This window comes from Typopeltis vanoorti, chromosome 24 (genome assembly GCF_054136105.1).
Source record: "Typopeltis vanoorti isolate ZY-2024b chromosome 24, IOZ_Tvanoo_1.0, whole genome shotgun sequence".
NCBI lineage: Eukaryota > Metazoa > Arthropoda > Arachnida > Uropygi > Thelyphonidae > Typopeltis > Typopeltis vanoorti.
In genome coordinates this window covers 68,016,134-68,072,057 of record NC_143572.1, presented here as the reverse complement: position 1 = coordinate 68,072,057, position 55,924 = coordinate 68,016,134, and the positions used below count along the sequence as shown (strand labels likewise).

At 36.5% G+C, this 55,924-nt stretch overlaps 2 protein-coding genes and 1 non-coding gene across 3 annotated transcripts; 2 read left to right on the top strand and 1 right to left on the bottom strand.

Annotated features, from left to right (window-relative positions):
- Positions 1–617: 617 nt before the first annotated feature.
- LOC150093379 (uncharacterized) lies at positions 618–27,418 on the top strand. The gene is made up of 2 exons (XM_090413469.1): positions 618–640; positions 26,283–27,418. The coding sequence occupies exon 2, from the start codon at positions 26,317–26,319 to the stop codon at positions 26,773–26,775; it is 459 nt and encodes a 152-aa protein (XP_090269595.1). The 5' UTR covers positions 618–640; positions 26,283–26,316; the 3' UTR covers positions 26,776–27,418.
- LOC150093378 (uncharacterized) lies at positions 20,218–33,659 on the bottom strand. The gene is made up of 2 exons (XM_090413468.1): positions 33,595–33,659; positions 20,218–24,371 (listed from the first exon to the last, which is right to left on the bottom strand). Exon 2 carries the CDS (start codon positions 24,342–24,344, stop codon positions 23,541–23,543), a length of 804 nt encoding a protein of 267 aa, XP_090269594.1. The 5' UTR covers positions 24,345–24,371; positions 33,595–33,659; the 3' UTR covers positions 20,218–23,540.
- TRNAE-UUC (transfer RNA glutamic acid (anticodon UUC)) lies at positions 21,786–21,857 on the top strand. The gene has a single exon. It is a non-coding gene; the product is annotated as a tRNA-Glu (tRNA).
- Positions 33,660–55,924: the final 22,265 nt, after the last annotated feature.

Sequence of the window (55,924 nt, the reverse complement as noted above, 5' to 3'; positions counted from 1 at the left end):
ATTTATATGATTCTCATTCATATGCTGAATTTAAAGTTAATGTAATGGAAAATGTCGATAACCTTGTAATTTCCGTAACATTCAACTGGCAAAAGAAAAGCCTGTTGTTTTCTAGTTATCAAGTAGTTTTTCTAGGCTTATTAATGGGGAAACCAAATATTAATGGAGAAAAACGCCTTCAGCTTCTGTACATCAGCTAAATTACCTTTAGGCAGGGTTGTAGTAACCAACTAAGCAACTGAGGCAGATTCTAACAGCAGCAAGTTTGTGGGACATCAAAATTGTATCTCAACCACAAAAACTACGGTGACCAATCGTCCTCCTTTAGGGCGGACAGTCCTTCTTTTGTAGGTTCTGTCCTTTCTCGAAAAGTGTCCCCTACCTGTCCTCCTTTTCGATATTTTAAAACCAATCTGTTAATCTTTGTATTCACAGATGCTGCTTCGAACTGTTACGCGTCATGTGACGGTACAGTTCGGAAAGACGCGATTATGAAACGCATGCGCAGGGCATAGGAGAACTTCACGTGTCTCGCACCATTGCGCACTTCACTTTGTTTAATTTATCTCTATATTATACTTCGTGTTTATTTCTAACGGAAATACGAAATTATTTCTTTCTCAGTGAATATTATACTCAGGTAAGTACAATTCACGTTTTATTAATTCATTAATTCAATTTTATACAACCCTGTTTTCAACACAAGTGTAAAATAATTTAAATATAGATTTAGTAAAGTTTTATCGCTTTTGTTATTAAAGTTTTAGTTTTAATTATTAATTTTATTTATTCATAATGTGCTTGCATCGTTCGTGTGGCTCTATATTTAATTTTTAATTTTTAATTTCATTTAAGGGATGGACAAATCAAGAGAGGAAATGCCATTTCAACGATCATTGAAAAAGGAATTTCCACTCCTCATATCAAAGAAAGACAACATTGTTTTCTGCAATATTTGCAGAGGAAAATTTTGTATTGCAGTTGGAGGCAGAGCAGCTATCACGAAACACTTGAACACCAACAAACATAAGCAATCATTAGATGCATCAGCTTCCAGTAATAAAGTAACCTATTTTTTTAAAACTTCTAATTATTCTGAAGATGAAAAACAGTTAGCTGTAATGGAGGAAACATTTGCATTTCATACCATAATTCACAAGCCTTAAAGTACAAGCCATTAGGAAAAAGAAAACCAGGACGTCCTCTTAAACGATTCAACGATGACTTCTAAGGCCGGAACAGGCCATACTAGGCCTAAATCCTTGATACGTATGATGATGATGATGATGATGATGACCATAATTCACAATCAAAGTTTTCGTAGTATGTATTGTGCAACTAAATTATTGAAAAACTTTCACACTGCTAAATTTTCATGTGCCAGGACAAAATGTGAGGCTATTATTAAATCAGTATTTAAAAATTACTGTGATAAAATACTCGCAGAAGACTTGAAAAATGCAGCATTTGTAACGGTTTTATCAGATGCATCAAATCATAATGAAACCAAATAGTATCCAATACTAGTAAGGTATTATAATGTTACCAAGGACATTCAAGTAAAAATTTTAAATTTAGAATCCATTGAGGGCGAAACTGCTGAAATTTTGTCAAATCACCTATGCAGAGTCATAAATGAAAACAATTTGAAATCTAAAGTTGTTGCACTAACAGCTGATAATACAAACACAAATTTTGGTGGGCGAAGACGCAAAGGAGTGAATAATGTGTATGTAAAATTACAAGATTTACTCCAAACGAAAATACTAGGAATAGGTTGTAATGTACATATTTTGTCAAATGCAATCAACACAGCGTCATGTGCCATGCCAATGATGTAGAAATAATAATAACGATAATTTATTTGTATTTTATTGTTTTACTGTTCGTGTGGCTACTTTAAAACAATTTTGGGAAGACGCAAATGTTGAATACAAAAAACTTTTAGGATATTCAAAAGTTAGATGGCTCGCTCTAACACCTGCTGTAGAGCGTGTTTTACAATTATTTGAGTCTCTCCGTTCATATTTTTTAAGTTTAGACAAATGTCCAAAAATTCTAGAATCTTTTTTCAATTATGCAGGCATCTATTTTCCACAAAACGATTCAAAAGATTGAAGGTGAACATATTTCAGCTACAGAAGTTAGTCTTATTTTGAACGATTTTGTCCTTCAATATAAATCACGATTTGAAGAAAAATTTATTCCTTTAATAATAAAAAGAAAATTGTCAAACTTAGAGGAATCAAATCCGGGCATAACGGAAAAGTTTACCAAAGAAGTGCAGAATTTTTACCAAACATGTTTCCAATATGTCGAAGAATGGTCTGAAACAAATATCACAGGAAATAACAGTTTTCAATGGTGTTTTTTGACTTCATCGCAAGTAAATTGGGCAGATATTGAAAATTGTGTTGAGTTTTTATCGAAAGAAATGCCTGATATTAAAATCGATGACAATTGTCTGTTTGAAGAAATTAGAAGACAATGTATATTTAAATTCTGATAAATTAGAACAATGGGAAAATCGACATGTTGAAATTGATAAAAGATGGGCGGAAATATTTAACCATTTCAAAAATGAACACATTCCATATGAAAATTTAGTTATTCTTGTTGAATTTACGTTGTGCTGCCCTGGAACTAATGCAGCAGTTGAAAGAGTTTTTTCAATTGGTAATGATTTTTGGACAAGTGAGAAATCAAGATTGAATGTTGATACTCTAGATGCAGCACTTACCGTAAAATTCAATATGAAGGACAATTCTTGCTCTGAAATTTCCAATATATTGTTAGAAAATGATATATTGACAAAAAATATTCATTCAATGGAAAAATACATACTCGTTTAATTAAAAGGGATGTAAGCATAATTAGTGTATTTTTGTTTAAATTAATAAAATGTTTCATTTATTTACGTTGTACTTTTTTCTTAAATTTTTTCGTCCTTCTTTTCATTGTAAAAAAAATTGGTCACGTTATAAAAACACCGTATATTTTTACATACTTCATAATTTTGCGGGAGGCAAAAGCGTGCTTTCCCATGAGCATGAGATTATCATTATACAGGTATCTTCATGGAGTCAGAAGACTCATCGCGGGATATCTATTATTCGCACACTAACCATTATTCACACAATACCTATCATACCGTTCTTTAAAGACATTTACCGATGAAGCACCCACAACCATTTCTGGCAACCCGTTTACCACCCTCAAAGCAAAAAACCTAGTAAGAACATCTAATGGCAATCCATTCCAATCACGCACCACCCTATGAGAGAAAAATCTAGCCTCACGCATTTTAACGGCATTCGTTTTTAGTTTCCAAGGATGCCCTCTTGTCGTTTCCCCACCCTCAATAAATTGAAAAATTCCATCAATTGAATCATGTATGATCCTTTAAGAAGTTTGTGGGTCTCAATTACATCAACCTTCTTTCTCCTGTTTGCTAGTGTCTACAGTCTACAAATTCTCAGTCTGTCTTCAAAATCAGTATTCCATAATCTAGATTTAATTTTTAACTCTCCTTTGCATTCTCGCCAATATATCAGAAACACAATGAAAAACCAGGTGACCAGATCTGTCCACAATAGTCAAAGTGAGGTCTTATCAAGGCCTTGTAAAGAGGCAAAATGACATCCTTATCTTTTCATGTGAACATTCTTTTCACCATCGCAATCACCTTTTGAGTTGTATTTGCAATCTTTGCCACATGGCTCGTGACATTCAACTTCCTATTAACACTCCAAGATATCCTAGCATAATCCCAACAATATAATACGACATTGGATATTTAATCACGCTGAAGTGAATGACTTTACATTTACTGACATCCATTTTTGCACGTCCACAATTCCAGCTTGTTCAAATCATTCTGCAAGCAATGCATATCAGCAGCATTCCTGATTACCCTACTTATCTGTGCATCATCAGCAAATAGTTGTATGTCGATATAAAATCCTTCATATCATTAATCTACAGACTGCATAACAGTGGGCCACGCACTGATCATCGTAGTACACCACTTGTTACCTTAAATCTTGCACTCACATGCCCCGTATACCACTTTTTGATATCTGTCTATCAGCCATCCTCTTATCCATGCTAATATATTATAAGCCAAACCGGTATTCTCCGATTTATGCAACAGTCTACCATGCTGTATTCTATCAAAAGCCTTAGTAAAATCCAAAAGTATCATGGTGTATCCTTTCCCCTTGTCTAGTTCAATGATGACATTGTTATAGAATGTGAGCAAGTTGCTTAAATATGACCTTCCCTTAGTAAACCCGTGTTGCTCATTGCAAAGTACAGATTCACTCTAACCCATTTCTGAATGCGAGCCATAACCAATTTTTCCAAAATCTTCACACCAGTTCTGAGATACTAATTGGTCGATAGTTGGATATATTGGGCTTTGCATCACCCTTGTGCAATGAAATTACATATATTCTTTCCAATCCTGAAGAATTTTTCCTGTTCTGAGACTCATATTAAACAGCATGGATGAAAGAATAGCTAGTTCACCTGAACACTCTTTTAGCACACGTGCTGATATCCCATCACTCCATATTGCTGAATTCTTATTAAGTTTGTGTAAAGCTCTAAAAACCTCATCCTCATTTGAGTTCCTTCATCCAGTGAAGAGGTAGCAGAGCGCTCAATGTTGCATATGCAAGATTGATAGCTTTTAACAAAATTGACACTCATTTTGCAGAAGAGGTTCTTCGACCTCTTTTGCATCTGTATCCCTCATGCCATCTGCATTTAGAGGAGTTATTCTTTCATATTCATTCATTCTTTTACTTAGAGCATATCGATAGAATTCTTGGGAGTTTCTTAAGCACACAGAGCCAGTTTCTTTTATACTCAGACTTGCTTTTCGTACAACACTTGCGAGTATTTTAGCCTGCTGTTTATAACTTTCATTACGGACACCATCCTTATGCACACGGTATACCTTCCACATCATCCATTTCTTACGGATCTCTTGCTTAATAAGATTACACATCCATTTGACTCTTACCCTATTTATTCTTCGAACTCTCTGGACACCTGATATCGCATCATTTAAGTATTGTTTAAATGCGTTCCATGCACTGTCGATATTCTTTCCATCCAGGAACCGATCCCATTCAACTGAACTGAGGCTTCTCCTCAGTTGGTCATAATTTCCTGCTTTGTAGTTCAGCATGTAACCTTTTCTAAACGGAACATTCATAAAATTAGTCACTGCCGAAGTGGTGTATACTGCATGATCACTGTTACCAACTGGAGGGAGAATAGTTATATCTCTAACTGAAACTATAATCAAATTTAACACTCTTTGACCTCAATTGCCTTGTGTCACAGGCTGCTTGAGAAAATTTTCCCACATCAGCTCAATAAATACATTTTCATTCTTTTCATGATATTCTACTGCTACCCAATCAAAGTTTCCCATTATGATCACTCTTTTTGCACTTATCTTTTCTATTTGGTGATGCATTTCTTCAACACTAGCAACCGATCCACCAGCTCTGTGATAACAACACCCCACCATATAATTGATCTTGTTAGATTCTACCTCACAACAGATGGTTTCGAACTCGCTGCCACATGAAAAATTGTTACTAGTATTGCAGTCATAGGTCTGAAATGTAACTGGGTTGAAGATATTTTATATCATTAGCAGCACACTCCTCCTCTACTATCCTGTCTATCCCTTCCTAAAAATACTGTACCCTTGACACTCGATACCAGTTAGTATGTCTGATTCTGATAGCAGGTCTCACTGACGACTACAATGTGAGGTCCCAAAATATTTACCAAGGCAACAAACCCTTTTGTTTCTGATACTCCTGGTATTCGTGTACAGACATAATAATCTACCTGCATGTCCTTTTGTGTACTCTTGTCTGCATGAGAAAGTTGGACAACTCGCAGATCTCCATTCTTCTCTAGTGTCTTATGCACAGTGCCCGAACGAGGGCGTGGCGAAAGAGGCGCCCGCCACGGGCGCGACTAGGTTTGGGGTGCAAAACGTAAAAAATTAAAATAAATAAAAAGGTATATATAAAAGTCCACTATTTTATATTGTATTTTTAAATTTCAGCAAAACCTCATTTTGATGGGGTTAACAGTAAGTATTTAACATATATTGCATTTAATAAAATTTAACTTGTTGCATTTAAAATTTTCAAACTTTTTGTCATTTTTGGGTTAGGGGGCTCAAGTTAGACACTCGCATTGGGTTAGGGGGCTCAAGTTAGACACTCGCATTGGGTTAGGGGGTTCAAGTTAGACACTCGCATTGGGTTAGGGAGGGTGCAAGTTAGAAACTTGCCACAGGCGCTTCATATCCATGTTACTGTACTGCTTATACATGTAAACATATTTGCACACGTTTGATGGGTCCGAACCAGACGAACACAAAGTCCAAATCGTTCTCTCCTCGTCAACTTTTCCACGACAAAGCCTTTCGATTCTCTGTGTTGTCTGATACCAGTTATTAGTGTTTCTAGGTTCCTGATACGAAACGCATTCAGGTGTAGGTTGTCCCTATTATACAAATCCAATGTTCCCTCAAACTCACTCCCCAAACCCAAAAACTCGCATCCATTCTTTCTACACACTGTACACATTGAATCGTTTGCCATCATAGCCCTTCTTAATTAGACTAACCATACTTACCGTTTTTTTTTTCATATTTCCCGTCCGTCCCGTCGTTTTAATAAAAAATGTCAATTTTGTCCTGTTTTTAATAAAAACTATAAATATACTTTTATACTGATCAATCATAAATTATTATTCATAACCTATAATCATATATCAATATCATGAATACCAGTGATTTGTATTAACATGGAGTCGCATTGTTCGGTACTAAATATCGATAGCTGCAATGATTTATTCAGAGAAAACAAAATGCATGTTGGCAACACTTGAATGTCTCAGACGCGGCGTCTGTTCTGCTGTAGCGTTAGTTTTTGTTTTGCCTGTATACTAATCGGCGGCTTTGTTATTCAATGTCAGTGGTTTAAATTTCATACTTTTTTAAAGTTTTAAGTCTTATTTTTTTAAAGCCTTGAGTCTATTCCTTGCAATGTCAAAGAGGCAAAACTGCAGTTTTAATGATGATCTCCAGGAAGAATTGAAATTTATTTAATTGGACAAGCTGTGTACAAGTGATGGAACAAAAGTAGATTTTTTCTGAAATGAGCTCAAAACGCCTAGACTTTCAAGACTTATAGAGTTTATTCTTTGTCTTCCAGGAAGTACAGCACCTGTTGAGAGAATAGTTTCTGTTATGAACAGTATGTGGTCAAAGGAGAAATCTAGAATAAGCATTCAGACAATGAGGGCTATGTTAGTAGTAAGACAAAATTTTGTCATGGAATGTGACAAGTTTTATGATAAGATGTTGAAAGACCGAGATTTGCTGCATAAGATCACTTCATCAGAGAAATATTCATGGTACGATCGTGGTGAAATACAGTCCCCCTCTACGTCTACCTAAATTTTTCTATGGGTTCTGTCACTGAAGAATAATGGTAAGCTCAATATGTTTATGCAATGAAACTTTTTTTTTACCGTCTTACTTTTTCATGAATACAGAATATTACATAACCCCATCCCGTTTTTGTCTCAAGGAAATATGGTCAGCCTATTGTTAATTCATTTTTATCATATCGAGTTAAAATATTGATGATTTTCACTTTCTCACTCTTGCCTCTTCCAACAACGCTTTCATATCCTCTCTCATACTGAACTTATCGCCAGTTAAGTCGTTAGTACCTACCAGTGGCGCACTCAGGATTTAATCCTGGTGGTGGGGGGCGAGTTGAGTAGACGATTGAGAATACACACTACGCATTGCATACGCCAATGACTGAGCATCTGCAATGATCGCCATTACATGATACACGTGATATCCTCTGGCCCAGCTAGGGTAAACGAAGTAGCGCTCGGTCTTCCCAAGAACTACTACTTTCGCCTGGTATTCACTGTGGACTTGATTCCCGAGAGCTATAGGGCATTCCCACCTTATGTGACCGCTAATTCACAACATAAATAAAAAAAAAAAGAATTTTAATTAGGAAAAGATTTTTGGTAAGTTTTCTAGTGTTTTTCCACTTTTTCTTTGGGGGGGGATGCCTGGGCCCTTGGCTCCCCTATGGGTGCGCCACTGGTACCTACTACAATTGCGATTTCGTTTTCTTTTCTGTTTTTGAATTGCTTCCTGTATATTCTTAATTTTTGCTCCAGGAAAACTCGAAGTTATAACTCGCTCATCAACAGCTTGTTTTATTATAGTCACCATACTAAATAACTTTTCTTTTTACAATCATCATCACTCACATGATTTCCATTAGTTTCTGACTTACCTGTTTCCATGCTTTGTCAGTTCTTATTTTCCTGTATAATTTTCTTTTTCTCCCTCTGTTCATTTAAACGCCTGTCGGCTTTTTTGCAATTCCCGCGTGGTTTCTCTTATGATCAGCTTCAATTTTGTATTTTGGAGATTAATTCATTTTCATTAACCTCCTGCACAACTCCAATAATCGTTAGCGGTGCTAGCTTTCTTTTTCTTGTCTGTGGTGCTTTTTTTTTTTTTTGCATTACATTTCTTGTGCGTTTTTGGTGCCATTTTAAACTTATAATTGAAATATAGTAATAAAATGTTATAAAATACTAAATAAATAATACATTACTAAATTAAAATCTACATTAATATACTATAAAGCAATAATTTTCTAATAGAAAAACAATAAAGCGGACAAAAATCACCAATTTTACAGGAGCGCTAAATTCACCGACTAACCATAATGTATCCTTGGACCAAGTTCATCTGTTCTCATTTTTGCTATGTTTGTAAATATGCCCTCTAAACTTCAACTCCCTTTCCACCAATTATTCCAAGTCTCTGGACTCATCAGTTTCCTACAGTTCAGTTCCATCAATACAGTATGCAGCTTGTGATATCTTCTTTCCAAGGTACATTACCTTATATACTTGGTCACATTAACTGGCAGCCATTTACCTTTGTCCACACTGCTAGTCGATTCGTCTTCCTGTAGGTTCTCTGCATCACCTTCATTTACCATTGCTCTCCCTAGTTTAGCGTCATCAGTAAACAAATTAATAATTCTTGTTAGATCATTTTCTGTATTATTGATGTACAAAACAAACAACTGAGGACCAAGTTCTGAGCAATGTGGTACACCACTAGACACCTACTTTCTACTGGACTCAATTCCTTATTAAACCACTCTTTGATATCTGCCCATTAGCCATCCTCTAATCCAAATAACCAGATTCATATCCATCCCAATTTGCATCAATTTATACCTAACAACGGTGATGCATTTCTTCATCACTAGCAACCGATCCACCAGCTCTGTAACAACACCCCACCATGTAACTGATCTTAGATTCCACCTCACAACTTTCATCTGGTTCTTCCTTCAGATGAAAATCCCTTATAGTCTTCGTGCTCCCTAGAAGGGATTTGAGCCCAGGTATTTCCTATTCAGTGTTCAGTTGGCATCATAATTGTCCACTGAACACTGAAATCTTTGCATTAAGAGGTTTTATTCATTAGTTTCATCTGGAAACTGTCAAAGACTGTAAATGTCAATATCCTCACGACAAGTCAACAAATGCATTGATCTTCGATCGGGAGTACATCTGTAAAATAGTCTTAGTGGTAATGTTGATGTTCGTCTTCACATTGGAAATTCCTGGATTTGAATCGTGTCTAGAATTGAGATGGTTGGAAATACAGCCTAAACATCCAAGTCTATTAATCAGTGCATTATGTCTAATTAAAAAGCATGTTACCTCAGCCAATTTACAAAATGAAATTACAAGTTTCCAGGAGGAAAGATTCTATGTCTTTAGTATGATACTAGCCACTCAACATTTCCTGAAAACTCAATTTTATCCTTACCCTCCATACATCAAACACATACAATTAAGACATAATATGTGCTGTCATTCCCTTGTTTGTAGCTCCAGCCATCCCTAGATCTGGGATATGGGGAAAGAAAAAATCAGCCAATGCCTGTTATTCCCTAACAGGGAGTACATGAGGCCATTTTAGCTCTAATTTTTGGAGACTGAATTGTCCCTCAATCTGATTTTCCCTAAATGCTGTTATTGTCTGAAATAGCGTGGATTCTGGAAAAACCAGCTTGCTCATGAGAGAGTTTGACTAACTCAGGAGCCAGCTGAACTAAAGTATTTCTTTGTGCAGCCTAGTGCTTACTAGGCTGCACAGGTCTGTCTGGGATATGAAAAATCATTTTTCCTGAAAACTCATTTTTATCCTTACCCTCCATACATCAAACACATACAATTAAGATATAATATGTGCTGTCATTCCCTTGTTTGTAGCTCCAGCCATCCCTAGTCAGATTACGTGCAATGTGCCTTGTTTAATGATCCAAGTGACAGTAGAATAAGAAAGTTTAATGTTTCATTTTGAGAGACTGCTATGTGATCAGCTAACTAACCTTGAATTGAAATGCCTTTAAGATTCCTCTTAACTGCATTAAAGTTAAAAACGTTTCAGGTTTTTTTTTTATTTTAAAAAGAAATCCTGACACCTTTTATTTCCCTTAGGGAATAGAGAATTGTTTTAGCTCTAACGTTTAGAAATTGGTAGGCTATGAGCCTCCTAATCATTACTAGTAGTTGAGTTCATGGTAGTTACTGATGATTTGTAGATGTTATCTGTGTCAGATGGTCAGTCATTTGTACAGATAACTGTAACCATCTTGCATTCCTAATTCTAACCTATTACCTGAAACAGTGAGCTCTGCAATAGTCGATTTTTTTTTTGAGTTTCAGTATTTAAAACCAGTAATTTTATATAAAAAAAGATTTCACTTTCTCATTCCACAGATGGACTAACTCAGGAACTAACATGAAAAAAAAAAGTTTAGAAATATTCTTTTGGTGAGGCAGAGTAGAATCACAGTTGTACCCTTTTTTCTAGCAATCCAGTATTATGGAAATGTTATGACAAAGACTACACAACATTGTCCATTATTTATTGCAATTTTAACTGAAAACTATTCAAGATAATTGAAAACATTCAAATCAGCAGAGTAAAATCAATGCCATACATCTTTCTTTTGGCAGTCCAGGATTATGGAAATATCACCCAAAAGGCATCAAAATCATACTTGGCAAAAGACATTGTCATACCCAAAATTAGGTCTAAATTGATACATGGTTATGATATTGGATCAAATACAGATAGATTAGGCAAGATTATTTAATTAACCTAAATGAATTTTGCTGTCTTCTCAACATGGGAAATTGGTTATCAAGATGTTGGCTGTTTGAAATATTTTTAACAGCATGCATATGGCATCCTAAACCACATTCAGAAAATCTAAAAATCAATCATTTCGATGTGATTATATATTCGGTTTTACTCATTATCCTAATAGTGAACTCCAACTAAATGTTTATAAAATCAGCTGTTTTAATATCAGGTATGTGGTATTTGACCTGTTATCCTGACATCTGACCATTCCAAAGCTGATTGTTTGGGTACCATGCATGGTAGATATTATGTAAACTGAAAAGAGCTTGTGATGAAATTGGGTGTCAAGATTTGTATACAAGAAACTAGAGATTGAGCTTTGGATCACTGGGTGCTAATGTGTATATTTCAGTCAGTGAAGACACTGTTGGTACCTAATTACTAATCACAAATATAGTGTAGTGTTTTCAGAGAGCTCCATAAACCTAAGTATAATTTTGGGTGAAAATTGGAATATTGGTTTAAATCTTAACGTAGTATTGTTTATTTTTGGTGTGAATTCCGTTTTATTTAACTTAGTATTTTACCGATACGTTTCATAGAATAGCACATGGCGGCAATGCGACGTAAGATAATGGCGTCCAAAAATAACGCCTTTGTTCAAAAACTAATGCGAGGGAGTTTGTCCAATGTGATGTGTGTGGGATGTATGCATTCCCGAAGAAGGCTGGAGTTTGGATGGAAAGTGATAGTGGTGGGAGAATGTGCAGAAAGTGAGGAATTGAAGTATGCGTCAGGGCGTGAGATAGTTATGGTTGAAGAAATCCAGAAGTGAGTGAAAAAGCGATGTTGTACAAGATGGCAATGAGAGTGGTGATCAAAGAGAGAGTGAAAGCAAGTATACAGAGAGAAAAAATAGTTTAAATGAAAAAAATGAGGAATTATTTGTAGGGAGCGAGATCGCTAGGTTGCGCGCAGTGGCAGTTGGAGCACCTGCAAAACTCTTTCCAGAGTGCTTCGGCTAATGGAAATAAACAAGTGTTTGAAAGGAAAAATAAGTGTAAGAGTGGGAGAGTTTCTGAAATGAAGGAAAGAGTGTTGTATGGTGACTCGTTATTAAGAGGAGTGATATATGGGAGTTTAACTAAATCATACTTACCGGGTGTGAAATTTAAGGATGTGAGAGTATTAGAGCGCAAAAACAGAGGGTGAAAGAACTGATAGTTGTAGCAGGTACGAATGAATTGAAAGGAGATAAATTTTTTATAAGAGAGGACTTAAAAGTATTGTTAAAGTTAGCGAAAGAAAAGAGTGACAGAGTTAGGATGGGAAGTCTGTTGCCGTGGTACGACAGAGAGGAGTTTAGGAGGGCCATAATCGCAAATGACTTTATGCGCAGGTTATGCAGATGGTGTGGTGTGGAATGAGTTTGATGGGCGAAAGGATTTATACAAGATGGATGCCTGCATTTCAATGGGTTTGGCGTGCGGAGACTGGAAAAAGTGTTGTTGAATTAAGTGAAAATGGAAGTGCAGAACCAGGGAAACTAGAACTACCAAGGAGGGGTGGAAGTGAATATGCAGACATCAGTGAGACAGTTGAGTGTAAGAATGTATATAATGTACCCGAGCCAGTACTAAGGACAAGAAATTGGAACGGGATAGTTAGAATAACGCATCAAGATAGGGGCGGGACAAAAGGACCTCTGCATTTCACGTATACTAATGCCAGGAGTATTAGGAACAAGAAGGAAGAATTTTTGGACTTGACTGGCTCTTCCTGGCCACAGGTTATTGGCATTAGTGAAACATGGCTGACGGAAGATGATATAGTTAGTGAGATAGAATGTGTAGGTTATAGTGTGTTTAGGAGGGACAGAGAGAATAAAATGGGGGGGGGGGGGGAGTGTTACTGATGATAGCTGATGAACTGCAGCCAAGGAGAATTGAAGTTGTATTGCAGGATAGTGAAAAGAGCTCATTTGAGGCTATTTGGCGTGAGATTGAGACTGGCAGAACAAAATATACAGTTGGGTGCTGCTATAGACCAGGTCATGGAATAGATGGTGGAGATAGTATGCATAAGCAAATAGAAGCAATGAGTGGAAGGAGGGTAATTATTATGGGGGATTTCAACTATGGTCGCATTGATTGGAAGGAGAAGAGGACACATGTGAGGAAGGAACTGGATTTCATTCAATTATTAAGGGATAACTATCTGAGACAGCATGTAATTGAAAATACTAGGAGTTTGAGAGTGCTTGACCTGGTAATAGTATCTGAGAATTTGACTGTAATGAATATGACCATGTTGCCACCTATTGGTGAGAGTGATCATAAGGTATTGACCTGGGAGGTGGCTAAAGGTGTGGAATTTTCGATTAAGACAGAGTATATGTGGAATTACCGTGCTGGCAAGTATGACAAGCTTAGGCGATTGCTTGGTTCAGTGCCATGGCATGTAAAACTGCAAGGACTGGATGTCGATAGCATGGGAAGTGGTCAAGGAGCATTTACAGGAGGTTACGGCTGATTGTATACCTAGGGTCCGAATAGTAAAACAATTAGGGGTTAAATGGATGAATAACACCATTAAGCTTGAGCTACAAAAAAAGAAACAACTGTGGAGGGAATTTAAAGAAAGGGGTGACCTGCAGGCACACGAACAGTATAAAGCGCAGGCCAGAAGGATAACGAGTGTGGTAAGAAAAGCAAAAGCGGATTATGAAAGGAAACTAGCTATGCAAGCTAAAGAGAATCCCAAACAGTTCTTTAAATATGCTGCTAGCAAAAAAAAAAAAAAAACTGTACAAGGCAAAATGATTTTAAGGAATGACGATGGTAAGGAGGTCATTGAATCAGTCGATATAGTGGAATTACTGAGCGAGCACTTTGCAAGAGTATATCATCCAGGTGGTGACACTGAAAGAATGAAGGAACCATTAGTTTATACGGGAATTGTGATGAATGAAGTGGAGGTGAATAGGCTATTACAGAACCGTAATGTGAATACATCTGTGGAATTGGATGGTATACTGGCACGGGTCTTACGTGAAGCGGCTAAAGAATTATCAGTGCCCTTGACCATGTTGTTTAATCTGAGTCTTGGGTCTGGTTTAGTCCCAAAGGTGTGGAAAGAGGGGAAAATAGTTCCACTGCATAAAGGAGGATCCAAGACTACTGTTGCAAATTAATGACCGATCAGCATATCAGGAGTCATTGTCAAGGTCTTGGAGAAAGTAGTCAAGGGAAAAATACAGGAATGGATTGATGAAAATGAGATACTGTATGGGGGACAGCATGGCTTTGTGAAGGGTAGATCATGCCTCAGTAATTTGCTCAAGTTTCATAACACAGTGATGGCTGAACTGGATAAGGGTAATGGGTTTACAGTGATACTGCTGGACCTGGCTATGGCATTTGACAGGGTACCACATGGAATTCTAATCCATAAACTACAACATATGGGAATGGATATAGAGTTGGTGAGATGGATAGGTGGGTGGTTGATGGAGAGATATCAGAGAGTAGAGTCCAAAAGACGGCCTGTGACTAATGGTTAGGTTAGATATAGACTTCTATCATATCATCCCCTCTTTCTCCTATCAGCCAGTCTGTAGTCTACAAACTTGTAATCAGTCCTCATAATGTAAATTCCACAATCCTGATATAATATTTGCAATTCTTTGTTGTACCCTTTCTACAGCTTCTTTATCACCTCGAAACCCAGGAGACTTTTTGATACCCATCTGTCAACCATCCACTTATGCAAGTTTATATTCCAAAACCCATATTCTCCAGTTTATGCAACAGCCTTTCATGTGGTATCCTATCAAATGCCACATTCATTCTTTCTTTTACTTGCAACATAATGATAAAATTCTTTTGATTTACTTTAGCCTGCATAGTCAATTTCTTTTCATACTCTGATTTAGCTTTCTGTACAATACTCATTACTCTTCTGGCCTGCTTTATATATATTCTTATTCTCACGATATTCCTTCCACCTGATCTTCTTCTTATGGATCTTTTGCTTAACAAGGTTATACATCCATTTCACTTTTATCCTATTCATTCTTCAAACTCCAGGGATACACTCAGATACTGCCTAATGAGGCAGTATCTGAGTGTATTTAAGCACTTTTTTTCAAAGATTCTCATGCACTGCTGATATCTTTCCCATTCAGTAACAGATGTCATGGGACCAAAGATTATTCTCCTAAGTTGGTCATAATTTCCAGCTTTGTAGTTCAGCATGTGACCCATTCTAATTGGAACATCTGTATAACTAGCTACTTCCCAGGAAAGTATGACACAATCACTGTAACCAACTGGTAGTAAAACAGTCTTATTCTTGACAGAGACCTCTTTTGATGCTATGAACATATCTAACACTCTTTAACCTCAAGTTCCATCTTTCATGTGATGCTTGAGAAAGTTGTCTCACATGTACTCAGTAATTTTTTTTTTTATTCTTATCATGAGATTTCTCTTCTACCCAATCAATGTGGAGATAATTAAAGTCACCCATAATGATTACTCGTTTAGTACCTATCAGGGTAATTTGGTGATGCAAATTCATCATCCCCTGCAACTGAACTGCATTGTATGTAGCAACATATATTTCATCCAACACTCTACGCCACATAGCCTCAAACTCACTACTACATGGGACATTATTACCATTATTCATTTCTATGCTAACTGCATTCATCATTAGTAGTACTCCATCTTCTGACCAATCAGATTTTGTAACTCAATACTAGTTACAAAAACTGATTCTGATAGCCAGGTTTCACTGATGCCAAAAATCTGTGACATACAATTTTGAGGGCTGATCTCGTATGGTGGTGGTAGGATTTTTTTCTCCCAGAAACTGCACACAGAAAAATCGGCCCTTCACAACACACACAATTTGCAGACAGAAAATACTAGTTGTGGTGGTGGGCAGTAGATGGCGTTGATGTAGATGATTGGTAATAGAGGTTCGGTGTAGTGGTGGAAACAGAGAGCTGTACAGTGTCCTCCCTCGATGAGTCTTTGGACTTCTTGGAGGTGTCACGAATAATAATAATAATAATATTAAATATAGCAACAAACTCAATCCCATTGTTCCTGATATTTGTGTATAGGCATAACAAATTACCACCAGTCCTTTTCTTATACTCAGATATGTAATCTGCTTGGCAGTGTTGTATAACAGTCTCTTCTCTCTCCCCAGACTCATTCAAAATGTCTTATATTGATTAAGTGATTTGTGGAATACAAAGTAGAATGCTAAACAAGTGCTTGCCTTGCAGAATGATAAAGAGTATGGATATGACAATTAAAGAAGGAAAAAGTGTGGATGAGATGATTATGATGAGGGGTACAAACGATTTAAGAGGTAGCATAAATTGGATAGTGAAAGATTTGAAGTTTATGTTTGAGGTTCTACAGCAGAAGAGTGTAACAATGAAGATAGTAAACATGTTATCCAGGTATGATAGTATACAGTTGAGGAGAAGAGCATCAATAATGAATGGTATGTAGCAAGAATGTGTTGAAAGAAAGGTTTGTATTATGTGGATGATTGGAGTGCATTTGAGGATATAAGAGAGCTATATGTGAGAGATGGACTGCATTTGAACAAGGAAGGATGTAGGCATCTGTAGAGAATGTTGTCCGTGAGACAAGTGAGTATTATGCAGGGAAACCAGAGCTGTTAGGATGGGTGAAAGCAGAGATGGACTCTTGTGGAAATAAGATACTGGGGAGATAGAGAAACATATGCTGTAAAGCAGAGACAAATGGAGTCTACAGGTAATCATAATAATAGGTATAGAAATATTGATAGAGATATTGACAATGCATTGGTGTTTTCTTTATACAAATGGTAGGAGTGTCAAGAATAAAGAAAATGAATTAGTGGCACTGCTAGTCTTAGACAGTCCAAAGATTATTGGATCATTGAAACACAGTTGATGGAAGATGATACACTGATAGGAATAAAATCAGCAGGATGTAGCATATTTCAGCAGGATAGGAAGAGCAAATGCTGTGAAATTTTGCACATGTTAAGTAATGAGTTGTGACATCTTAGAACAGAGGATTTTGAGGAAAATGGCATTAATGGTTTTGAGATAGGATGGATATGGCAGGTCAGGATATTTAATGGGATGTTGCTATAGACTAAGGAACACAGCAAGAAATGTTTAAACAGTTGAGTTTGACAAGTGCAAAATGAGTGATTGTTTTAGGAGGTTTTAACTATAGCAATATAAACTGAGAAGAGGAAACAGCATGTATAAGGGAAAGGAATTTCTGGGATTCTTGAGAGACAAATGCCTTAGGCAATATGTAGTAGTAAGAACACGAGGTTCAAGAATTTTGGATTTGGTCCTAGCATCACAGGATCTGAGTGTAACTGAAATGTCAGCCCTGTTGGAGAGAGTAACCATATACTCTTGACTTTAGAAGCAGATGTGACAAGGAGCAAGGAATTAATTGCATGTGAAATAATAATCTTAGAAATCAGCTTGGGACAGTTCTGTAAATGGAAGAATTGGAAGAGAGAGAGAGAGAGATGTCACCAGGGCATGGGAAGTAGTGAATAAATATTTATTAGCAGTAATGTCAAGATGTATACTTCCGGTGGAAAAGAGAACACTATTTGGTACAAAGTGGATGATTAATGATATTATAAGGGAACTGCAAATTAAAAAGAGGTTATTAGAATAGTATAAGGAGAAAGAATAAGTGCAGCTGCATGTGGAAATAAGATACAGGCAAGGAAAGTGACTACCATTGTAAGAAAGGCAAAACTTGAATATGAGAATCCATAGGAATTCTTTTGCTAGGTGGCCAGTAGGAGGACAAAAGATTGTGGGAGTATGACCCTGTTACATGAAAATGAAAGCAGAATGACTGATGCAGTAAACATACTGTGGTTGTTTAATGATCACCTTATTGGGGTATTTCATCCTGGAAAATAAGGTTTTTATTAGTAGAGGGAGGGGAGGGATTCAAGATTTTTGAAGCAAAAGAGAGACGGTGCATTTCAAATACTAAGTATTTGAAATGCACACTGAAAAACACAGATGAGGAAATGGGAGTGGATAGAATTTCACCACCTGCTTTAAGAGAATGTACTAAGGAACTGATAGTTCCATTGACTTGGGTTTTTAATAAGTCTGGCCTATAGGAAAGGTGGTTAAGGAGCGGAAGGAGGGCAGGATAGTGCCATTATAAGGATAGTGGTAGAATGGAAGTGCCAAACTGCAGATCAGTTTGTATTTCTTCTGTAGTTGTTAAGATAGAGAAATTAGCAAGAGATCATAAACAGCAATGGGCAGACGAGGGTAATGTTACCTGTGAGGGTCAGCAAGGATTTGTTAAAGGGCACTACTGACTTACTAAAATAACTGCATTTTACAATAGAGCAACTAAAGCTGTAGATGAGGAAAAGGCATATGCTGCTTTTTAAAAAAAAAATTTTTTTTTTAAACAAAGATATGTGATAGGTTGATATGTGGTAATCTTATATTTAAGTTAACATATCAAGTTATTATCAAGTTAGTGAATTGGATTGGCAGTCTGATAGATATCAGAGTCGGGTACAAGGGGGGGGTAATGGTATCAAGGCAGCAGAAGGTTACAAAATGGGGTTCCAGAGCTCAGTATTCAGACCTTTATATAAATGAAAATGCCAATGGACTGCTGGGAGATATTCAGTTGACTATGAAGTGTTATTAGTAACGGTACCAATCCTTCAGGAGGATTTGAATAAGCTGGACAGATGGACAAATGAATGGGAATATCAGTTTAATGCAATTACATGTAAGTTTCTGTAGTTTGGGATCCATCAATGACAGGCTGCATACTCTGTTGATTGAAATGTACTAGAGGAAGCTAGGGACCTTGGGTGAGGATTGATAGAAACCTGAAACTTAGGAGGGACATATCTAAAAGGTAGTGAAGGTAATCCAGAGGACTGCTGCAATACTGAGAGGATGCTGACCAACAGAGATAGAATAGTGATGATACCACTGTATGATAAGACCACATCTGGATTGTTCTCAGATTTAGTTACTGGGATTTGAAGAGGATAAACCTTGGAAGAGGGTACAGAGGCAGATAACAAATATGTTATCCAAACTGTATAATATTAGTTATAAGGAGAAACTGAGGACACATGGGCCGCAGACTTTGGTGGATACAAGAAGGAAATATGATACGATTGAGACATTTAAACTGTTGACACTGGAGAGATCTCATATGGTAGAACAGGGGGTAGAAGCAAGTACAAAGAATGGGGGATATCCTCGAAAGTTATGAATGGAAATGGTGAGCTAGAGGGTGAGAAGTTACTTTTTTTTTTGCATGGACAATGTTGGACAATGGAATGTATTGCCTGATAGTGTAGTGAGAGCATAAACGGTGAATGAATTTAAAGATTGGCATGACAGACTGTGTTGTTCAAAGTGGGCCTTTCATGATGAGCCCTATGATTCAACCAAATAATAATAATAATATAGTTTAAAAACTGAAACCAGGATTGTTCAAGTGATTCACATTAATTCTGAAAATTTCTAAATATTATGCATTTCATAAAATAATATTTCTAATAATATTAAAACAAGTATCTCAAAACAATTCAAACTGAGATAATTAGCTTAATCCTATTAATTCATTGGAAGCTTTTGAAAACTTGAGATGGTAGACAATTTTCATCACCTGACACAAGATAATCATTCCACTTATTGGAAACCTGAAGTGGCCTAAAACATTCTGTGTGTGTGATCTACAGAGTATGATTTCCAGATTCCTGTGCACTGTACTAGATGTATTATGTTACTAATCTTTCATGGATTGGAGTAACATAAACAAAAAACAACTTCCAGGAAAACAAAAATGAAAATCTTATCCTGAAAATTCAAGTGATACTGTATGTCATTAATATCTTGAGCAACTAGCAGAAACAATGACTTAAACTTTATTCCCAATTCAATTCAGTCTAGTAGTTGTAGTACAAAGAAATAACGCCACTATGCAAACATACAAATGGTATTAAGATTCAACAGTGAAATAACATTCATTAACACCAACATTTTCATTTCAATACTAAATTCATAGAGTTCAGTTTTACAATTTACAATAAGATTATCCAAATATAATTATGATACAAAATGAAAATGAAGTGAAATATTAATTATGAAAACACAAATTTTAATTAAAATTTTATTCATAAACTTTGATACAAAAATAGATAATGAAAATTTGCAAAATTAACATAATTTAGATAATGTGTGATAACAATATCATTTAATGACAACCATATTTCTACTCACGATGAACTAAATATTTAAGGGCATACTGCACTAAAACACAATGTTTTTCAACAAATTATACTAAAAGAATGAGGCTACTAATATTGTTCAGTTGGCTTTTCTGCAAAACATGTATGTTGTAATCAATATATGTATGTTTTAGTTCATATTTTAGGTTTGTGAGAAACTCATCATTTGACATATGATTTCCTGCAGATGAAGTTGTTAGTCAGTTATAAAAATTATGTAAGATATCTGAATTTTGTTTAAAAGACTTTATATATTAGAAAATGACTTCACAAAGTCTAACAGCATTTTTCTGTGCACTATCATTATTTATTATTACGTGACACCTCCAGGCAGTTTAGAGACTCATCGAGGGAGGGCACCTATTCTACAACTCTCTGTCTTCACCAACTATCATCATCTACACCAAGGTTTCCCAAATTGTGTTCCGTGGAAAGTGTTCTGTAATGTCAGTGACCAAGCCGTGTATTTTTAACATGGAAGTGATTCAGGAAAGGGAATACCGCTGTTTATGACCAGTCATAAAAATTGCCTGCAAGCCGATTACAATGGGCAGCGTATTCTCTGTTCTCAAAACTGAACGAAATAACAACTGTGTTGAAAATGTTAGTGACCAATCAGCAAGGAAGTATAAAGAAAATTTTTCCACTGAAATTGAAGATCAAGGTAGCCTGTATCTGGTTCTCAAATCTAGTAATACTGAACACTTTCTTCACAAGTTCATATTGTAGGGTGAAAGTTTTGAAACCATAGTGCAGTGATTTTTTAAATGTAATGAGCCTACAGATTTAAATTTTAATATGAATAAGAGACAAGGACTTTGTTTAATTTTGGTGTTAAGAAATCTTATTGAAGGTGTTTGTGATGCAACAGATAGTGATTCATCTGCCTCCAGCCTACAAAACAATCTCCAGGATGTACAAAAGGAGGGGAAAACTACAAGCACACAGGAGTAAAAGTCTGCATTCACTCGTAAGTACTCATAAGATTATAAATTTTTGGTGATCAGAATGGGATATGTCAATGAAAATCAGCACAAATTAACTTAATGATGTTGGCGTGAGGAAATTACAATATGCTACAAGATTTCATTAGTTACCATGGTGCTCTGCGAGACGGAGCGCTCAGACTGCGATGCAGTCGAAACTTTGCAAACCGCGGCGATGATGCATTGCATTCGTTGATCGAATATCCCATGTAGTCTAGTGGCTAGGATACCTGGCTTTCACCCAAGAGGCCCGGGTTCGATTCCCGGCATGGGAAAAATTTTTGTCCTCACGGTTAGCCTAGTGGCTGTGTGCTTCGCAACCACATGTCTGGGGAAGGAGTGTCCTAGGTTCGATTCCCGTCGGAGACGTGAGGAGTTGAAGGATCTTCCTCAGCCACAGTCAAGTTAGCTGGTCTTGGGCATGGATAGTATGGTTTTTCTCCCTAGTTTATTTGGGGTTTTTCACAAGCAAGCAAACTGGCCTTGAGAATTCAACACCATTGTGGACACAGGATACACTGGGGCATAGGGCTGACCACCTTATCCTGTGAATGGTTTGAGGTATGATGATAAATAAACCCTCGACACCGCAAGGTAAAAGAGGGGGAAAGAAAAATGAGATGAGATTTCATTAGTTCAGCAATTGGTAACTGATTTAAATGTAATTTTATATTTGTCAACATGTCACACCATATACATAAGTGTACTAATACTCTTTATGATTGTGCCATAATTAATTATTAATACATTACAAAATAACCAAGGTGCTCCGTGAAAATTTCAGGATTTGTGAAGTGTTCCATTGTACGAAAAATCTGGGAAACGCTGATCTACACCATCGTCATCTGATCCTGATATTAGTGATATTTTTATCATGATAATGATAATAATATTACTATCAGTATTTGTTCTTAACAGATTTATTATACCTCAATTTAATCAGGTATGAGAAAGTTCTTGTTCAGATGTTGAAAGACAGTGAGAAAAAATCTTGCTAATGGTAAATAAAATTAATTTTGAAAAAAAATATACTTTTTTTTTAGGCCTGTGTAACCTTGCAGGTAGCACTAGGCCACCTGAAGAATCTTCCCAACTTTGATTCTAGTCCCCAATGACAAGAACTTTTTTCACAGAAAAAAGCTCACTTGCTTGTGTGAATTTTAAAAACTTGAGTTTACATACTGAGCTCTCAGTATATAAACTCAGGTTTTTTATCCTGTAAATTTAAGAAGAAAATTCTGCATGGCTTCCTTAACTCAGTCAGTATCAATGATGCTTTTTTGTTGAAAATCTGAGTTTGAATCCTATTTAGGAAGTGAAGAAGAACTCTTACTAGGGATTTTCAACTGAATATGCATTGGCTGGTCATCTCATATGGAGGTAAGTGGATTCAGTGTGAAAAAATTTTCAGCCTGGTTTGCTTGTTAATCCTATCTGCACTATGTAGATGGAATTAACTGCCATATCATTAGCAGTAATTGGGTTACAAGAAGCCAAGTTGCTTGGCTGTGACAGGCCAATGAGCTTAAAACGAAAAAGAAGATGGATATTTATCAAAAAAAAAAAGTAACCCATCAACTTTAAAGTGGATGGCGTATTTAATTTTCTTCCTGCACTCTAAATATAAAACAATTAAAAAAAAAATTTAGAATTTAATTCAAATATACATACTTCTAAGATGCCTGCATTTCTTTTTTTGTTTATATATATATATTAAGCTATTATTTTTCTTTATGTCTCCCCTGTTTTGATCATTTCTCAATATTAGCATAACTGTCTACTTTCTACTTTAAATTTTCTCAGTAAAAATAATTCTATAGATGAATTTAATTGACAGAGTAGATCGTATGCAACTATCTTTTATACAATGGTATGAATATTAAATATTAAGCAATGTGTGATGCATACATATGAATGGCAACTAGATATTCACTACATTTTTATAGGTTTTGAGTAAATTATAGGATTACAGATACCATTTCAGTTGAGTTTTTTGTGTGGATCTTCCTGTGTTTCTGAAGAGTTGATGCATGTGAAAATGCTTTCGCACAATATTCACAAGCAAAGGGTTTCTCTTTAGTATGGGTTCTGAGATGTGCTAAAAGGTGTGCATTTTGTTTAAATTTTTTTTCACAATAGACACAAAGATAAGGTTTTTCATTTGTGTGAATTCTTTTATGACTATGAAGAGTTGATGAGTGTGCAAATGTCTTGCCACAAGTTTCACACTGAAAAAGTTTCTCTTTGGTATGGGTCCGCTTGTGTGTTTGAAGATCTGTTGACTGTGAACATGACTTTCCACAATATTCACATATGAAGGGTTTCTCTTTCGTATGAGTTCTCTTATGTTTTCTTAGAGATGACAATCGTGAAAATAGTTTTCCACAAAGCTCACATGTGAAAGGTTTTACTTTGGTATGTGATCTGAGATGTTCTGAAAGATGTGTATTTCTTAAAAATTTTTTATCACAATAAATGCAATTAAAAGTATTCTCATTCGTGTGAATTCTTTTGTGCACAACAAGAGAATGCAATCGTAAATATATCTTACCACATGTTTCACAAGTAAAAGGATTCCGCTCAGTGTGAACTATTTTGTGCAAGTTTAAGTTTGATAATGCATAAAATTCTTTTTTACAAATTTCACAAATAAAAATGTTTTCTCTAGTGTGAAGATTTCTGTGTATATGAAGTGATGAAGACCTTGAAAATATCTTCCCACAAATGTCACATATGTACTGTTTTTCTTTTTTATCAGTCATTCTAGGAGAGAAAATTTCTTCTATTACCTGAAAATAAAAACGAAACCATCAATAAAAAAAAAAGGTCATTAACTATTGTTTTGTGGAGTAGAATGTTACTTTCATAACATAGGAGCACCCATAATCTACTTTCACCAATATTACGCTTGTATATCTATTCAAAAATTACATGTTGCTTACATTTAATATGATTCATCAATGATAAGTCTTATGACTACATATTATCTTCCTGTTTTATTATTAATTACATGCTGCTTACATTTAATATGATTCATCCATGATAAGTCTTATGACTACGTATTATCTTCCTGTTTTAGGTTAACTTTGTGTCTAATAATGATTTTTAATCTCTGCATGTGACTCATAAGATTCAGCTTTTAGAGTACAGAAAGGGAGAACAACTACTGTTTTGGATGGCATATGCAAGTAACTCTTGTTTTACTCCTTCCTTCTGCCCCAAGGAAAGATGATATTATGACCAAAGTATTGTGCAATATTTAGATCAGTAAGTCAGTGATACCAGCATTCTGTAATTGTCCCCCACTCCCTCGCTGTATGATAATTTCCCTCAGAAAACCTACAGTGCATCAGTTATTAGTGGAATTATCATAAAAAGAGAGGGAAAAAAAAAAAAAAAGTTCATTTCAGATTATTTAAACATTAGATAATCTGAAATCACTATTACCAATATTACAGCTAAAAACAAATATAAAGTAGAATTTAAATCTGTATTTGTTTGATTGAAAGTGGACCCACAATACATTCAGACAAGCTAATTTACAAGCCAAAATGGTGTACCATTATTGCATCAGGCAATATCAATAGTGTGGAATAAATAATGTATCTTTATGTATCGTGAAACAATTAAAAAATTATTCCACAGTGAGATTACTTGTCCTTCAATATACCTTAATATGAACATTAATAATTTACTTATGATATTCAGTTCCACTGAGACGTTCAGGCTCAAATGGTAATTTTTTACATCACTGAAAGTAATACTTATTCTTCAATACTGTTTTATCAAACTGTTATAACCGCTACCACCCAATGTTTTCAAGGACTAAGTTTGGGATGGTACATCAATGTGGATAATATAATAGAATCTATCAAGCACTGCAATCAGCTTTCTTTTAACAGAAATTATTATTATTATAAAGGCACCACCATGGAGTAAGAGGACTCATCATGGGAGACCCAATCTATCCACACAATCTACCATACCTCTCCTTGAACCCATTAACAGACAAAGCACTTACATCTGACTCTGGCAATCTATTCCACTCATTTACAACTCTCCAAGCAAGAAATCTAGTCCTCACATCCCTACTAACCACACCTTTATTCAGCTTCCAGGAATGACCCCCTTGTTCTGGTCCTTCTAGCCAAATGCTGAAACATTTGCCTTGCATCTATTCCATAAAACCCTATAAGCAACTTAAATGTTTCTGTCATATCCCCTCTTTTTCTCCTATCATCCAACTTCTGCAATCCACACACCTTCAATCTATTCTCATAGGGAACATTCCATAGGCCACTCACCTCCAAATCCTCTCCATTGCTTCCTAATCCCCCAAGAAACCAAGGGAATTAGACTTGAGCCAGTGCCGGATTTACGTATAAGATAAAAAAGCTACAGCTTAGGGCCTCGCAATCTGCCGGAGCCTCAAATTAAAAAAAAATATATATATAAAAATTGATAAAAAAATATTCGTAGAAAAATCACTCAAATGAAGTCAGACATATCACGATGATAATTTCTAAATAATTTTAAATATGCAAAATATAGCAAAAGAAGTTTTTTGCCCTCTCAAAAACGTATTAATTAAAATTTTTATTTTAATTAATACGTTTATTTTAATTAATACATTCTAAATAATTTTTAATTAATTTTTAAAATCATTATTTAGAAAATGTTTGTAATCTTTTATTTTCTAGCATTTACTTCTGCTATTCCATTTCCAACCATACAATGAAGCGAACATTTGTAAGCAGATACCAGAAAAGAAAAAGAAAGCAGCAGCTTGAAGACGAATTCAAAACAGCAACAAAACTTGATACTCTTCTGGAAAAAATGGAGGAACTAGGGTTTGTTTTTATGCTACATTTATGGAATAATTTGCTGCCAGAGTTTTACAAAACCAGTATGGCTCTCCAGGATCCAAAGATTGCACTTACCACATGTGCAAATCAGTACAAATCATTTTCTCACTATGTTAAAAACATTCGAGAAAATTTTGATGATTTTGAAGAAGAAGTTAAATCTAGATTGCCTGGTGTAGAATATAAGTCTACAGTAAAAAGAAAGAGGATGAGAAACAAACAAGCCAATGATGGAGCTGCACCTGATGCTAATGAACAGCTTTCTCCAAGAGACAAATTTCAAGTGAAATCCTTCATTCATATCATAGACATCCATGAGGAAATTTAACGAGAAAAGCAACAGTCTACAATTATGTTGCAAATAAATTTTAATTTTTCGTTGATTTAGAAGTTTCAGAGGTACAGCTACGAAAAGCAGTAGATACGTTAATAAAAGAGTATCCACACAATGTTAATATTAATCTCACGAGCGAAATGAGGAACTTCCATGAGCATGTCAAGCAGAATTATCCTGAAAAAGAACATTTTCAACACAAAGATTTGTATCAAATCATCTTTCAAGACAAAATTGAGTTAGTTTTCCCTAATATGGAAGCAATATTATGACTATTCCCATGTTTAATGGTAACAAATTGTTCAGGAGAAAGATCATTTTCATTTCAGTTAACGAGAATAAAAAATGAACTGAGAGCAACTATGTCTCAAGAAATATTGTCTGCACTTAACATCATGTGTATAGAAAGCGATAAGTTATGTAGCATATCTTTTGATGACATAATTAATGATTTCGCTTTTGGGAAATCAAGAAAAAAAATGTTTTAAGTTATATCTTAGAGCCTTTTAGAGGATTATAATATAATTATTTCTATTAAATATTGTTGTATTATAACAATTTATCTACTCCATATTTTCAATATTAATTTATTATATATATATATGCACCTGTATTATTTGGAATTTTGGGTACCCAGTTTTATGTGATGTCTACTGTCAAATTTTCACCTGAATAAAAGATTAATTTTTTATATACTACCAATTATGTTGTTATATTAATTTAATTTTTACTTTTTATTTTCCTATTTTAATTTAAAACTTTTTGTTCTATGAGCCTTATTTGTCGTTTTTAAAACCCTTTAATTATATAATTATTTCTGTGATTTTTAAATGCATACTTTATTATTTTTTTAATAAAAATTAAAAGACAATATATTTTCATATATTGTCTTTATTGTATATAAATTTTTCTGAGACCAGCTGATGTAATTTAAAACAGTAGGGGGCCTCTGGGTTTTGTATAGCTTAGGACCTCAGCAAGTCTAAATCCAGCCCTGACTTGAGCACAGTAATTCAGATGTAGGCATATCATGGCCATATAAAGAGGAATAACAACTTCCTTATCTTTACTTGTTAATGTGTTCTTCAATAGCCAAGTAATCTTATGGGCTACCTTAGCAGTGAAATATGTCCTCTAAACTAACTTTCTGTCTATTACTACCCCTAAATCCCTAGCTTCAACTATTTGGAGTATAGTGCCATCAATGTGATATACAACTAGTAATTTATTTTTCCCTAAATGCATAACCTGACATTTCTCCACATTAAACTGACACCCATTAGCTTTTGCCCACACTGACAGCCTATTTAAATTCTCCTGCAAACTATCCACATCGCCTTGATTAACTATTACTCTACCTACTTTTACAGCATCAGATGGGCAAGTCTTTTGTTATTCACTGACTCAATCTGCTAATTATATCATGCTTTGGTTAATCTGGATTGTATTTCTAGATTTGGTCTATCATCAAAGCATATTATATGTCCCAAAGCATTATTATAGGCAGTATGATGTTATTTTAGCAAAATGAGAATTTTTGAGCTATTATTTATGATTTTTTTTTCTTTTGTAAAACTAATTTCAAGCCCCACCAGTCTGTTTGTTTCATTCAGCTCATTTATTTATCATCCCCATTAATTCACATGTCCTGAGAAGATTGCAATATCGTCAGCAAAGCTAAGATTGCTTAAGTTTCTTTTCTAAGATATTGATATTCTTATTGATCCAATCAAATTTTCTGAATACATACTCAAGTATATCCATAAAAAGTCTAGAGCTAATGAGCCACCTTGTTTAACCTCTTCACTGGGAAATAATGTAACTTTCAACACAAATGGTTACTGCACTTTTGCTGTAATAAGCTTGAATGTGATATGATACAAGTAAAATATAATAAATTTCAAAATGTAAATATAATCAAATACTATATTTTGGAAAAAAAAATATGAAAAAACGGGTGCTTAAGGGTCAAAGTTATATAACTGAGAGGAGATCTCCACATAGCTTTCAAAGGAATGTAGAGAACCGACCAGGGCTTATGACCTAATGTCCAATCCTCACCTTCTCGTGGTGCACCCTGTTAGGTATCGACTAAAATACACGAATACTATTCAAGAAAAAATGAAAGAGTTTGAGAACAGGAACCAAACTTTGGAGATTCAGTGGCAAGCCCTGAAGAAAACACTGACTGATTCAGCCAGAGAAGCATATGGTGAGGTTGTCTGCATGGATAGAAAAATCAGAACTTCATGGTGGACACACAAAGTTAAAGAGGCAGTGAAGGAAAAGAAGAAAACATAGCATATTGTGCTCTTAGAGAATACAGAGACAAGTGTAAGAAAGCTAAACACTGTGTAAAACTGACTAAACAAAAGTCACGGGAGTACAGTGGCAACCGGTGAAAATTTTAAGTAGGGCGCTGCTATAGAAAATAAGAAAAATAATTCATTTTTTCCTTATCAGTAACCAATTTATTAATAAGTAAATTTACATATTAAAAAATTGCTTTATTAAAAATATTTCACCCTCACCACGAACACACACCAATAATAAAAGTTTTGTACACAGAAATAATGCATGTAAGCATACAATTTATCTGTAATGACACTGCTCAACGAGCAGTGTCGATTTCGACACTGCGTTTGATCGCAGTGCATTTGTTTCATGTAACGATAATTGAGAACACATAATTCTTTTCATATTTTCAACAGTGACACTCATCATAATTCAGCCTTGTATTTATAATAAATAAATAATTATATGTGATTTTAACAGAATAAAATAAGATTTACCAAAAATATTTCACCTTCATCATGACCACACACCAATAATAAAAGTTTCGTATCTCACAGAAATAATGCGCACAAGCATACAATTTACCTGTAGTGACACTGCTCCTTGAGCATTGTCGGATTCACTTGTTATGTGCACCGACAAGTGCAAATGAATATCAGCGAGTCTAGTGTCACAATTGGCCAAATGCGATAATTCCGACACTGCATTAGATTGCAGTGCATTTGTTTTGTAATCTAAAGCGTTAATCGAACCATTCCAATTATTAACTATTCAATCAATGTTGAAACATAAGCTGTAACCTTTAACATGTTGCATTTCATTTATATAATGTTGTAAGCATTGTTATTATTTATAAACACAAACAAAATTTAATTTTTTCGTTTTTTCTCTGGGGGTGCTGCAATGTCACAGTGCTTATGTACAAGCCGCCACTGTGGGAGGACTTTGGCAAGAATATAGAAAATAAATATCAAGAAGGTGGCAAGATATTCTCGATGTTGTTGAAGAAGCTCAGAAATGAAGGAAAGAGTGCTGTAAAAGGAATTAGAGATGATAACGGTGACATGAAAACAGGAGAAAAAGATATCCTTGAAGTATGGAGTAATTACTTCGAAAAATTGCTAAAACAAGGTCCCTGCATGCCTATTCAGTGATGACACTGACTAGGCATGCAGCCAGGAATACATATTCATACTTGAAGTAGAAAAAGCCATCAAAAGCCTGAAATGCGGAAAGGCTGCAGGAGTAGATGATGTTCGACCAGAAATGCTCAAGTATGGAGGTATAAAAGTCTTACAGTGGCTGCACTGTACAGATCAGAAAGCCTTGACAGAGGGTCGAATTCCAGATGATTGGATTACAGCTCTCATAGTACCCATATATAAAAAGGGAAATAAAACTGAATGTGAGAATTACAGAGGCATTTCATTATTGAGTGTTCCTGGTAAGATATATGCAAGTATACTTGAGAAACGGTTGAGAAGGATTGTGGAAGAGAAGCTTGGTGAAGAACAAGCAGGATTCAGGCCAAATAAAGGCTGTCAGGATCAGATTTTCACTTTAAGACAGTAGTTGAGAAATCATGGGAATATAACAAAGATGTGTATTTAAGTTTTGTAGATCTGGAAAAGGCATATGACAAGGTGCCAAAAGAGAAGCTATTCAAAATGCTAGTTATACGGTGTTAATGGGGCATTATATCAAGCAATACTTAGTCTTTATCTGAGTTGTAAGTCAGCAGTTAGAACTGAAGGAAGTACAGGAAGTTGGTTTAATGTTAAACCTGATGTCAGACAAGGATGTACATTATCCCCTCTCTTATTCATTATCTATATGGATCACATTATGAAGGAAAGTGGTATTAAACATGATATCAAAATTGGAGGTGTTAATCTCAGCTCTTTGCTTTATGTGGATGATGTTATACTTCTAAATAAATCCATCACAAGTCTGCAAGATTCCCTGACTAAATTGAATAAATGTTGTAATAGATAAGGTACGAAGATCAGCATTAAAAACAAAGACAATGAAAATAGGCAGAAACATTGATAATATAAATTGCATTGTGAATGGGGAACTTATAGAACAAGTAAAAAATTTCAACCATGAAGATGGCAAATTAAATATGTAAATAGACAACAGAATCAACAAAGCTGGTATGGTAGGAAGTCAACTGAATAAATTTATATGGAATAAGAGAGAAATTAGCCAAAACACTAAATTAGCTGTATACAGTGGTGTAGCTAGAGCTGTTGCTGCCCGGGGCGGTCCCTGAGTTTGCCATCCCTCTCAATACACACCAAAAATGCTACAAAAAGTCAAAACGATGTATAGGGAAATAAATGAAAACACTATGTTTAGTTTTGAAGTAAAGCTTTAATTTCAACATTGTAAAATGTTATTTTTCTTGCTTTTCTGTTAGCAAAATCGTCGATGACATTGGCAAAGTCTATTTCATAATAATGTAGGTAATTCTTAATCAAATTTTATTTAGAAAAACTCCTCTTACAACTAGCAACACTTACAGCAATTGTGAGGAAATTCGCAGTAGTATTACAATATTTGGAACTGAGTCCTCGAGACTGTATTTTAGAATTAACAGTAAAAATTCAAAAAGGTTCAAAGTTCCGCCCGGGGTGAACCGCTCCCTCTCCCCCCCCCTAGCTATGCCACTGGCTGTAAGACAGTACAGTGTTCAAACCAATTTTAACTTATGAATCTGAGAGCTGGGTTAGAAGTAAAACACTTGACCAAAGACTACAGACCGCAGATATCAGAGTCCTGAGAAAGATTAGGGGCATGAACAGATGGCATCAATGGCAATATCTTATTAAGAATGAGGATATTAGGAAAGAACTCGATATTGTCAGCATCCAGGAATGCATTAGCAGAGCTAATCGTAGGTGGTATGGTCACTTAAGCAGAATGGAACAGAAAAGATGAGTAAAATAAGTGTTCTCTGCCAGGTTGGCAGGAAAAATACCCAGAGTAAGACCAAGGTGGATTGATACAGTAAACAGTGCCTTAGAAGACAGAAATATAAAACTTGATAATATTGGAGTCTTGATAGGTAGCAGACTGATTTGGAGGAAAATTGTAGATAAGAAGTTAGTAATGATGTAAATTTTTCATGTAGTATGATCATATCCTGTACACCCCTTGGGGGTATATATCAGGAATTTGATGATGATGAAATATAAAAAACAGATGAAGCAGAGAATTCCCTTTGATTGGTAGGATAAGGTTTATAACTCATGATTTGAGTGACAGAAGATATGAAAGTAAACATTTTTTTATAGTTATATCATTTATAATTTTTGTCATAGTTATATCATTTATAATTTTTGTCATGACTAATATCATTTATAATTTTTGTCATGACTAATATCATTTTACAAATTTCAACCAAATTTGAAATACTGTATAGCCACATGTACTGCTTAAGGTGCCATAAGAATATATATTCTGATACTCTCATGGGCTCAATTAAAGCTAAAATGAAGTGTGTTGAGGGGTGCTGCATGAAGTTTCCTCTTCTGCTGACAGCTCTGCATTGTTCAACCAATTATGACCAAATTTGGAATAGGCATTGCAACTTGAGGTCAGCTGTAAGTCTGAGCAAAACAGCAGAGAAGAGGAAGTGTAAGATAGGATAAAAACCGCTTTTGTATATCATTAATTAATTGATCCAAATTATATCAGAAATGCTTGTGTTTTACACTGAGTATTAGGTTCAACAAAATAACAGTTCAGCGGCTATGTAAGAAAGCTTGGCAGATATCGTTTTAATCGCTGAAAATGTGCATATCTCTCAATTTCTATTTGACATGATTATAACAGCAAATACAACTGAAAAAAAAAAACCGTCAATTATATCACCCCTTCAAATTTCTGGTATTTAACTCATATCTGTTCTACATATAGGGTTTATTATTATTTATTTATTTCATAGAAAAACTTCTAAACAAGGCTGGCTGCCATCTTCGTTTCCTTCCGTTGCCAAGGATACTGACAGCTGTCACCCAGAGAACCAATTTCCTATGAATCACTTCGCATATAGCAAGTCACTTTTACACAATTAAAATATTACCGGTAATTATCCTACCATTACAATCCTTATACATTATGTTCTAAATCAAGTGCAGCTGCGTGAAAAAAAAAGGAGCCATCGAGATCTCATTTTTACACAACAGGGCTTGATTTATCATATTTCTTACACACAGAGTTATGGCTGCCAAACACCACCAACGAAGATGTTTCTTACAATAAATGAAGAATGGGGAGGGGAGAAGGGGAGAGAAATTACACACATCATGCAAGTCTAAAAATTGCTCAGACTATTTTATTTGAGAGCACTAATTGAGCATATATATTCACAGCATAGTTTCCATGATATAGTACTTTTAGACTATCTGCACAAATTAGTAAAAAGCGAAATTATCAATAAAATAACAAACTCAGCATTTATTTTACGAAAGTCTAATATCTGAATTTTTAAAATTTAAAATTCATACTCACGAGGATTTTTCTTATGGTGCTGAAGCTATAACAACAATCTCATTTCATGAGGGTACCAATTTTTTTTAGCATCGGATACCAATGCCACCTTGTGATCCATACTATTCACTAACAAGAATGTCGAAAGTCATATATTGCAACGTGAACAGTATTTGAATAAATTAATAAATTAGTGTATTTAAAGGAACGATAATCTCAAATTATTACGAATGACGTTCATCACGAGTTACACAATCAAAAATAGCTGAAATATTATATAAAAAAATTACAACACAGCTATTGGCAGAAGGCTTCGTGGCAACATTGCGGTTTCCATTTGCTAGATGAAATAAGAAAAGCCGTTACAGGTTCAATTCTAGTCATCCAATATCCATTTTCTATGCTTCTTTTAGAGCCAGTTCCCGATTACTCGATCTTTGATATTTGATATTTGTTATCCGCAGCTCATTTGAAGAGCAACGTACGATTGAGCACTTCGATTGGAAAAGAGCCAAGTTTGATTCTCATCATGACGAGAAGAATTAATTATTATTATTATTATTCCAGGAAACTCCAAGGAGGGAGGCCCTAACAACATGTCAAGAACAACTATTCGACATTCACACAGTATCTATCATACCTCCCCTTGAACTCATTCACGGTCGTAGCACCCACAACAGACTCTGGCAGCTTATTCCACTCATTCACCACTCTCCAAGTAAAAAACCTAGCTCTAACATCCCTGCTAACCACATTATTGCCCAGCTTCCATGCATGGCCCTAGTCCTCCCACCACCAGTCCTATACACAAAAATATCTTCTGTATTAATCTTATAGAAACCCTTCAGTAATTTGAATGTCTCAATTATATCACCCTTTTCGGCCTATCGACTTTAAATTTTGTAACCCACAAATCTTCAACCTGTTCTCATAAGGTTCATTCCACAGATGGCTATCATCTTGGTCACTCGTCTCTGGATCCTTTCCACCTCCTCCCCATCAAGAAGAAACCCTGGTGTCCATATCTGGGCACAGTAGTCTAGATGGGGTCTTATCAAGGCTCGATACAGAGGAACAATAACTTGTTTGTCTCTGCTTGTTAAAGTATTTTTCAGAAGCCAAGTGATTTGATGAGCTGATTTAGCCACTTTTGCAATGTTCCCCCTTAACTTCAATTCCCTATCCACTAACACTCCCAAATCCCTGGCCTCACAATCTCCTGGAGTACGGCTCCACCAATGTGATATTCTGCTGCTATTCTTTTCACCCCAAAATGCATAACCTTACACTTTGCCACATTAAATTGACATCCATTTTCTCTAGCCCAGTCCTCCAAACTATCAAAATCATCCTGTAAAATTTTGACATCCTGTGCTCTCATAATTGCTCTACCCAACTTTGCATCATCAGCAAACAAGTGAACACTTCCTCTCAGAACCTTTCCTACATCATTGATGAACAAATTGAAAAGTAGTGGTCCAAGAATAGAGCCTGCAGTCCACCACTAGTCACAAGCCGTCTTTTGGACTCAACTGCTGAATAAACCACTCTCTGGTATCTCTCTATCAACCACCCTCCTATCCATCTCACCAACCCTATATCCATCCCCATCTGCTTCGGTTTACTGATTAGAGTTCCATGTGGTATCCTGTCAAAGGCCTTGGCAAGGTCCAGTAGAATCACTGTAAACCCATTACCCTTATCCAGTTCATCCGTCACTGTGTTATAAAAAGCAGTCTTGGAAGCAGTCTTGGAACCTCCTTTATGCAGTGGAACAATTTTCCCCTCGGTACTAATCCAGACCCGAGACTCAAATTAAACAAAATGGTCAAGTGTACTGACAATTCTTTAGCTGCTTCACGTACCACATGAGCTGGTATACTATCCAATCCCACAGATGTATTGACATTGAGGTTATGCACTAGACTAGTCACCTCCACTTCATTCACCACAATTCCAGTATAATCTATTGGTTCATTCATTACTGGAATGTCACTACCTGCATGATATATTCTTGCCAAGTGCTGACTCAGTAACTCAATTATATCAACTGATTCAGTTACCTCCCTACCATCGGCATTCTTTAAAATCATTCTGCCATATACATTTTTTCTTTTACTTGCAACATATCGAAAAAACTGTTTATGATTCTCTTTAGCCTGCATGGCCAATGTTCTTTGGTAATCCTTTTTTGCTTTTCTTACCACACTCTTTACCCCTCTGGCCTGTGCTTTATACCGTTCATTTGCCTGCCGGTAACTTTTCTCCTTAAATTACCCCCATAGTTGTTTCTTTTTTTTTTTTTGCAGCTCAAGCTTAATGGTATTATTCACCCATTTAACCCCTACTTGATTTATTATTCGGACTCTAGGTATACAGTCAGCCATTGCTTCATGCAAACACTTCTTAACTGCCTCCCATGCAATGTCAACTTTTAGCCCTTGCAGTTGTATATGCCATGGCACTGAACTAATCAAACTCCTAAGCTTGTCATACTTACCAGCCCGATAATTCCACATGTACCCTGTTTTAATTGTAAATTCCACACCTTTACCCACCTCCCAAGTCAAGACCCTATGATCACTCTCACCGATTGGTGGCAATGTGGTCATATTTGTTACAGCCAAATCCTCAGATGCAATTACTAGGTCAAGCACTCTCTGACCCCTAGTATTTTCCCATTATCCCTTAATAACTGCATAAAATCCGATTCCTTCCTCTCATATGTCCTCTCCTTACTCCAACTAATGCGATCATTTGAAATCTCCCATAATAATTAGGATAATTATTATCTCCACCATCTTTTCCATCACCTGTTCTATAGCAGTACCCAATTGTATATTTTGTTCTGCTTGCCACAATCTCACAACAAATGGCCTCAAATGTGCTCTTTTCTCTATCTTGCAATTCAACTTCTATTCTCCTTGGCTGCAGCTCATCAGCTATCATCAACAATACTCCTCCCCCATTTTATTCTACCTGTCATTCCTGAACACACTATACCTATCACATTCAATTACACTAGCTATATTATCTACAGTCAGCCATGTTTCACTAATGCCAATAACCTATGGTCTGGAAGTGTCAATCATGGGCAAAAATTTTCCTTCTTGTTCCTAATGCTCCTAGCATTAGTGTACATGAATTTCAGATCCCCATTAGCCCCATCCCTACCTTGATGCCTTATACTAACTATCCCATTCTGATTTGTTGTCCTTATTCGCTCGGGCATATTATACTCATTCATACACTCAACTGCCTCCCTAAGGTCTGCATATCTACTTCCCCCCCCTTAATAAATCTAGTTTTCCTGATTCTGTACATCCATTTCATTCAACAACACGTTTTCAAGTCTCCTTACACCGAATCCATTCAAATGCAAGCAATGCACCTTATATAGATCCTATCACCCATCGAACTCATTCGACACGTCCACAAATTCCACACCACTTGTCATACATAACTCACGCATAAAGTCATTTGCAATTATGGCCCTCCATAATTGCAAATGACTTTATGCGTGGGTTATTATTGCATATCTACTCCCCCCCCCCTTAATAAATCTAGTTTCCCTGATTCTGCACATCCACTTCATTCAGCAACACTTTTTCAAGTCTCCTTACATCGAATCCATTCAAATGCAACCCATCCATCTTATATAGATCTTTTCGCCCATCGAACTCACTCCACACTTCCACAAATTCCACACCACTCGTCATACCTAACCCACGCATAAAGTCACTGTCATACTGCAGAAAAAGACTAATCATCCTAACTCTCTCACTCTTTTCATTTGCTACCTCTAACAATTCATTCAGGTCCTCTATCATTTCCATCTTATCTCCTTTCAAATCATTCGTACCTGCCACAACAATAATTTCTTTCACCCTTTCCTTTTGCTCTCTAATAGACTCAGTTACGTCCTTGATGGTCACACTAGGTTGGTACGATTTAGTCAAATCCTCTACTAACACACCTCGTACTAACGAATTTCCATACTGCACTCTCTCCTTCATTTTGTTTAAGTTCACACTCATACTCTTATTTTTCCTATCATACTTTTTATTATTGGCTGGTACAATCAGTAGACTTTTGTTCATATTCTCTATCTGCCGCTTTGCTCTTCGTATCGCTCTGCTCAACAACGCGATCTCACTCATAGCATCTATTTCATCTTTTTTATTTTCTGTTAAACCATTAAATTGCTCTGTATTAATACCATCATTCACACTTTCTACATTCACGCCCTCAACTCTGGTACAGCCTTGCCATTTCTTGTCATATCACTATTTTCTTGATTCTGAGGTTTAACAAAAATATCACACTCACGACCTGAAATACACTTTAATTCCTCATTTTGCTTAGATTTTCTACACACATTCACTCTTTTATTATCATCTAACCATACACCAACTGCACTCCACAAAGTGTACATTTTGCAGATAGTACATTGAATAATCTCCTTTATATTACAGTTATTGAATAAAGATGGTGAACCATTATTACTAGCCGCATTTTCCTTCATACGGGAGCCATACTCACTTCTATCGTACTTTATCAAATTAATAATTGAAACACCAAAAACACACAAACAGACACACTAAGATACGCAAAGCAAACAAAACTACGTAATATTCAATAAATTTGTCAATGGTAATTTAAAATAACACTTATCAGAAGCTCTCAACGAACACTACACACTACGAATCCCTCTAGCGGCAACTATTCTTCTCGCTTTTCAATTGAAGCGCATTCGCTGAACTCGTGCGGAAGTAGTAGGGACGAGTGTCTCCTGGAAATCGAGGTTTTCATCTCGCATACAGACAAATCGACACCAGAACATACACAATTAACAGACAAAAGTACTACTAGTGGCCACTAGATGGTGCTGTGTGCAGCTGATGGATAGTAGTGCAGAGTATATCTGGAGGTTTAGTAGCAACTAAAACAAATGGTGCTATTTTCAGAAAATAATATATATCTTAGAATTTAAGACAATGTCAGTTGTCTGTTGTATTCTCTCTCCCTTCTGATAAATGTTAAATAATCAGCCTTGCCTTAACATGGCCGCCGGGTGCATATCAGCAGCGTTTGTGCAATCTTTAGAAACCCCCCACCCCTTGAAAGTCAGTGAAAGTAATTAAAAAAGGAAACATTTAATAATAATATAATAATAAACTAACGCCTTTTGTTCCCTTATAGGGAGTAGGTGAGGCCTTTAAACCCTGTCTAGCTTTTAGAGACTTAAGGCAGTTCAATCTCTGCCAGTAGCCAATCAGAGATAGCTGGCCTATATCTATCACTAATTATAGGCAGCCACCGATGAAGAGACTGGCAAGCAAATAGTGTCATCTCTTGATACAGAACCCTAACAGGATATGTTACTGTCTGAAATAATGTGGGGTCTGCGATCGATTTTCTTGAGTTAATGGGATGAAAAACTCGTGTTTCGGGAGAAAAAACCGCTTGCCCATGCCAGAAATCGACTAACTCATAAGCTGGCGAAGAACGTCTTAGAAAAAGTTCCTCCAGTCGGTGACTAGAATCGAACTATAAGCCTATCTTCATGCGGCTTAGTGCAGGGGATGCAAGCGCCACTTCCACTGAATTACATAGGCCTTTAGAGGAAACACATTTATAATTGTGATGTATATTTATTACAGTAATAAGTACAAGAGTAATAACACAAAACAAAACAAAACAATCACATATGAAAAGTAAAGTATATACCGTATTTTTCGGACCATAAGACGCACCTTTTTACATAGAAAAATCGACTTAAAATTCGGGTGCGTCTTGTGGTCCGAACGTAACATTAAATATGAATCTTTACACTGTACCGAAGCCATTAGCAAAGTTCAATTGCTGGCGCAATTTGTTAATAAAATTAGTAAGTACGCCACTGAAGGTAGGTACTTAAGTTATCTCACTGCAATGTGGGTGAATCACCGATTTAGAGCTTCAATAGTCATTAGTGTGTAAACATATATGCTTTTGAAAGGTTCATTTGAATTATTTTTTATATGTCGTTAAAATTTTTATCTTAAAATTTGAAAAAATGAGTGTAAAACAAAAAAGACTTTCATATAACATGAGTTATAAATTAAATGTGATAAATTATGAAAAACAATATGGAAACAGAGCAGCAGAAAGACATTTTGGTCCACCAAAATGTCTTTCTGCAACAATTATAACTGCCATGTAAAAACAAGAAAACATTTCGTTCGCACCTAGAAAAATGGCCAGAATTAGAAATATAAATGAAAACTTGGGTAACAAATCATCGAAACATGGGAATATCTGTTTCTACGAAAATGATAATTTTTGAAGCGAAACGATGAGCAACTGCTAATGGAATTTTAGATTTTCTTAAGACCATCTTGGTGCTTTAGATTTATGAAAAGACACGGGTTATGCATGTATACAAAAACCACTCTAGCCCCCCCCCCCCCCCCCAAAAAAAAACAGCCGGCTGACTATGAAGCTAAAATTATAGAATTCCATAGATTTGTCATACCAGCGAGAAGGAAATTTAACTTTGGGCTTAATCAAATTGCAAACATGGATGAAGTGCCTCTAACTTTTAATGTTCCTTCAAATCGGACAGCAGATTCAAAAGGCAACAAATCAATAATGATCAACACTTCACGAAAAACTCACTACACTGTAGTTTGAACTTGTTGCGCGGACGGAACAAAACTCACTACACTGTAGTTTGAACTTGTTGCGCGGACGGAACAAAACTCACTACACTGTAGTTTGAACTTATTGCGCGGACGGAACAAAACTAACCCCCCCCCCCCCATGATAATCTGTATTATCCAAGTTCGAGATAAAGGCTGGATGGACGACGAAAAGATATGGGCAAAACGTCCAGGAGCGTTGTTTATAAAGCCTGCGATGTTAGTGTGGGATCAATTCAGAGCGCATAAAACAGAATCAACCAAGAGGCTTCTAAAAGAAATGAATACAGAATTAGCTGTCATTCCTGGAGGCCTTACAAGTCAATTACAACTCTTGGATGGATCTATTAATAAGTCATTCAAACATTTTATGAGGGAAGAGTGGAACAACTGGATGGCAAGGCCAAATCACCATGTTACAGCAACAGGACGCATGAAACGGCCAACAATTTCAGAAGTACGTACCTGGGTGAAAAATTCATGGGAAGCTGTGAAAGAAGAGACAATTATAAAGTCATTTAAGAAATGTGGGATAAGTAATGCGATGGATGGTAACGAAGATGACGCAGTTATTGAAGGGAGTGACAATAGTTCAGACGATAGAATTACGAACGGTGACATTAACGAGACCAGTGATAGTGCCGAGAGTGAAGATGAACTGAATATTGCTAATACAAATGATTCTAACAATAGATAAAAATTAAGTAAGAATTTGTAAATATCTTTATATAATAAAATATTTTTTTCTAAAAATCGTCTCATAAATTTGGGGTGCGTCTTATCGTCTGAAAAATACGGTAATTATATGTATAACAAAACAATAAATAGGCCTAAGTTCGATTCTCGTCGCGAAGGGAGGAATCTTTATCTGGACGATTTCAATCGAAGGTGAGTTAGCCGATCTCATACGGAGGTAGCAGGGTTTTTTTCTCCCGGAAACTCGTGCTTTTCATCCCGCATACAGACAAATCGGCCCTTCAGAACACACGCAATTTACAGACAAAAAATACTAGTCGTGGTAGTGGTGTAGGTGGACGGTAGATGGCGTTGATGGAGATGATTCGTAGTAGACGTTCGGTGTAGTGGTTGAAACAGTTGTAGGTGTCCTCCGCGATGAGTCTTCGGACTCCTTGGAGGTGTCACGAATAATAATAATAATAATAATAAACAATTTTTGATCATATATACATAAGAAATACATAAGATTATAAATACAGTCACATCATGTACCATATAAAATCACAAAATTTTTACCCTTCGTGCTTTTAATGCCACAAAATTCTTAATTAATTCACCAAAGTCTGAACTGTCCATAATATCGTTTTCTATAGATATTATAGACAAATCTTTGAAACTTTCCTGGGTTATGGTTGATCGTAAATGATTTTTAATTATTTTGAGTTTCGAGAAACTCCTTTCCCCTAAAGCCACTCATACTGGTCGTGTTAGATAAATTCTACAACCTTTGACATTATAATAAATATCACTTATCCTTAGGATTATACCCGCAGGCTTCTTTCGAAAAAACGTCAATTCAAATATACGTAAGATCATGCAATGATCAATAACACAATCACAATATCAGACGCGTGCAGCCGCGACTATACTATGTCTAAATGAATACAGGCCGAATATATCATACTGATGTATACATCATTGTATATATAATTCTGGGATTCCTTAAATGGTGCCATAAAAATAAATTTCATTGTACATATAATCAGTCAAAATGCCGCCTCTTGTGATTAGCAGCTCTTGTGCAGTGAACAACTTGCACACCTACATGCTGCGGCCCTGTCCTCCACCATAAGAGAAAGCAAAGGGTAGAAACAACCTACCAATGTTCTGAAAAGTTGTTTACAGCTAAACGAGCTTCACGTGATTTCATCAAGTATAAAAAGACGTTAAAAGATATATTTCTTTCTTTCTTTAATACTAAATCGCTAGAAGAAAAACATTTTAGGTTTGAGTTTAGTAGAAGACTATAATTCTTCATTGGTCAACCAATCTCCAGACAAGTTTTCGACAAAGATTTTTCTGGACACTGGCGATTTTTTAGGGCACTCAGAAAAACTGACTGCAAAACTCACTTTATTTCCATCAATAAAACTAGTAAGGATTTAGAACGAATATGAGATAGCATATAATCAGAGATATTCTTTGGTGCGAGATTTCTGATTGGTTACTGGTGGAAATTCAACTGCCCACTCCGTCTCTGAAAACTAGATACTCTCACCCATAAGTCTTCAAAATCAATAGTAACCATGATATTATCCACGGGTACAGATAAAGGGGTGCAGACAGTGTGCCCACAGAATTAGGAAATTTATTTATTGATTAATTTTTAGTTTTTGACAGAAATATGCTTTAAAAGTACACTGCTTGAAAACAAGTTAACAAACACCCCAAGGTGCATCATGCCATGTAACGAGTAGTGTGTGTATGATGCTTGAGAGCATCATACACACACACTACTTAGTAAATTCGATCATCCCAGTCATCATACTGACCATAACGTGCTAGGTTGATAATAATTAAAAAAAAAAAACATCGTTCTTTGGCCGATACGTTGAACGTGGATTTCTAGACATTGATTGGAACATGAGTACACAAAAACATTCCGAACTGAAGCTCACATGGGTTGCCATGGTAAGACAGGAATATTCACGCCCCTCATTTCCAAAACCAGCATGCAGCGTCATTTTCATTGGTGTAAAGAGCGTGTGCAGTGGACGTGGAAGCTTGCAAAGTTGTGCTATGGAGCGACAAATCGCGCTACATTCGCTACCGAGCAGATGGACGGTTATGGGTTCCAGTGAACAACTCTTACTGGAGTGCATAACTCCAACTATGAAATTCAGAGGTGGCGGTGTAATAGTTTGGTCCTGTTTTTTCTGATTTGGCCTCGGCCTATGTTTATGGTGCAACGAACATTGAACTGAACATTCTGGCAATGCAATGCTTCCTATTTTGAGGTATTTCTAAGAATCAACCATTGTCTTTTTAAGCAAGACAATGCACCATGTCATAAGACAGCTGCTGTACCTGCACATTAAAACACCACAATGGAGTAGACTAACAGAAAGCACAGGGCAAAATATGGTGTCTACATCCTTCTGAAGAAAAGCCACACATCTGTGGTACTATTGACTAATGGTGATAAATGAGCTCCATAACCCAATATTAATAGTACTATTACTATTACTATTAGTATTACTACTAATTGTAATAAGCTCTGTTTGCAGTTGGTGGCAAAAGCTATTTTTGTATTCAGAGCAAACATGTGATCTGTTTTTTGCTTATTTCTTCCATAATGCAATATAAATGACATTTGCAGTGTTGTTACAACATACATCTTGTCGAAACCCAACTTCTTTGGTTTTTGTTGTTACAACATACATCTTGTTTAAACCCAACTTCTTTGGTTTTTGTTTATAAATGGTAGAACTTGAAAACAGTTACTCCACAGACCAGCCATTAGGTAGCATGTATGACTGGACTACCGAATAAATTTCCGTTCAATCAAATAGGAATGAGTTGCATATTGTTGATGGAAAGAGTCGAGTAGCCGGGAACCACCGAAGCTGTGAGAGCTTTGGTTGTTCCCAACTATTTCAGAGGAGTTGGTTGAAATTCTCCATGTTTGGGGATTATTTAAAAAAATCTACTGCTGTACATTCCATCTTTTCCTCCTTTTAATCCAACTCAAACACCAACCATGTCAACTCAATGAAAGGGAAATAGATTACATGTTGAAAAAAGTATTTTTCTTGAAGTCCTCAATATTCACTTTACAAACAGTGTATATCTTGTCTTAATTCTCGAATCTTCAAAAGTACATCTACTTTTTCTAAAAGAAAATCAGCAAACGCCTTTTATTCCATTATAGGGAGTAAGCGAAACATCTTAACCTTATCTAGTTTTTAGGGACTGAGTGGGCAGTTGAATTTCCACGAGTAGCCAATCAGAAATCTCGCACCAAAGAATATCTCTGATTATAAGCGGAAGCCGATGAAGAGACTGGTAAATATGTGCTGCCATCTCTTGCTACTTAATGCTATAGTCTGAAATAGTTTGGGTTGTTCGGTCGACTTTTTTTTAATTTACGGGACGAAAAACTCGCTTGCCCATGACAGATAACCAGGGAACCGGTCGAAAAAAGGTTTAGAAAAAACTCCTCTGTGATTAGACTTGAACTTAAATCTATCTTCAGGCAATCTACCACAGAGGATACAAACTCCACTGAGATACTCGGGTCTCTAAAAACTCAAATTTCAGTTTTTTTGAAAAAAAAAATAATATCGCTCATTTCAGTTTCCTGAATTACATTTGCTTCATTCTTTTTGTCTTAAAGATATATATTTCTGCACATGCACTATGTCAGAGTTTTCAATTTAGAATATCTTCTTTTCTATCTTCTCCAAAGAAAAATCACTCTCCCTCCTTTTCCCTAGAGAATGGATTTGCTGTCCCCATTCTCTTCAAAGATTTCTTTCTTTCTTTCTTTCTTTTTTTTAATATTGAATTTTAGTCCAGCTTTCGTAATTGTGTAATAATTTTGCTTGGAAATTTTATTTGCCAAGATTTCAGTTAGCTTTCCTTTTCCAAGTGAACTGTTCGAGCATCGTTATTGCATTTGTAATTCCATTTCTTTTCATTAAAGGTTCTAGATGCCAAATCAAAATATTTCTGGATTCTTTCTCATTTGATAATACCGCAGGCAGTCATTCACCATTTACGAGGTACTTGAAACTATCAGAATTAAGCTGTTAGAAATTGAAATAAACGAATGGAACTCGGCCAAGAGAGCTGCATGCAATTACATGCTTATAGGAAGCATGTAATAACACACACAGATGCATTTTCAGTAAAACGACTGAAAATATCTGCCGAAAAACGCAGAAAGAGAAAGTCTAGACCAACAAGGAGGTTGATGCTTAAAGTAATTATAATTATGTGACACTTCCATGGAGTCCAAAGACTCATCGACGGAGACCACCTACTCTACAACTCTCTGTCTCAGCTACTTAATCCACCAACTAAAGTCAAAAACGCCACTACCATCAGTACCTACACCAACGCCATCTACTGCCCACGACCAAAACTTATATTATTGTTTATGAATTGCATCTGGTCTCAAGGCCGTTTTGTCTGTATGCGGGATGAAAAACCCGACTTTCAGGGAGAAAAACCCTTCTCTCTCCGTATGAGATCGGCTAACTCACTCGATTATATAATAATTATGGAAAATCTTGAAATTCGTAATTTTGAACTCTGCTAGGATTGTCAAACGAAGCAATAAAACGCCTTGATATTATGATCAAAACTATGAATGGAATTTGGGATTACCTTTGCTAAAAATGAAGTTATTTAGGAAGAAGTGTGTGATTCGATAAGGGGTGGACTGAAATAACAAACAATTTGTACCTGCTGAAATTAATACAATAAAGTAACGCTGAAACTGGAGCGTTATTTGTTCCAACTGCCTAACACCTCATTTCTGCCTGTTCAAGCCACATTGGCGTTGTATGTGGCGCTATATTAACTGGTTGTGTAGAGGGTAGTGTTTGGTCTGGTTATGCGATACGTTTTTCTGTAATCATGGCATGCATTGTTGAAATAGTGTCATAGTAACAGTAGTGTCTTAAATTGTTTATACTCAGGATTTTGTGTTTTGCCATTAGGGGTTCTGTTATTTCTTGGTGTGTATTAGGTCTCCAAAGCACTGATTTTCTTTTACAAATGCATTTAGCTGCCTCCTCTCTTTTTTGGTCTACATAATGTGTAACGTTGGTAATTGTTAATGTTATACGCAGACGCTTTTGTATCAGCCATAGAAATTTCCGTCAAGATTAGAACATGAATATGCGTCAGGAGGTTTTGAGCAGGGTTAATAGCTGAAGTCAGTATTTCTTTATACTTCATATGTTTGTGTGTAGTATGGTGAGTTCAGAAGTTATCTATCCAATTATTTAAAGATTCAAATACAGTACAGTTAACGTTTTCGAGTTGAATATGTTCGGCAGGATTTATTTTAGCCATATTAATGCGAATGAAATAGTGTGGAAAGGGGGGGGGGATTAAGCACTGCATTAGGAGACTGGTTAGATTGGAATCACATGAGATTACATGAATACGAGTATTTTTGTCGTTTCGCATAAAGACCTAGGAATCCTTACTTCATGGAAGCTTATAGTTTTTTCTGTTTTTGTTCTCCTTGCCTGGTACAGTAGGTTTTCGTAATATGGGGTCCAGTGATCTGTTATGAGCTTGGAGTCGAGTGGTTAATAATAATAATAACAACAACAATAGTGGCGTCGTATGCCCATTTCGGTTGGGTGTACAGTCCTGTGGCTTATGCGACCCGCGTTACATAATTCACGTGAATTTGACTCTATGATTGCATTTTTATTGATGTATGAAAGTTTTAAGAGTGTATAGCACATCAGTGTGCTCATGTTAATTGGTCTAATGCAATTAATTGTAGGATAACTTTGAATACTTTAATTTATCAACTAATTGTAACTGAATCTGCGCAGAGTGGGGGAGGACGTGCTTGTTTTAAGATACTGTATATTAGAAAAAGAATAGTGAAAGAGAATGCGATGTTTGATTGGTATATCTGAATTGCTCACAGAAGAGGAGAACGAAGCTTACCTCTTTCGGATACAATAATGTTTTCCATTGTATATATGGACGAAAAAGTTATAAATATATCGAAAATTATATATTAAAAACTTGTCTATAAAACTTGCCTATCACGTCAATTCACACTTCATGCCCGCAAAACGGATGAAACGCAGAAAACAAAAACAGCACCACATGACAAATGACAACGTTCAATTGGATTGGTTGACACTATAACCAATCACAGCCGCTAGGTGTTATTTTCTCAGAACTCACCCTGCCTCGCTTTCTGAACACTAAGAATTTGACTCGCTGCTCCATTTATACATCTTTTCAAAGGGCTCAAAGGTGTATGCATTTTGAACGCACAGCCGGATTATTAACGCGAATGTGATGCAATACTTAAGTCGAAAAGTGCCCGCGTCATGAAGCATTAGTATATTGTGGGGTGCAATTCTAGCTCGCCTCCTCGTGGTGCATCCTGGATAACGCTAAAGAGCTAGAGCGACTTGGCAACTAGACTATCTTCTCGATCTCCTGGTTACAGCACACATGACCTCAAACACACGAATTAGCTCTCTTAAGGGCAAGATGACCAGGAATATTGGACCTGTAGTTCGAATTTGCCAAATTAACGTTGAGGGTATATGTAGGGCAAAATGTGAATACCATTCAAAGATTTTATATGACAACAATGTCGACGTTGTTCTTATTCAAGAGACTCACTGTAAGGATGAGGATCAGCTCCACCGCAGGGGCCGAATTCCTGGTTACATTATCATTGGAGCCACCTATCATCAAGCACATGGCCTTGCTACCTCTGTACGTAATACCCTAGAAAATTCCCACCTCGTTACAACCAGCATTGTCGGCGGCGTTCATCTGATAACAATTATGATAGGGAACATAACCATTACCAACATGTATAAACCCCCTGCCCACTTGGGGCCTCCACAAATTCTACCAGTGCACAACCACCCTGCGATGCATATAGGCGAGTTTAACAGCCACCACACGCTATGGAAATATGCTTACAATGAATGCGGAGAGACTTTGAATGGGCAGAAATTCACAACATGCATGCACCTAATTTTCGATGCAAAAGTTAGATCTTCCTTCAGGTCAGCAGCTTGGAATAGGGAGTACAACCCCGTCCTCTTCTTCGTCACTCAAGACAACAGTGGACGACCGTTACCTACATCGAGAAGAGTTCTCTCCAACTTTCCCCAAAGCCAACATAGACCAATTATATTAGAGGTAGGTCTGCAGGTACCTCTTGTCAGATCCATCCAACGTCCTCGTTGGAACTTCCAGAAAGCCGACTGGGATACATCTGCTGCCTGTCTTGATAAAATATGTTCATTGGACCCCCCCCCCCCCACAAACAAGCAGTAATTACAAGAGATTCGCAGGAGCTGTCCTTAGCTGTAGGTAAGAAGACTATACCATATCTGGAAGGAGTATATCCCTGGATGGGATGATAGTAATAAACTGTATCAAGAATATCTAGAGTGTGGCGATCCTGACATTGCAGATGAACTCATTCACAGCCTTGACACCAACCGACAGAAGAAATGGACTGAAACAATAAAAAGACTCGATTTTCGGCAGTCCAGTAGAAAAGCGTGGAGCCTTCTAAGAAAACTAGGTAGTGGCACCCTGACTGTCCGGGAACAATCAGCTATTTCTCCTACCCAATATGCATCACATATTGTCAACACGTCAAGATATACCACCACGGACAAACAACACACTCTTCAACGCATGTAATGTTCGTACTCCTCGAATTTTTTGCTAATTTGTTTCATGTGAGTATTAAGCAAGTCTTGAACAATGAGTTTAAAAGTATCTAAGTTGTCGGTAATCGTAGGACTAGTTAGGGACTTACTTTGCTGTGTGTCATTGCTTTTGTTTGGTGTCTGTTCTTTATTCTTGATTTTATCACGACATCGTAGACAGCGGCATTCGGTACGTTTTGTGTGACTTTCTGCACACAAAACTTGGATTTTACTTAGCCGATTTCGATCTATTAAACGTCCCTGTCTTCAGCGTAACATGTAGTATTACACAGCGGCACTATCAAATTAAAAACATGAGTTAAAACCACTTTAAAGCTATAAAAATGGGAACAGCAATAACAGCGTACGTGTATTTGTATGCCTGAACAGCGCCCTCTATGTAATATATATATATATATATATATATATATATATATCTGTATCTTCATTATTAATATACACCGTACTGATATTTTGTTACATAATTTGCAGTCTTTGATTATGAGGATTATATGTGGATGAATGAGGCGGATTAATCCCACCCACTTCGAAGCTTGGGTTAGCTTTTATGAAGAGAGTGGGATTAGCTTTCACTATTTATGTTGTTGTTACTGTTTATGGATGGGATGGAGGCATTGGATGCTAGTGATTTGTGATGTGTATATTAGTGTTAATGGTATATTAACTTTGTTGGTATATTTTCCAGAGTTCGTGTTTTAATGTTCTGTAGTTATCTATGTGTTTTAAATTTCTTGGTAGGTTGTTGAGTAGCGTGGGTATCTGATGTGATCTCAGAAATGAAGGGTGTAAGGATGCAGAGAGTTGTTGTAATTCGTGTTATACGATATCTGTCTCTGTTGATTCAATAGGTGATGTTGACGTAATTCCTTATTAATATTACGTAGTGTTTCAGATTTTTAATGCTCAGGATGCTGTGTATCGTTATGTGCTGGTCGGATATTGGCTGTTGCGAATAAGGTGTCCAAATCACTGTTGATACAATTTTCTCATGTAATATTTCCAATTTTATTAGGTGGCTGTTTGATATGTTTGTATAGATTGTTATACCGTATCTGAGTAGGGATTCGCAGATATAGGAGTTTTTTTTTATGTTAGATGGAATAATGTCTTTTACTTGGAACAGTTTTCTTTCGATGATCAGGAGTTTGGTATGTAGGTATTCTATATGTTTTGTCCATTTAAGGTGGCAATCTATGTAGAGACCAAGGTATTTGGCATGTGTTACAGGTTTGATTTGCAGGTTTTTTTTTTTGTTGTTATTAATGCAGCGGTATGTGTGACAGTGTATCGATAGTGGTGCAGGGCGCATCATTCTTGGGTTGTGTATTATCAACATCTGTGTTTTGGTGCCGTTGATTAGAATTGCGTTTTGGTAGAAGTATGTTGTGATTTCATTTAGGTCTTGTTGTGCTTTGGAGAGAGCTGTGTTAATGTCTGTGTGGATTGCTAGTAGTGCGGTGTCATCTGCGTACTGAAATATTTGACTTCTTATGGTCATGTTATGAACATCGTGAATGCATATGTTGAATAGAGTGGGTGATAATATGGTGCCTTGAGGGACACCGTGTTTTATTTGTATACCCCGGCTCTGACATGTACCTATTTTTGTTTCTTATGTTCTGTTTGAGAGGTAGTTTCTGAACCATGTATGCAGTGTTCCTCTTATACCTATTGAGTATAGTTAGGTGAGTAGTATGTCATGTTGAAGTGTATCAAATGCTTTGGTTAAGTCAAGCAGTATAACGACGGCGTACTTGTTTTTATCGAGGACTTTGTATATGGCGTCGATGATGTCTTCTGATAAAGTGATGATGCATTTTGTTTTATGAAAGCAGCATTGGTTTTGTGAGATGATGTTCTACTTCTGTATAGAAGTACAACATCATCTCACAAAAGTTTCTGTAGTCTGGTGTGTTATTTTTTCTAGAATTTTTGAAATGACTGGTAGGGTAGCTATTGGTGTGTAGTTCAGAGTATCGTTTCTTTTACCATGTTTGTAAATTGGCGTAATTATTGCAGTTTTTAGTTGTTGTGGAATAATGCCAGTGTCGAATATTATGTTCATGAGTCTCAAAATTATTGGATTTATTTATTCAAAGTGTGTTAAAAGGTCTGTGAGTCTTATTTTGTCTATTCCTGGAGTGGTCATTGGTTTTAGCTGTAAGAGTGCTTCCTACAGTTCCTGTTTTGTTACAGGTGGAAAATACATAGTTTGTTGTTGACTTTGTATCGTCGGTAGTTTTTTGTTGATCGTGGGTAGATTGTCTTTTTTGAGTTGTGTGATATTGTTTGTGAAGGCATGGTTGAATGAGTCTGATAGTTCCTCTTGGTTTGTGTCCTGAGCGAAACGTTTTGCAATAAAGTCTTGCCCTGAAGTTTTCTTTTTTCGAGTTACTAATTCGTTGAGTGTAGCCCATGTTTGTTTCATTTCGTCACTGCTATTTCCAAATTTTTGGAAATAGTTGTGTCTTTTTTCCTTACGAATTTTTGTTATTAGTTGATTTCTTGTGTTTTTGTATAAGGTTTGTAAATGTGTGTCACTGGGTGCCTTTTTTAGTTTTTTCCATAGATTTTCTTTTACAGTAATACCATTTAGTATGTCGCTATTTATCCATGGATTGCTGTCTGCTTGTGGTCTCGTTTGTGTAGGCTTTGTTGCTTTTTTATGTATTTCTGTTGACTTTAGTTGGAAATTCTCATATAATGTTACAGGTTCATTTATTTTAAATAGGCAATTCCAGTCTGTATTTTTTTACATGGTTATCGACAATGCTCTTTAATATGATCGAGTTTTGTCGACTTTTGTCGTGGTGGTGGTGTTGGGGGTGGGTGGGTAGGTAACGTAATAAAACGAAGTTGAAACGAAGTAGCGATCGGCAATTTTGACATTAATTACTGATGATGTATATGTATGTATGGTAGCCCGTATGTTGATATGATCAATGCATGATTGTGTTAGTGAGTTATTGAGTATTTCTTCTCTTGTTGGGGAGTTAATGATAGTTTTATTAACGATAATTAATTAATTAATTAATTAACACAAATTAATGATAATTAACTTATGTTGTACTGACTTAGTATATCAAGGTATGTGTTAGTGGTTGAATAAGCGTGGTCAAGAGTATTTATATTAATGTCTTTTATTTGGATCAGCCTATGTGTTGTACGGGGTTCGATGCCACTTAGCCATGCTGCTAACTCATGAAGAAAGCTGAGTGGATTATTATCTGGGGGTCTGTATATTATGTTTATTGTGTATTTAATACTATGTTTGATACTATTATTTTATTATAAAATAAAAAAAAATAATAAAAAAAAATAATAATAATAATAATTGTTTATAATAATATTAACAATGACGATTATTACAGAGTTTTTTTTGCATTTTTTACACTCTATATATGCAGTAACAATAGATATTATTTCTATCTATAATATATATATATATATATATATATATATTTTTTTTTTAAAATAATAATACTATTTTTTTCCTATTATCATCCTACAGAGTATTTACATATGTACGATTAAGACATTATTACATTCAAGGTATACATTTTTGGTCGTTTTTATAGATAGAAATACACTTTTATTAATACAGACCAGTATTTTACATGGGGGGGGGGGGGGTGGGGGGGGGGGGGGGTGGGGGGGGGGGGGGGTGGGGGGGGGGGGGGGTGGGGGGGGGGGGGGGTGGGGGGGGGGGGGGGTGGGGGGGGGGGGGGGTGGGGGGGGGGGGGGGTGGGGGGGGGGGGGGGTGGGGGGGGGGGGGGGTGGGGGGGGGGGGGGGTGGGGGGGGGGGGGGGTGGGGGGGGGGGGGGGTGGGGGGGGGGGGGGGTGGGGGGGGGGGGGGGTGGGGGGGGGGGGGGGTGGGGGGGGGGGGGGGTGGGGGGGGGGGGGGGTGGGGGGGGGGGGGGGTGGGGGGGGGGGGGGGTGGGGGGGGGGGGGGGTGGGGGGGGGGGGGGGTGGGGGGGGGGGGGGGTGGGGGGGGGGGGGGGTGGGGGGGGGGGGGGGTGGGGGGGGGGGGGGGTGGGGGGGGGGGGGGGTGGGGGGGGGGGGGGGTGGGGGGGGGGGGGGGTGGGGGGGGGGGGGGGTGGGGGGGGGGGGGGGTGGGGGGGCCCCTCGTTCTCTCCCTTCTTGCACTGGTCTTAAAAATGTCATCAGTATCTATCCTATAAAATCCCTTTAATATATATGCCTCTATCATACTCCTCTCCTACGTCTATCAGCTAGTTTTTGGAGTGCACAGATCTTCAATCTATCCTCTTAGGGAACATCCCACAGACCTGCAACAATCTTTGTAACTCGCCTCTGAATCCTCCCCACCATTTCTTCATCACCAAGAAATCCAGGTGACCAGATCTGTGCACAATAGTCCAAATGTGGTCTTATTAATGTCTTATAAAGTGGAACAATAACTTCCTTATCCTTGCTTATTAATGTGTTCTTCAACAACCATGTAATTCGATGTGATGGCAACCTTTGCAATATGCCCTCTAAACGTAACTTAAGTTTAGAAGGCATATATAATTCCCAAGTCCCTTGCATTCTTGCAGTTCAGTTCCGTTAATATAGTAAACAGCATGTGATCTCATCCTCCTGACGTGCATCACCTTACACTTAGCCACGTTGAACTGACAGCCATTTACCTTAGTCCATACCGTCAGCCTATTTAAGTCATCCTGCAAGATATCTACAACATCTGAATTGACTATCGCTCTTTCTCATTTTGCATCATCAGCAAACAAGTGGATATTTCCTTTCAAAGTATTCCCAATATCATTGATCACCATCATCATCATCATCATCATGGCCTCTACCGGCCTTAGAAGTCATCGTTGAATCGTTTAAGAGGGCATCCTAGTTTTCTTTTCCCTAATGGCTTGTACTTTAAGGTTTCTTTGGGTAATCTTTCTGTTTTCATTCTTCGAACGTGTTCCATCCATTTATGTTTATATTTTTTATTTTTTTCTATTACTGGTTCTTGGTTTCATTCTTTCATAATTTCTTCGTTTCCTTTGTGATCAAATAGGGCATACTTTGCAGTTTTTCTCATAAACTTCATTTCTGCTGTTGTTAATCTTTGTTTGTCTTTTTGTTTTATTGTCCAGATTTCGCTTCCATACATTAAGACCGGTAAGGCTAATGTATTGTATACTTTTAGTCTGGTTTGTTTTTGAACTAGGTTTGGTTTAAATATAGAGTCAATTACACCTGTTAATTTTAAATATTTTGCAATTTTTACGTTTATATCTTTTCATTTTCATATGTGATCACACATCCTAGGTAGTTAAATGAATTCACCTGTTCTAAGATCTTGCTATGTATTACTATTTTAGTTCTTGCTGGATCTTGTCCTTTAAAGGCCATAATTCTTGATTTTTCTATCCTCAGTAAATCCTTAATCTTTGACCCTGGATAACACGCTTTAATTACTCTACCATCCTTCACGCCCATAATTATAGAATCCCCATACAGCATAATATATTTTTTGCTCCTTTTTAACTTGTAACATTCTTTACCCCCACTGATGCTTGTTTTTGTCCCTGATCTTCTCATACATTCTTTTGTATATCGCTCAGCAATCTCTGTGTATGTATTTCTGCACTACTTATTCCATGCACACACTCATTTAATCCGTTACTAAGTAATCTGTCATTCTCATTCCATGTCATTCTTAATCCCCCCCCATACTTTCTATTCCATAAAAAACATTAGAACATATTGGAATGCTGAAATATAGACTATACAATTTGGTCAGATCAAAATTATAAAATATATTACAGTCATTTAAAAATATCAGTTCCTTTGTCTCAGGAGAACTTGCACAACACACGTACTCCACATGCTTCTATCAGTTACATTGGGATATGGCTGTATAAAAAAGGCATGTTTCCTATGAGACTGATAGCACCTAACTGTGAAGTCTTGATGATCACTTAAACTTGGGACATTAGACAAACCAGATGTATCATCATATATTACACTAAAACTTCGGTGTTTATACGAATCAATTAATGCAGACAAAACTGTTAATACATTAGAAGATGTGAAATGGACTGCATTATCTTTCGTTTCTGCCTTGACATCAGATTCAAGAGGTGATACCATAGACACACAACATGATAAAGATGTTAAGTAATCTGGATTGACATCCCTAGTAACTACAGAAGAAATAGTTGACTCAGATGCCATATCAAAACTATAAAATAAAGGATTAATGTTCTCATTACCCAAGATTTTGATTGGCAGGTGAGAATTAACTGTAGTTTCAGAAACTGAATGGGAAAATACACTGGTATGCACACATTCAACTGAATTCATGAAAGGATTGTTGTCATCACTACCCAAGATTTTGATTGGCAGATGAGAATTAGCTTACGAATCAGAAACTGAAAGGGACAATACACTGGTGTATACACCTTCACCTGACAGTTGGCCTTCAGCATTCAGATCAAAGCCACTTGAATGTTGATTTAGTTGACCATACTCATTTGGAAAGACTGACTCCTTATCCTTTAATGATACCAGGTCATCTATAACACTGTCACTTGAGTTGTCAAATGTTGATTTCAAATATTTACCCGGTTTAATTTTACTAAGTGGGATAGAAACCAGGGTTTCAAGATAACCTCTGACAACGACTGCCTTACATTGCCTATATCAGACTTTTTGGCCATTTGACTCTTTGTAACATTCAAATCTAAGTCCATCATAGGTCTTTTTGACACGATTCCCCTTGTTGATTCTTACTCATCTGTTTTTCCTTCTTTGAATGCCGTTTTCTTTGGCCAGACACAATATGAATATGCATGATCGTTTTCCCTGTTCCCTGACGGCCATTACCTGAAGCTCCCTGCTGTGTGTCTTCCACAGAATCATAGCACTTAATAGCAACTTCCAAAAATCTTTCAAATATAGCAACTCCGCAGCTTTTAACAATGATGGAAGCATATCCTGTGAAATATTAATTTCTCCATGGTACATGTATATTACCATCAACCTTAAGTCATTAAACTTCATATCCCTTAATGTCACAATGGGATGATTACTTGAGTTCTCTAAAAATAAGCTGTATAGAAGGAGCTGCTTGCAGATAGAATTACTTTGTGAACCTTAACGGTCATTCCTTCACATGATGATGTTACATCCACCAAACCTTCATTGGCAAGTAATTTATCAAAAGCAGATAATATATTCGTTTTGTGATTGTGCCCTTTCATGCAAATTTTCTGTGAT

Bases quoted from the DNA above. Each gene is read 5' to 3' on its own strand.
- LOC150093378 (XM_090413468.1), bottom strand. From the start codon at position 24,344: ATGACTGATAAAAAAGAAAAACAGTACATATGTGACATTTGTGGGAAG.
- LOC150093379 (XM_090413469.1), top strand. From the start codon at position 26,317: ATGAAGCGAACATTTGTAAGCAGATACCAGAAAAGAAAAAGAAAGCAG.